Source organism: Natrix helvetica (assembly GCF_964273705.1).
Source record: "Natrix helvetica genome assembly, chromosome: Z".
Lineage (NCBI taxonomy): Eukaryota > Metazoa > Chordata > Lepidosauria > Squamata > Natricidae > Natrix > Natrix helvetica.
In genome coordinates this window covers 27,259,706-27,320,653 of record NC_138554.1, presented here as the reverse complement: position 1 = coordinate 27,320,653, position 60,948 = coordinate 27,259,706, and the positions used below count along the sequence as shown (strand labels likewise).

The window sequence follows — 60,948 nt, the reverse complement described above, 5'->3', positions numbered from 1 at the left end:
TTACCTTTTGCAACCTTCTGGCAAGCGAAGTCAATGGGGAAGCCAGATTCACTTAATAACCGTATTACTAACTAAACAATTGTTGTGATTCACTTAGCAACTCAATTAAGAAAGGTTGTAAAATGGGGCAAAACTCATAAAAAATGTCTGGCTTAAGCAGCAGGAATTTTGAGCTCAGTTTTTGCTGTAAGTTGAGGACTTCCTATATAGTTTGGGCAAGTAGATGACAACACCTGTGAATGCTGGAGTATTTCACATCAACCTGTGAGAATGGAGAGGAATGTGTTTTGCATTTTCATTCCCCAGTTCTTTTTAGCTCAGCCTGATCTCTTTTCAGTATGTGATTGCCATATCATCTTCAACACCATCAACTGGTTTAAAGTGAGGACAATAAACTTGCTACAGGTCCACGTACAGAAAAATTTGCATTTCAATTGAATGTCATCTCCAGCTGCACTTTCCACCTAGGAAAGGCCTGTCTGGAGTCACAGTTTCTCAACTGGCCAAGAAGTGTAAAGCAAATGAATGAGACAGCTGTCAAGCCCTCCAGGGGTGGGTTCCGGGAGGCACTACTGCCGGTTTGCTCGTGGGTGTGCTGCATGTGCATGCACAGTGCAATAAAATTTGTTCTATGCATGTGCAGAAGCCAAAAACAAGATGGCGGCACCTACGGGCACCTACGGGGCCTGGAGAAACAGTTTGGGGGTGTGGCAGGCCTGGGTCGCTGCCAGTTCCAGTGACCCATACTGCCAAACCAGTACCAGTTCAGCTGAACCAGTAGGAACCCACCACTGAAGCCCTCATGGAGTCCTAGAAGTGAGGAACAAAGTCAACAAGTCTGTTGTGCTCAATGCAATAACTGGCATTGTCTGTTTTTGTATCTCACAACACATACTAACTCAGAACGATGGCCCCTTTTATGATTTGGGGACTTCAACTCCCAGAATACCTCAACCAGCATGGCTGACTCAGGAATTCTGAGAGTTGAAATCCACAAGTCATAAAAGGGGCATCGTTCCCCACCCCTGCTCTAACCCTCTTCCTTAGCCAGACAAGTCAGGGAATTAAGGGGAAGGAGAAACAAAGATGCCAGGGTCGTTAGGTCATGAAGGGGAGAGGGAGAAAAAGCAGCAAGAGCTGGAATTGAAGAAAGTTGAGACAGAATTTGAGGGAGCAAGAGAAGAGAAACTGCTAAATATGGAACTCCCAAGAATATGTATGGGAGTTCCCAACAGTCAACTTCACAAGGTCTTATCAGCCTGAGGAGCACTACTGAATAATATGTGATGGTGACATACAAAATAGGTGATTGACTTACTTACTGGTTTAATACAGCACAATTGTTGCATTTACATAATATGCTATGCCAAAGATATGGACTATTATTATAGTTTATTATGTTGACCTAGTCTCTCAAAAGGCATTCTTTTTTTTAGCTTCATCTTGCGCTTTATGCAAACCCTAGCTCAAATTGGTTAAATTTTCCAAACCTGCTGTTGAAATGGGATCAAAGCTCAGGAATACATAACTTTACTTAAACAAAAACCCCCCTATATATCCTTCTCCTTTCAATAATTCCATTGTCTAGAAAAAGACACAGGTTCAATTATTGAAGATTGCAAATATATGAAAATTGATGTTTACCTGTATGGTATGTCCTGCCCAGTACAAAATTACTGGGCTATATAGACTATTATCCAGAGGGTGCAGCTATTTGCATATTTATAAATAAAGCAAACATTATATAATACATTGTATGTCTCATTGCTGTCACATCTTCATAATTAATAACACTACTGTCTCTTTGAGAAAAAATGACACACAATACTTCATTTTTAATGGAACTAATGTTTAGGGCTCATTCTACTGCATCACTTAATCACCAAGACTCATTTGCTCAGTTGATCACATTGATCAACTTGTTACCATCTAATAGACTAATCCAGACTTCTCCCCATTCCCTGGATCAATTATCTCTCAAATAGAAATGATGGTGCAATTATTGATTCTTTATTAGTCATCCAAACTTAAAATCAAAATTGAATTGCTTTTGGGAAAAGTCCATCAAAATACTGCTACTGGTAATTGGGAGAAATTCTCAGGATGTGTCATCCAAAGTGCAAGGGAGTAAAAATAGGATATGGCAAAATTGGAAGTTGTTCAGGAGAAGGTGTCCTGCGTGATGATCCATCCTTCCCAAAGATGAATAGATACACCAATGCAAAACTGATCCTTTGAAATTCTCCTTTCAACCTAGGAAGAAGAAAAAAAGGAAATGATACTTTAGACTGGTACAGCAGGATTTGCAGCCTTTTCAGCAACAGACACTATCACGGGCTTTAAAAGAATGACCAAATTTTAGAAATTACAGTCATTTTTAGTTTATTTTTTAAAACACAGAGGTCAACATGCATAACCTAGTAGTATCACAAGCATCTCCATTGTGCAGTTTATTGTACTGTAGTACTTCCCTCATTAATACAAATGTAGTAGAAAAGTATTAACTAATTAATTATTAAATTTATATACTCCCAGCTTGCTATCTGGGGCAATTCTAGGCTGCTTAGTTTAAAAAATAATACTCTTGCTCAGCTTAACATCTGTTAACTATTCGGACACATCCACAGTATTTTCTTAGTGACTTCCAAGGAATTTTTCTGATGACCACAATTCTGGGATGGTGTTTATCAAGTTCAATCATGATTAGCTTTTTCCACATCAGCCAAATTAGTTTGATGTTGCCACAACAAAGGCAATGCTGGGATTAATACAAACCACTATCACATTATAACTGCTATCACAGTTCAAGTCTTATTTACTCCAGGGGTCTAGATACCTCAAAGTCCAAAACAGACGTTCTCATAGTCTGGAACATCATCTTCACTTTCTCGGTCACTAGTGCCAACCACTGGAACATGAGAAACAATGAAGTGTATTAAAGTGTGTACATGTCTACGCATATATTTTAATAGCTCTTGGGGGATAATTGGTTAATGAGAGACTAAACCAGCAGTCAATAACTCCTGGCCCAAGGCCACAAGTGGCCTTCCATGTCATTTGCTTTGCCTGTCACAGTGACTTATCATTTCCCCTGACTTACTGTTGCAAACAACAACAAAAAAAACCCATTTATATAGAGCCTGATGGTTATAGAGTTGTCTCTCTATCATAGAAGGCTCTGAGAAATCTCTACTATTATGGCTATGGAAGTATAGCCATCCCAAAAATCAATAGCAGCTGCAATGCAAAAGGGGACTAGCAAATAAGGAAGGACTTTTATTTTCCTTCTGTTTTGAAAGAGCTTGGAGGAGAAGGCTCAAGGAATACTGTCCATTTGCCTGGGTAAGAATAAGACACCAACTCACCATTCAGTATGGCATACAATTTTGGATCTAAAAGGGCTGGTTTTTTAACAATGGGCCAAAGGAATTGAATGCACTGTTGAAAATAAGGACTTCTTCCCTTGCCCATCCTCTTAGCTTCCCCCACTCACCAAAACAAGAATCTAGTATGATCGGATCCGGCTCTAGTACGTTCACATATTCACCTTTGCAGGAGAAATGAAAAATGAATGACATTAAATCCCATATCAATGTCAGTAAAGGACAACAGCCTTCCCCAGTGTAGGTGCTAACCAGCATGATTTGCTGAAAAAGGAGGAATAAATTTTGCAGGCAAAATAGCTATGGCTCATGTCATAATATTTTGCTTTCTTTTCCCTTTTAGTAGCTCCTCCTGCCTCACACCTATGTGATTAGTTGGAAAGGCGTGGGTGGGGAACCAAAATAAAACAGGAATAAATCAGGAAGCACACAAAAATACTTTTCCAGCAGTGACTGACATCACACATTCAGACTGAATCAGGGTTTATTTCAATTATGGGTTATTTAATAAGCCACTACTAGCTAGGTTCAGCCAACATAATAAATTCACAGTTTAGTGCCTAGAAATTATGGTAATTATAATTCGAAAGACCTGGGAGGCAGATTGTAAGGCAAAAATTAGGAACTGTTTTCCTTATGAAATTCACTGTATCTCTATTTAAATTGATATTTCTATGATATTTCTTTGAGAATCAACATAATAATATTTCAAAATGTGCATTTTTATATATGAATGAATCCTTGCAAATGTAACATGGATCTTATTTTCCTTTGCTCTTGTTCATTAAAGTTTACAGTGAGAGAGCTTTTTCTATAGTGCTATCCCACATATGGAATTCTATTCTAAAAAAGTCCAATTGAGATGATATTCGCATCATTTTGGTATCAGACAAAGATCAATTTTCCCAGGCTTTTTATTGATTTTTAAATTTTATATTTATTTATTTTTACTCCTTTTTGCTGCTTATCTTGTATGGTGCCTTCATTTTTCCATTTTATTTATAAATGACTACGGTATATTTATTCCATGTTTTTCCCCCAAAATGAATATTTTAATGTGTTTTGTTATAAAATGCCTGAAGGCGTCAGCTACTTTGAGGTTTTAAATTTTTTCATAAGTGAAATAAAAACAAAATAGCCTTCTAATATATCTGGAAAAAGGAGTCTTGTAGAACAATGATTAAGCTGTAGGCTAGTATTATTTGTTCATGCATAGATGAGAACACTATTATAACTTGCTTTGTTCCACTATGTGTCAACCAGACCATCTTCTAAACTCAACTCCACCATTGCATGTTTTTTTTTCTTACTAGTCCTGTCCCTCCTATCAGTCCATATCTTCTACTTACCAAGTGAATGCCGTTGAGATTCAGGCACATTTTCATATTGGTCCATTATGGACTCTAGAGGGGAAAAAAATAGATGAAGAAAACATGTTTAAAAGGGATAAAGCAATACATGCTACTCAGGATTGTTGACAAATAAATTAAGATAATGGATTAATATAGTAATTACAAAACACATTATCTTTTTTCAGAAAACCAAAGTTTTAAACACATCAAGTAGTGCAATCTGTGCCCAATCTCATGACATTTTTGGCAGCAATTGTAGAGCAAATCCATTTACCCAATGGGCGTTTTTTTTGTTGTTGTTGTTGGAAATGGGAAGTAAACATTAGAAACTAGCAAAAAACATCAACATCACAATCTTGTGACGACAATGCACTGCAAAAGACTATAGAGATGAGCTGCATGCCAAGCATTCAAAATGATGATCACATGTCTATGGGGAATGGTTGCGTGACTATTTTAAAAAACCAGCATCATACAACATGGAACGAATATATCTGTATTTGGGTAAGCCGTTTTCTTCTTCCACTTCCTTTTCTTCTAAGAGTTCCCTTCCTTTTTTTCCCTCCCTTACTTCTTCTTAAATCTTGCTTGGTTTGGAGGTTCCTCTCTTTCCAATTCTCTCCATGCGAATCAAGAAACTATGTGAGAGCAGAAAGAGAAACCCAAAGGCAAAGAAAGGCAACTTAATGCAACAACACTAAAGAGGCTATGACAAGGAGAGACAAAAGAATCCTCCTGGTTGCCAACTTACCAGAAGAGGCATGATCTTTGTTCCTCTGTTCTGTGATTGGGACATCAGGCAACACCTCTCTGTTGAAGGCAAGCAAGACCCAAGCCAGTAAGAGCAGAATGGACAAGTGAATCAATATTGCTAGTCCTTGCCCACAACTGCCTTCATTAAGCCATTATAAATTGGGATTTGTCTCTATTTCTATTGTTCATTCTTTCCTTTTTGTGTTACCTCTCTTAAATTGCTAAGAAATAGTTATTAAATTGGTTGACCTGCCATGAATGAACTGGCAAGGAATGCTATCAATTGGGGGCGGGGGGGCAATCCAGGAAACAGAACTCTCATATGGAACCAAGACATTCTATAAATTTCTAGTTCATACATTCTAGCTCACCCCACACATCTACGATCCACAATTTTTAATACAACTTCTAGATTATATTTTTACATTAAACAACATTTTGAGCCTCTGTGTTGTAAAACATCTAAACTGTTCAGATGCAGACAAAGGACATATATTAATAAAATGAATATTAAATTTCTGAATTACACACACACACACACACACACAAATACAAAGGGAAGAATGGAGGGTAGGTTTCATACAAAGTATGGGTCATTTCTTCAGCCAGATGTTTAAAACATACAATGGTAGCATCTTCCAGGTCAACTACAATACTATACAGGTAGTCCTCAACTTACAATCACAATTGAGCTGGACGTTTCTGTTATTAAGTGGGACAGTTTTTAAGTTTGTTTTGCCCCACTTTACGATCTTCCTTGCCACAGTTGTTAAGTGAATCTGGCTTCCCCATTGACTTTGCTTATCAGCACCTTACAAAAGCTGATCACATGACCCCAGGACACTGCAATCATCATAAATAGGAGTCTGTTGCAAAGCATCCATATTTTGATCACATCACCATGTGGGCGCTACAACAGTCATAAGTGTGAAAAACAGTCATGGTCACTTTTTTCAGTGCCGTTGCAACTTCAAACACTTACTAAATGAATGGTTATGAAGTAAGGGACTATCTATAACTGTAGTTACATTCCCTGGCTATTCTCTGCGCAAACTGGGAATGATAGACTAAATGATCTGGAGCTTAAAAGTAGCACTATAATGACTGAAACAAGCTTTTCCCCTGATTCAGGAGCAGGTTTCAAAAATTGCAGCAATGGGTTGGCTGCCCTGTTGCTGATGGGTGTAGCCTAGCCGGCCTCCTACACCATGGTGGGTGGGGGAGCATTTTTTGCCCTCTCCAGGTTCTGGAGGTTTTCCTCAAGTTTCCGGGAGGTTGAAAGCTGCTTCCTCCATGCATGGGCCTGTTTCCAGACTTCCGGAAACAGGCCCATTTCCAGACTTCCGGAACCTCCGGTAGGCCCATTTCCCCCCCTCCCCGAACCTCCATGCATGCCCTGCACTTATGTGGCATGATGAACGGGCCGTGTGGAGATTCCTGGGACAATGGGAGGGGAGGGGTGGGCGTGGCCAGCCAGGGGTGGCATTTGGAGGTTCACCGAACTGGCCAGAATCCTAGCCAGAGGATCCCCGAAACTCGTGCGAACCCCCAGCAGCACCCCACCTGCCCTGACTCCTGTCCTTCCCAAAGACTTACATGTATCCAGGAATATAATTTTCATCATCATCAGTGGGGCAACATAATTCTGGGAAGACAAAGTCCAAAAAGATTAGACGCTCTTCTTTAGATATAAATGAGTTCTATCCTCACTTCTCACCTTGAAAACGCAACCCCACTGAATCTATGAAGAAGCTTCGAGAATACAGAGAATACAGGGTCATCTGCACTACGCACAAGTCCAGATCAAAAAGATTCAAGAAAAGTGAGGCAAAGATTGTGGGAAGGGGAAGAGAAAAAGAATATCTATTGTACTATGTTGCTACTTACCTTCATTTTCATAACTGGGAACACTTTCTGAAAAGAGACAATGTTTGTAATGGAGATTAGGTAGTCACAATACCCGACAGCAGATTCGCAAAGGTACATTTCTGACCAGTATCCTTGCTCTATTTCACAATTTTTTTTTCAAAAGGCTGTTTATTCCAACAGGGTTTATCGTCCTAGAGCAGCTACAGCATGGGTAATCTCCCATTTTCTTCTATACATATACACATAAGGAAGTTCAATTATATTGTGTAAATGAACACATAAATATATGAGTTTTTACAACTTACCATTATCCTCAATTTTGATGAATGGAGGTGCCTGACTACAAAAGCTATATGCAGAGCCTGTGCTGCAAACCAGAGGAGGAAAAAAGCGATTAATACATGTGCAAATACTTGAAGAATATGATCTAACATGGGAGTGGGCTCCTCTTTTTTTTTCTTAACTTTTTTTTAGCCATTTCTGTCATCTGCCAAGAATCTCTTCGTACATAAGAAGGATGCTGTGATATCACTAGTTAAAGAGAAAATGTTGCTTTTTTTGCTATTTACTGTGAAGAAAGTTATTTAAAACTCTTAAGACTGTTGTACATCTACCATAACTCTTTTTTTTAAAGAAAAAAACTCCTCACACTTCCATAATACAGGGGTTTGCTACTCAAATTCAAAGCAGAATCTTTGATGACAAGAAAAGTTATTGGGACATGTGCATTCTAGATTCCCATTCCTGATCTAGCCTCTTCAACATAAAGCTTATATGAGTTTCCCATCCACTTCCCCAAGAATTCCCACCTACAGTCCCTCACACCAGTACACCCAATTTGATACAAGGAACCCATCAACATTTCCTAATAGGACAATTCCTCACTATTCTGGCAAGGTAGCAGATATAGCCCACAGGATAGTCTAGATCAATTCACCACAGCCATCTTGCCGAGGCCATTTTATCACGGCCAACTCACATGGCCATCTTGCCACAGCCATCTCGTTGCAGCCAACCTGCCGTGTCCATCTTACCATGGACATCTTGTTGCGGCCAACCGGGTGTGGCCGTTTCACAATAGCCATCTCATTGTGGGATTATTCATCACAGGACAATCCATGTATGATAACTTGATGTTGTCTGCCACTTTTTCTTCTACATTATTTCCATTTTTGTCAATGGAAATAAATGTCAAAGAAACGATTGCGGATAACATTTATCGTGGTGTTAACCCATGTGGAATCGTCCCATGGTGAGTTGTCCTGCAGCTGACTGGCTGCAGTAAGTTGTCCATGGCAAGTTGGGTGCAAAAAGATGGCTGCGTCGAGTTGGCCAAGGCAAGATGGCACGGTGAGTTTGCCCATTCTGCCCATAGGAAGCTTTAAGCCTATATTACTGTTTCCCCATGGAGAAGCAGCTAGGGAGGGCCTTACAGGAATAAGAAACAGCAGACAAGTGACAAAGCATTTGCTATCGAAAGCAAATCAGATGGACTGTCTGCTTCCATTAAATAAAAATGTGCCCACATTAACAACTGAATCAAATTGCAGCTCAGAAGCAGGACAGCTTTCTACAATGCAGCTAAGTGGAGCTAAGTAGTTTAGGAGGGCATGCAGCAAGTGATTAAAGACACAAAGCTGTACCTTTTAGTGTTTTGCTGCTGTTGCTATTCACCTCCCAGCATCCTTCATCTTAAGCAGATGTTTCATAATACCTGTCACATCGAGAGAACAGTGGGAAGGAAAGCAACTCACCTCTGCAAATTTGGCTGGGACTGGATGGCAGACCAAGGTGGCGCTGCAAACAGAGACAGGAGATGGGGGGAAAGAAACAATCTCAGAAAAGACTGGCCAGAACCTAGTTCCTTTTTTACTTTATATGGCTCAAAGCAACAACCGGCAGGAGGGAATGGATGCAGGGGTGGGTTCCACCAGGCACTACTGCTGGTTTGCTTGTGCATGCACTTGATGTGCGCTGTGTGCGCAAGCGCAGTGCAATAAAAATTGTTCTGCACATGCGCATGGCAGATGGTGGTTTGGGGGCATGGCAGGCCTGGGTCACTGCCGATTCCAGCAACTCAGGCCGCCAAAACATTACCTGTTCGGCCAAACAGGTCTGAACCAGTAGGAACCCACCCCTGAATGGCTAGCTAGACAAGTTTAAACCATGTCTTTAAAAAACTACACATGTAAAGGAGAGTGTGTTGTTGTGTGTCACCATTCATTATTCAAATTTACTGTAGCTGCCCAATTGTTTTCTTCTGGGGAAAAATAGGAGTTAAACTGAAACAAGGGCACTTTCCAATTTTAAGAATATGGGCTTATTTTCAAAATGTTACCAAGAACTCAGCTTTTTCTTCAACATATCAATTCACACTATTTTTCTGTCAATAGATATTTTTATAACAAGAGAGAAAAAACAATAATACACTGATATAGAGCAATAGAAATATTTTTCTCCAACCATTCTTGGTTCAGGGCAGGGAGATGTGATCTCAGGCCCAAAGAGCCAGAGCACTAACCTGTTTCCCTGAAAATAAGCCCTCCCAGGATAATAAGTCCAATGAGGCTTTTGAGTGCATGCGCTAAAATAAGCCCTTCCCCCAAAATAAGCCCTCCCTGAAAATATTGCAACACAGCAGCAGCCATGAGGTGACCACGCTCACAGCTCCTACACCTAAAAAATAATAAGACAACCCCCCCCCCCGAAAATAAGGCCAAGTGCCTATTTCAGGGATCAAAAGAAAATAAGACCCTGTCTTATTTTCAGGGAAACACGGTAATGGTAAACTGACATAGTAGTTAACCAGTTGCTGCCTTCTCTTCAGGCTGAAAATGGCCTCAGCTAGCCATCCCATTCTGCCTGACACAATTCACCCAATGGTATGGCTGGTCGCAAGATCCAAACTTAGAGCTACACCTGGAATCTACCAAATATTGTTCACTGACATAGAAACCCTAGTTCATCTTAGATCTAAGCCAGTATTTTTTTAAGAAAAACATTTCCTGTGATAAGCACAAACAGGTTTGTATAAATATACATAACCCCGCATGCTAAAAGAAAAATGAGCAGATAAACTGCACAATGTAATATTAAATGTTGGCTTGAACTTCTGAGGAACAGATTGTCCAAATTAAAACCAGGTCCAAACACCTTCAACCCTTTCAAATACTATACTATGTTAGTAAGTTATAGCCTTCAGCATCTAATGCCACTTTTGTGACATAGGTGGCACCTTACATTGCAAACTATTAATGGAAGGCAGCATGGCTTGAGAATGGTAACGCTGAGAAATCAAACTCTCAAAAGAATGGTAAAGCTGAGAGTTTAGTAGCAGGGCTACTGAATCCTGAGATGGAGGATCCACTTCCCCAAATTTTCAACCATAACCTTCAAAAAACAGCAACCAAGGCAGCGAATAGGTAATGTTGAAACCCTCTTAAACAGGTCATTTTTTAAATATGGTAAAACTGAGGTCTACTTACAGGGAGGACGCCTCAATACTCTGAAAGTCTGGGAATGGATATTAGTGGAAGGCCTGTGAGAATAATAAATCATTCAGAGACTGTTTTCTAAAGAACATAAGTCTGAAAGATGCATTTATCATTTTTCAACTACCTTACTCAGCAGTCATCATGATAATCTTTTTCCAGCTGTTGTAGACTCTGTTGAGTGATTTGCTCGTCACTCCATGGCATCTATGCAAGCCTTTGCAAACCTGACACCTTTGGTTGAGTTCGCAATGCTTCTGCTTCTGTTTGCGAAAGCTTTAAAATAGAAGCACTTCCCACAAATATCCAGAGGAGCCAAAGAATAAACTTGGCTTCTTCTACATGCAGAGCACCCACGTTATTTCACTGAGCTACAGCTCTTCTCATTTGGTGCCAATCTATATATCATGCTAAGCCAAATATGGTGTGATTTTTCTTTCTTTTTGCTTTACCCAATTATCAATTTGTATGATTACTGTTTCCCAGAATAACTGAGCAGTTAGCATAAAATAACACACAAAAAATAAAAAACAACTATCCGAACGATCGTACACTTTGTGAATTCAACCATTGCAACATATAAAACTTGATTAATAGCTGGATGCTGTGTGAACCCAGCCAATGTGAGATGTAGTCATGTCATGCTTCAGTTTGATATGTGAATCCAGCCCTCCCTGCCTAAACCAGAAAAATATTTCCACGGGTAGTCTTATGCTGCTAAACTAAGCAAGATGGAAAGGTAGATTGCTTAAATTTATATTTTAATCTTCCTATTTAACACTGCTGTCAATTTTCCCCTATCTATGACTATGAAAAACTCTTCTTCGTTACCCATTTAAGATGGTTCATTGAGACTTGCAAATTCTGATAAATTTTTTTTTAAATTTCAAGTTATAACAGAAAATCCACATTGAATGTCCTTGAAAGAATGTTAAATTATAACTGCCTTGTTCTTTTTTATCAGGACAAAGCAATTCAAATCAGTCCTGGAACAAAACATCGTTGCTGAAAGGAATATTGTCAGAATACCAGTACTTTGGTTTGAAACATGAATTAGAGCCATATTTTGCAGCTGCCTATGATAAGAATTACAGGAGACTCGTTGTAAGCCAAAATATAGCTACAAGATATTTCACATAATTCCTATTCATTCCAAGTACCGTGTAATAGGGGTGGGGGGGGGAAACCAATCGGGGAGCAAATGTACTCATATTGCAACACCCTTTGAGTTGAACTATATATTCATAGCAGCAGCTCATCCAAAAGAATAGGTTCAAAGACTGTTCCAGACTGCTGTATCACTTTAAGGTATACAAAATATAATATTACGGAATGCTGCTAATTTTTTTTTAAAAAAAATAAAAATAAAAAGCAAGGGCAATGGACAGAGAGACAAATACAATTCTCCCTTACTGGTGTCATTTACCCATACATCTCCATAGAGATGCTACCAAATGGTACAGCTCAAACATTTCGTAATCTCATCTATTGAACTGTTGTGTGGATGTATCAGATTATGACAGGGGTCACTCACAATTAAGCCATACTTTCTTAATATGAATTCCTGAATAAGTATTGAGTGCATTCGCATAACACACTAAGCAATAAACTGTGGATCACAATTATAATGACAGGGTTCACAGGAGAAGCTAATTGAAACTAAACAAACCACAGTTTGACTTTGCATTATAGGTGAGCCAATTCATAACTTGATAGCCTTTTTAAAAACAGCCTTAATAGTCACTTCTCAGAACAGTCATAATAAAGTATATTTCTGGAATCTTTCCCAACAAAGCTGCATTTCACTGCTTTCACTTTCTTCACTGCTGCTGCTTTCTCTGTTACATTATTACTGAAATGCTTTAGATGTTGTGTTTGGCAATGCATTTTGCTTTTGTCACTAACTGACACTGCTTTGTATGGATTTTATAACCTTTATAACCTTCCCTATCAGAGAGAAGACTGTCAATAATCCAGCTTGATAAAATGGCTGACAGAGTTAAGTTTTGAGTTTGTCAGCCTGCATATTGGCCAAGCCTCTTTCCGTTTATTTATTCTGTAAGGTATTTCAAGATAAGAATGAAAACAGGCTCAACAATCTATAAGCTCTTAAAATTTGGAGCACTCACAAGGGCATCTCAATATACCTTCAAATCTTTTTAGCTGTGGAAGTGCTGAAGTAAAAATGAAAGACACGCTATGGTTCATATGGCACCATGTTTTCAGGTGACAGGCAGCTTTCCTGTCTATCACCTCCTACCTCACCTCTATATTAAATTGGGAGATGGCAAGGGTTGAATGGAATACTCAAAGAAATGTGTGGCACTAGACAACTAAGGCCTCTCTCTAGATTCTTTGATTGCTACCTCGATCAGGGTAACCCCATAACATTTGGAGTGTGTATTTGATGGGTGAGAGCATACAAAAGTAGGATAATTCTTTGTTGCAAGAGAACATTTTGGAGACAGAGCCCTATTTTTCCCCAGGGACAAAAGTTGTTCCTAAGACCTCATTTTACTTCTGCTTTCTAAATATGCCTGAATTCTGGTTCCCCATTCTTTATTTTGCCCCAAGATAAGATAGTCATGGACTCACTTGTATTGGTAGTCATCAATAGCAGCTGCTGTTCAGAAAAAGAAACAGATACACCAATGAGATTAGGAAATCCCTACAATTTGTCTTGAGATGAAAAGCGTTATAGAAGATTTGTGAACTGGAGGCTATTCCCCAAAATAAACTTTTTCGAACAGGGAGGGCAAAACTTAACTGTCTATATCAGCATCACGGCAATCAGTACACAGTACCAATAGAACCACCAGGATTGGGATTGCAAGTGCCAACATCCAGAAGAAATCACCCGTGTGGAAGATATCCATGGCACCTGCAAACTGATAGTAGAGATTGTAGACTTGGGATGGCAGAGAATCCAGAGTGAAATATAGCATTGAGCAGGCTAGTAGAACATGTCAACAACCCTGTGAAAAATTACCAAATTAGAGGTAAGATGATAAAGCAAATATAAACATTTTTCTCTCCTATATCCTTCTTTGGCATTCAATCTATGTAATATTCCTTATTCTGAATTTAGTTTGGAGAGCATTTGGAGTTTTTAACACTAAGTAGAAACATAAAACAAAAGGATTAAAAAAAGGAAGGGTGCCTAAGGATAGAAGATACAGTGTAGGTTTTCTGAGGATTAGGTTCCTTCCTTCCTCCCTCCCTCCCTCCTTCCTCTTTATTATTTTAATAACTCAAGGTGGCAAACACACTATTACGTCTCCTATTTTCCCCAACAATAGCCTTGTGAGATAGTTGGGTTGAGAGAGAGGGATTAGCCCAAAATCACCCAGTCAGCTTTCATGCCTGTTAAGACTAGAACTCACTGTCTTCTGATTTCTAACCTGGTGCCCTAACAACTAGCTTGATCAGGTGAATGGCAATTCTAAAATAGAAAATAGTTAGAAAAACCAGAAACCACATTCCCAAGTAGAAAGTCTACAAGCAGCCAGTAAGAGTGGAGGAGAAAGAATGTGCTTCAGAGGTGACATGCCTTTTATACTCTTGCTTTATGGTTGTCGGAGAAATGAAAAAGTGGATGATGATGCTAGGAAGAAGCTGAATTGGACTGAATTCACAGGATGTAACCAGGTTAGAAAAAGGCCTAATATGGCCTTTGTACTACACAGCATTTTGTTTAGTTTCAGTTGTGGAGATGGGCTCAGCATGTGAGATAAACTTGGCTTGTGTTGAGATTGAATTTGGGTCGGTCACCAGGACCAGAGATGCACTATTCCGAGCTTTTAGATTTTTGTTGGAGGCCAACTTCAGAGAACTTCTCTATACTGGAATACATGCTTTGGTTTGTTCTGGTAATGTTCTGGTAAAGCACAGAGAGAATTTCCCTGAAGATGGGCTACAGCATGAGTCCAAAAGCTCAGAAGACAAAACTTCTGGTCCCAATGACCGACCCAAATTCGATCTTGCATCATTATCCCGGGACACATATATTTGCTTTCATTCATTGGCTCGTTTTGTTAATTTATGATTCAATGTATTGTTGTAATGTATAAATTAATTCATTAAATCCAGTGCAAATTAATTGCAAAATAGGCATTTTTTTTAAAAAAAATGTCCAGAATATGTTCTTAACATATTTGGGAACATACAGGCTTCAGCAGATGAGATGCTAATGTCAAATTAATGGGACCATATGAAGAGAAAGGGAAGAGAAAGGAAAAAGGACAAAGCTTCTTTGAGGAATTTTTTTAAAGGTTATGTTAAGATTTATTCTATTAAGACTTATTCTATTATTTTCACATTTCTCTCAAAATGTGGGAAACTCTCTGGCCAATTTTCAACAAAAGGTGGATTTTTTTTACATAAATGATAATTTGAATAAGTCAAGTCTTCCTCTTCACATTTTAGTAATTAAAATCCCATAATTATTCTGTAATAATTAAGGCACTGAGTTGCAGATGAGTAAGAAGCAAGTAAGCTGGGTGTTATTCTGGATTCAAAAACGAAAAGAGTCTTCAGAGCACCGTGTAGCATCCACATAACATCTGTTTGCCACTTCTTAAACCAAATGTATCTTTTCCTAAAACTGAGTTGCAGTTACTGTGGAAAATCACCCAATCTCAGGAGAAGATACAGCTGATTTAAGGAGATTTAGTGCTACATGAGCAACTTATGCAATTCAAAGCTTTTTTTTTTTTTTTTTGCTTTTGAATCTGAAGCACTGCATAACCCTATTAAGTATCCGTCCCAGACAGAGTGTTCATAAGCAAATGCCAGTAGAAGCATCAATTGAGGGGAGAAAGGAATAATTTTCAGAGTGCTGGGATAAATTGTTCTTTCTCCATGTTTCTTAGGAAATGGTGCAGATACTTCCTTAATTTCCTTCAAAGGGCCAGTCTTAGGGAAGTATTTCTAAGCACATGATCTCCAGAGCAGTGCTAAAATATAAAACCATGCAGTGTTTGGGCCAACCATGACTTCTGAGGGGCATGTTAGGAGAAATGCACTTTATAATAATCAGTTGAAACAACATTTTAATATCTTTACAATTAAATGAAATTAAAAGCAATGAGTCTGATTCATTGTTGTATATTTAGTACAGGTATTCCTTCACTTTTGACTAGTCATTTAGTGTTATGACAGACCGCCCCCTCAAAAGGGACATGACCTGATTTCAAAGTTCTGACATCAGCCCCCGACCCCCATTTATAGCTGCTTGCCGTGTCCCGCAGACACATGGCTGCAATTTAAAACATTTTTGCCAGAAACCTGCATTTACTTATGGTTTCCAGTAAAAACTGTCCCACAGCAAACAATGAGTTTACTTAACAACCACGGCGTTTGCTTAACAATCGCCGCAAGAAAAGTAGTAAAAATGGGTCCAGTCATGTAATCAACTTTACAACCATCACAAATTATGACCATAATTATCAGGCTCAATTAAGATCATAAGTCAAGGACTATCTTCAATTTCTGCCATCTGCACATTTGACAGGCAAGATTTGGAGAGGCTCTGGGGAACTGCATCCCAAAGTCACTGAAGGCTGTTTGAAATTGTGAAGTGTCAGGCCGCCCCAATCTGTAATAGGCCTCGCCATCAGGCGCAAAGTGCAAATGGGTCTTTTGAGCACATGCAACATTGCTCTGCAGCGATTCATCTTCGTGGGAGGAAGTCAACATTGGGAAGGAGTGGGAGTGGCTGCCTTTAAAAGGTAATACTTCACCATCACTGAAAGATCATAGAGCTCCCCACAACATCTACAGCAGATAGGGAGACCACATAACCAGGTGCAACGAAAGGGGAGAGTGAGGCAGGCAGTGGTTTTCCAACTGAAACATAGCCAACTGCACAATATTGTAAAAAGAGTTATTTTTCTGCAACAGAATGTATCTCTAAAGGAATAGTTGGCACAGGTCAGGAGATGCTGTTTTGAAAATAAAGTATATTTAAAATGAAGGAGAGCCCCACAGCGGAGTGATTGCAAAAACAAATGTTGAATGCGGTTCTCAATATGAAATAACAGGTATTGAAGTCCAGATTTGCATTGTAGCTAATAATCACAATTACCAGTATGAAGCGCTGCTACGTTAAGGAATTCTCCTCTAGGGAAATTTGCTGAAAAATAATTGTTTTCAACCCCAGATCCAGGTCTCCCTTTAGGCCATTAGATATAGTCATTTTGGTGTGTAGCGAAGTAACTCTCAGTCTCCAATACACCAAGGTGGGAAGGTACCTAAATAACTACTACTGGACTATGGACTACTGCAACGCTCTCTACATGGGGCTTCCCTTGAAATGCACTCGGAGACTGCAGTTGGTCCAGAATGCGGCCGCGCGGGTGATTATGGGGAGTACTAGGTACTCCCATGTGACACCTCTCCTGCGCGAGCTGCACTGGCTTCCTGTGGTCCATCGGGTGCGTTTCAAGGTCTTGATTACGATCTTTAAAGCGCTCCATGGCTCAGGACTTAGTTACCTGTGGGATCGTATTCTGCTCCATACATCCCTACGACCCATCCGCTCGCACAGAGAGGGACTTCTCCAGGTGCCGTCCACCAGACAGTGCCGAGGGGCGGCGCCTAGGAGCAGAGCCTTCTCTGTGGCGGGCCCAGCCCTGTGGAATGACCTCCCTCCAGATATTAGGACCACCACTGACCTCCGCTCCTTCCATATAAAGCTCAAGACCCACCTATTCCAAATAGCTGGCCTGGCTCAACCATAACTTCATAACGCTCCTGACGGGTTTTTAATTGGTAATTTTATTTAATGGGATTTTAAATTGTGCTAATTGTCTTCACTTATTAGTCTACCTCCTCCATGCACATGTATATGTCTTTGTTTCTTATGTATGTATGTTGTCTTTATCTGTATTTTATTTGCTTTGATTGTACGCCGCCCCGAGTCCTTCGGGAGAGGGTTGCGGCTAATCAAATAAAATTATTATTATTATTATTATTATTATTATTATTATTATTATTATTATTATTATTATTATTATTATTATTATTATTATTATTATTATTATTAACTTCATGTATTGCACTGACATTTCATGGAAGGACGGACAGCATACAATAATCACTCAAAAAGCAAAAATCCTCAAAAATGCCTTTGTAGATGAGCTACTACAACTCTTTCAAGGACTAAGGATTTTCATGGAGTTGTTTGCCGGCAAGAGTTTTTCTTCATTCTTCTGCCACAACTTTACAATCATACTTCAATATTATCATTTACCCAGGAGTTGAAAGTGTGTGTGCACGTCCACGCATTCTCCCCCCTCCCCATTTTCTTGTGTAACCATCTCCCAGTAGAAAAGAATTCCCTTGTTGTTGTTGTTGTTATTATTGTTGTTGTTGTTGTTGTTAAGCAGTTTCAAAAATTTGGAAAAAAGTGCATTGCTTGGCAGGAAACTGCATTGGTTATCTGATAAATTAAACCAATCTGTTGTTTTTGTGATAGAATGATCAGTATAATTGAATAGAAGAATAGAAGAATAGAAACTTTGGCTTTAGCAAAACGCTTGACAACAAACTTCAATGGGCTTCTAATACAGAAAATGACAAAATGTGATTGCATTATGCTAATGCTAAATGGATACAGAGGTGGATGAACAAATGTGCGGAATAACTATATATCAATCGCTCTGTATGAAACCAAAGAGAAGCGTTCAGTGGCTCACAGTAGGATTCTGGCCTACTGTAAACATTGTTCTTCAATGTTATTTATGTCTTAAAGAGGAGTTAGTAAGACATTTGTGAACAACACAAAGAGAGTTTGTTTGTTTGTTTGGATTTATATGCTGCCCTTCTCCCAAAGGACTCAGGGCTGTGTACAGCATTAAAAAACACATATTACAAAACTTAAAAGAAAATTAGAAACAATCTAAGAAACAAACCGAATTAATAAAACACTAACATTTTAAAAATTAGATAAAATTAACAGGCCAGGCCGGCTTGCTAGAAAAGCCAACTTTTTAGGGCGCGTCGGAAGGACCGGAGGTCAGGGATTATGCAAAGCTCCAGGGGCAGCTCATTCCAGAAGGAAGGTGCTCCCGCAGAGAAGGCTCTCCCCCTGGGGGTCGCTAGCCGACACTGTCTGGCCGATGGCACCCTGAGGAGGCCAACTCTGTGGGATTGCACTGGACGGTGGGAGGCTACTGGTGGCAGTAGGTGGTCTCGCAGGTACCCTGGGCTAAGCCATGGAGCGCTTTAAAGGTCATAATTAGTACCTTGAATTGCACCCGGAAAGCAACCAGCAACCAATGCAGGCCGCCTAAAAGGGGTGTAACATGGGAGCACCTAGGTACCCCTATGGTAACCCGCGTGGCCGCATTGTGAACCAGCTGAAGCCTCCTCTTCAAGGGCAGCCCCATGTAGAGAGCGTTGCAGTAGTCCAGGCGAGAAAGGACGAGGGCATGAGTGACTGTGCATAGAGCATTCCAATCCAGGAAGGGGCGCAACTGACGTACCAGGCAAACCTGGTAAAAGGCCTGCCTGGTCACGGCCGTCAGGTGTTCTTCTAAACTAAGCTGCGTGTCCTGGAGGACTCCCAGATTGCGGGCCCTCTCTAAGCGGGCTAAAATTTCTCCCCCTATCTTCAAAGATGGAACAAGATGCACAAATCAGGATGACGGAAACCACAGCCGAACTGTGATAGCCGAACAACAAGATGAATTTCAAGGCAAATGTAAAGTTTTACATCTGGGGAGGAAAGAAAGGAGTTCTGGAGAAAAAGATAGCCGAACAACTGTAGTGGAATAAAAGTATACCCTTTGAAACTTCTCCAAAAAAGGAGAAATCATCATACAGACACCAGTGACAATCTCCAGTGTGTTTAAGCTCTGGAAGACAAGGGAGTCGCCATCTTGTTCAATCTGTGGTCGGCATCTTTGAAAGGGTTTGGATATTTTCTCTTCTAATCCCTTTTGAAAATTGCTTGACAAATATATCCCAAAGATACCAAACAAATTTTCCCATAAGGAATAATGAATAGTGAGTCACAAGGCAGCTGACAGCAACACGTTGTAGCTTGTGCATTGAGTACCGAGCAAACAATGAGTATCGGGACAAAATTGTTGCATACAAATGTATTTACCAAATTCAATAAGTTTCCAAAATTGTTGACTATCAAGGTACGACTGTATATAAATCAAAACTTTAATCACAGACATACAAATAAAATAATGATTAAAATTTCAATTTTAGAAAGTCACAAATAAGGGTTTGATTAAATTTGAAATAAGATTTTGGATTTAATTATAAAGAATAGTTCCAGTGGAAAAATGATTTTGTTTTGAATTATTAAAAAAAGGTAAGACTTAAAAATTGAGCATTAGAGGAAACTAGAAGGATCTAAAGAATACAATTAAAGACCACTACAAGGGAAACTTGACTTTCAAATACAGAATGAAACAAAATATTTTAACACTGGACATATTTTTGAATAATGGGTCCAGAAGTTAATTTGAAGAATCTCTGTCTCTATAGATGGACTGTGTTTAAAAGATATTATAGAAAAGCAAAAATTTTACTTGACATGATTGAAAATGATTTGATCATGAATTTTAAAATGATAGGCTATAAGAATGACATGGAAAAAGGTATTAGCACTGGACAAAAGAAATTGGCTGATATCTTAATAATTAAAATATACAAATAAGAAACCAAGGTAGTTGCCTGGATAATTTTCCTACACTGGATTTACAAAAAAAGGCTTGTTAAAACTTTGAAGAATTTTGTGAGAAGGAACAGAGAAAAAACGTAAAGAAATCAAGTTTTAAGGCATTTTTTTTGAAGGTACTAAAAATCAAAATTGTTAGATGTAAAAGAAAGTTGGTTTTTTTAACAGCTTTTATGGCTTAAAACTAAAACCCCTTTACTACATAATGTCTATGGTATTTCCTTCCATTACATTCTACAACTGGCCCATGGAATTTTCAGGGTGAAAAGGAACTTGAATTAGGAGAGAGGTTCATGTTTAATACTTTAGCTCAATGTGGCTGGCTGAGGAATTCTGGAAATTGAAGTTCAGGTATCTTAAACTTGCCAAGATTGAAAAAGTTCCTTAACCATGAAGTCCACTGGCTCTCCTGGCTAGGCTGGCTCAAAGTTCTGGGAATTGGATCAGAGGTGAGTTGCTAATTCTTTTACTACCAGTTTGGGTGTGCTCCTGCGTGCGTGAGGCTTCTGTGCAGGCGCAGAAGTGTCTGGGCAAAGCCTCCCACCGCCGCTATTACCGGTTCGCCCAATCTGGCCTGAACCGGCAGCAACCCACCTCTGAATTGAATTCCCAATACAACACATGAGAGTGGTAGGGAAACTGATCTAGTGGCCACTACTGCATTATGATGGGACAAGCACACAATACGAGGGGCAGATTTTCCAAGCTGACTTTGCACAACTTACTAAACCATAAAACACACATTAAAATTACATTTAATCATGCTTTTGCTATGTTGAGAAAAGGCAGTTGCAAGTTCTTTAACTTACGTTGTATGAACCCATGCTAAAAGTCAGATGCGGATGTGAATGGTCAAAACTGTCTATACAGGTAATCCTCGACTCATGGCCACAATTGAGCCCAACATTTCTGTTGCTAAGGGGAATATTTGTTGTGAATTTTGCCCCATTTTACAACCTTTCTTGCCACAGTTATTGAGTCACTGCAGTTGATAAGTTAGTAACCTGGATGTCAAGTGAATATGGCGTCCCCTTTGATTTTGCTACTCAGAAGGTCGCAAAAGGTGATCACATTGCTTTTTTATATTTATGACCACTGTAGCATCCCCATGATCACAATTAAGACACTTGACAATAGATCCATATTTATGACAGTTGCATTATCTATGCATCATGGGATCACCTTTTGCGACCTGAGAAGCAAAGTCTATGGGGAAGCCAGGATCACTTAACAATCACGTTACTAACTGAACAGTTGCAGTAATTCACTTAACAATGATGCCAAGAAAAGTCGTTATATGGGGCAAAACTCACTTAACAAATGCTTCACTTAGCAACAGAAATGTTGGGCTCAGTTGTGGTTGTTAAGTTGAGGACTTCATATGTAGTTACATGTCAATACAACTGGAAGACAACAGGATGCAGATGTGGAGAATCTGGGATATAACCTTGAGGGATACAGACAAGAACAAGAAAAGAGGGAAGGGAGGTAAAGGACCTTGAGGTTTGCAAGATGCATGTCAGCCAGATACAGACAAACCTCACCAAGAAATGGCTTCCAGAGAAAGACTAGAACTTAGTATTGAGTTATGCTATAATAATTGCGCCTTGCAGATATCCCAAGCCTATCCCACATAGATATTTTTTTTAAAAAAATTGAGAAGAAGCCAAAGCTTATGTGTTTAGAAAGGATCTCAATCCTCCCTATTCATTTCAACATTAAGAAAAAGTATGGGAACAGCACAGGACACAGAAATGAGTCACATCAGTAACACTGAACCAACACCGGATTTGGGTGCCTGCAAAATCAGTCTTGCAGAGTTCTGTGGCTGTCGTGGGAGAGATTGCAGTTACAGCCTTGCAACTGCAAGATCAGATAGCCTTACTTGGGAGATAAGCTTTAAAAGCAGCAGAGGCAATTTATTCAAAAAGAAGACCTCAGTATTTGGAATGGAGAAAAGGGAGGGGGAGGGGGGGACAGAAGGCATCTGAAGTAGAGAGCACTGTTACTCTACTACACAATGCCGTACTGTAAAACACCTGCTCAGCCCTCAGCACTTGACTGGAGCTCTGGCATCAGATGAAGAGAGCTATAATCTTAGGGTTCCATCACCAACATTGCAAGAGAACTTGTTCGTAGGAACTGGGAAGAATCATAATATATGAAGGGTAGCATGGAACACCCTCCCCCAGGCTAAACATCGAAGGGGATCATTCATTTATTTTAACTTCTCTATTAACTAACACAGCCTGTCACATCACAACTTTCAAACTTTGACCAAATTAAGAGAATTACGGAAGCATATGAGATATCAAGGTAGGAAAAAAAGACAATATCAAGAGAGAAAGTAGGGAAACACACAGGGAAAAACACACACACCCCTTTCCCTTCATTCTGCTCTATGGTCTGTCACATAATTTCCTCTGCTGCTTCCACTTTCTTACCTCCCAGTTCTAGTTCCCTTTGTAAGCTTCAGTTTTGTGAAATTCCACTGCTTTCTCAAAAACGGAGGAAATTACAGCTTGGTATCATAGAAAATGTAATCGACACAACTGTGGCAGCAGCTGTTCCACCTCCCTCAAACCATTTCTCAATTCCCCCTTGTGTAAACTCACATCTAGGGTCTCTATTTCCACATCTGGATGAAGGCTTGTCTGCTAAAGCAGAGATGATGCACTGTTTGATCGTTCCAGCAGGAAGGAAGTACTACAGCCACTAGCAGGAAGTCAAAGGGCAGATGCACTGAAGCACGACATGGGGAGGGGAAGGGGAGGCAAGGGGAATCACAAATAATACCATATTCAGAAGTTTCAGGAATATACACAGCATGTAGGGATGATTTCAAGACTTATTTCATCCCAGCCACCAATTTCTCAGGAAGTCCTAATCTCTTACCTGATCATAATTCAGATCAGATACATAACAGGGGTGGGGAAGTATTACTGTACTTTCCAAAAACTCTCACTTGTAAGCTTAGATAACAATTTATATGTGATAAATTTGAAATGTACCTTCCTTTTTCTTTCAGTTTTTTTTTTCCAGCAGATAAATATATTATATACTTTTACGGAAGTAAATCTCTACCCCAGACCCCTGTCCAATATAAAAATTTATTAAAGGGTGAAAGTCAATTTAAAGAAAATATTTAGAGTGTTCTTTTTGTGAATTAGCAAATTTTGAGGACTTAAAACATCAAAAAATTATAAACCTTTCATCTTCAAAAAGTGGTGAAAATAAGAGAAGATTTTCAACAGAATCTGAAATGCGTTCTTTGAACCCTTTTATTCCTGCTTCAATTAGATGTTATATTGGATGGATAAAATAAACAGGTTTTCAAATAAGGTTCAGGACCTCCTTGTATAGGACAGCAATGATAGAAGCGGTGGACACAAAGTTATTTGAGAAATATTCAGAAAGGAATCTAACCATAAAGAATTCTGAGGCAAAATATTTAAGAGACAGATTATATATGAATACAAGAATCATTTTATCAAGGTATGGCTGTAAGAACAAAGGGCAAGTTTATATGATCATTGGCATTAAATCCTAAGTAGGTTTCCTGGACTGTACATTTTGGGCAATGGAAGAGAAACGATTAGATTTCAAAAAAAAGTATTCTGATACACAGTAAAATCAAGACAAGAAACCACAAAGTAAACATGATAAAGCAGCTTTATGTTTTATTAATACATATATTCTACTGATGTATACAAAGTGATCATAGTAAGTCTGTTCTTTGCATAAAAAAATCCCAAGGCAGAGGAAGAAAATTATATCCTCTCTTATCGTTGCTTATTTTTTAAATATAAAAGGCTTTCTCCACACTATCCAACTTTTTTTTAAAGAATGTCATTTACTTATGAGGATGGGATAGACACAAGAGCTGTCTATAGTAGCTTTTTAAATTCTTTGAAGAGCTCTCTTTGTCTTCTTTTAATTTGGTATTATGCTACATGCATAATGACTTTTTAGCATGCACCTCCCTCAAATATCCACAATTGGTTCAGTCCAGGAAAAGCTTTATGAATTTCTGATTACTGCATATAAAGTCTGCAAACCGCAGTCTGCTTCATAAGACTTTATGTATCAGTGAGCTCAGTAAAAAAGTTGTACTTACCAGGATTGAAACGCTATGCTGCTTCTTACTTGCACCATACAACACCAAACTGCAAATCCAGAAACATTCTTACTAATCGTATCCTCCTATTTCTGCACCAATCTTGTAGTAGCTATTTACACGTGTCATTCTGTGCTTTTCCCTTCTCTCCCACCCCACCTGAAATTCAAAACAGCAAGCCATAATGATCATGGTTCATGTAAAAGATTCACCAAGCATCTGTAAAATTAACATTGACTTTCAAATTCAAGATACCAAAGGAAGGTCAAGACAGCATTCAAACTGATTTTTTTTTTTAAAAAGTGATAAATGGTTAACAAGTCAAACGTTACACTAAAATCTGCATTAAGGAAAATATTATTTTGGACCTGAGGCCTGGTAGCACATTGGTTGGAATGCAGTTCAAACCTGAACGGGCTCAAGGTTGACTCAGCCTTCCATACTTTCGAGGTTGGTAAAATAAAGATCCAGATTATTGGGGGCAATATGCTGATTCTGTAAACCACTCAGAGAGAGCTTTAAAGCACCATGAAGCAGTATCTAAGTCTAAGTGCTTTTGCTATTGAATGCTTAAATTATGTTGCTAATCTGTCTTGGTTTTCTATCAGGGTTGCCCAAGGGAGAGACAACATCCTGCTATGGGACTGGAGACTAAAACATATGAAGAACGGTTGCAGGAACTGGGTATGTTTAGCTTAAGAGAAAGAAGGACTAGGGGAGACATGATAGCAGTGTTCCAATATCTCAGGGGTTGCCACAAAGAAGAGGGAGTCAAGCTATTCTCCAAGGCACCTGAGGGTAGAACAAGAAGCAATGGGTGGAAACTAATCAAGGAGAGAAGCAACTTAGAACTGAGGAGAAACTTCCTGACAGTTAAAACAATTAATCAATGGAACAGCTTTTGCCTCCAGAAGTTGTGAATGCCCCAACACTGGAAGTCTTTAAGAAGATGTTGGATAGCCATTTGTCTGAAACGGTATAGGGTTTCCTGCCTAGGCAGGGGGTTGGACTAGAAGACCTCCAAGGTCCCTTCCAACTCTATTATTGTATTGTATTGTATTGTATTGTATGATTTCAGTAGATATTGCCTCCACATACTGTATTCCAATTATACTTTTACTACTCGAGATCTGCTTTATACACAAAACCAGTCAAAGCACATAATCATATAATTTTTACATTTGCTATCAGATGAAATTCCATATGATTTTTGCCTTGAAGAATTTGCAAATTCTATGCTGTTAAAAAAAAAGTTATCTCATCTAATCTGATAAATTATTCCCACCTCTAGTATCTGAGAAAAAGAAACCACTATTGTAGATTAATAACGCTCCTCAAAAAATTTCAGAAATGAATTAATTTATTGTGGCGCAAGCCAAAGCCCACTTTTTTCAGATGAATGAAGAAATAGTTGTATTCAACACAGGCGACAGAACAAAAAAGGAATGAAATCTGTAGGCAAAAATACACAAGCTGCTGACTGTAACATCAGTTTAAGGGAGACTTTCCACACTAGTGGTCTTAATGTTATTGCTCTACCACAGTAATCAGTCTGTACGGCTGGGGGTTGAGCTTAATTCAAAATATTTGTAAGCTATCAGGTCAGGAAAAAAAAAATTCAATTACAACGCATTTTCCAACATCTGATCTTGCACTGAAGCACACTGAAATGAACCGTAACAGTTCTAACCATTTACATTACAAATTAATAAAAACCCACTTGTACTTAAAGTGCAACCACTTTCTTTCACAGATGTCTTTGCAGGAAGCCTTTTTTATTTAAGCTTCTTCTCCTCAAGGTAAATTTATGTAAAATGCAGCTAGCAACTACGTTACAAGCACTTCAAAGTGACAAATGAAAAAACAAACCTCTGCACTTAACGCCAGGAGTAGAAGCCAGGTGCCAGTGGAACCACGAGTAATAAACAAGAGTAAGCATTGAAAAATAGGAAAGGGAGCTGAAAGAAGTCATCACAGGTAAGTTCCTCCATGGGTGGTAGGAAAAAAACAAGACTTGGTTGTACAAAACAAAGTATCAATCATCCAAACCTTCCCCATCTTCATTCCAATGTTCCACAGCAACGATATGTTAGGAACAAAAATATTAAATAGAAGTCTGAGGCTACAGCAAATTATGTAACATTTTTTCATGCAAATTTTCATACTTCAGAAGTTGACAATGACGAGATGCAAACCTTTTTAGCTTCTCAAGTAAAGTATAACTGACACGTTATGTGTGATTTTTTTTTAAAGGGTCCCTCCTAATACTGACTTTGTCATGAATATCGGTTTTCTCCTGAAACGAAAAGAAAGCAGGGGGCACCTATATGGTCAGTTCCTATCAGTATATTTAGAGGATTGTAAAAACAGAGACATCATCCAAACATTCTTGAAAAAACTTGTGAAGGCAGAGAGACTACAAATAAAAGCCTTTGTATGAAAGCATAGAAGATTCTGTTTTTCTTAAAACCCAAGGCTATTGAAGATTGATCTTTTCAGTTACTTCTTTACAAACCTTTTACAAGTTGCTTTGACTTTTACAATGTAGGAAAAAAAATAAATGAAATAAAAATGAAATCATTCAAATAAAAATTGGAGATTTAAGTAGATGTGTTTTTGCTATTTCATCCTCATTCATCTGAGAAATGCCACACAATTCTGAGTAGTGTTTGTGATTTATAAAAAAATGTCCTATATACATAGCAAAAAATTGTGATTTCATTTCCTGTTGTCCATAATCCCTGCCTTGGTGCCTTTAAGAGAGTCTCTCTCTTTCTTTCTTTCTCTCTGTTTCCTTAACTGCCAAATATATAAATCTGTTCAAGTTTCCAAAACTGAAGCAGGATGAAGATGAGACTTCAGATAAGGACACTGGAGACAGGAACTTTTGTTGATCGCCCACGCTGAGGAACGACGATACGGTCCTCCCCTTCCAAAGACTCTTGCAATTGACCTGGAGTGAGGAAAGGCACATGTTAAGGTCCGCCTTCACAGGGGAGGGACTTGTACAAAGAAGACAAGATTCTGAAAGGAGAATATCACATGTCTGTGCTCTCTTTCCTATTTTTCAGTGCTATTGTCTTCCCTTATTTCCTTCATATAGTTACATGTTGCCGTATAGAGGTAGTCCTCGATTTACAACAATTTGGTCAACTGTTCAAACCTTACAAAGGCATTGAAAAAAGCCACTTATGACTGGTCCTCACACTCACAACCATCTGAGCATCCCTTGTCACATGATCAAAATCTGGGCAGTGGCATTTACAACAGTTGTAGAGTCCCAGGGTGCCATACACTAAATAAAATAAATAAGGGTCCCAGGATCATGTGATCACTATTTGTGACTTTACCACCAGCTTCTGATTTAAAAAAGGGGGTGGGAGTCAGATTCACTTAATGACCATATGATTCAATTAACAACTGCAATGATTAACTTAACCATCACAAAAAAAAGGTGATAAAATTGGGTGTGATTCACTTAACCACCTTGCTTAGCAAAGAAAATTCTAGTTCCAGTTCTGGTCACAAGTCAAAAACTACCTGTACAGCAATTCTGAGTGCCCTGGCATTACTCTTGTTCTGGGGCTACTGCTTCAATGGTTGCCATTAGAAGCATTTGAGGTAAGTTATTTTCTTCCCTCTTTCTTTCAGAATTTTTAAGAAAAAGAAAGGAAACAAAGAAATACACCAAAAAAAAGAAGAAGGAAAAAAAAGTAAAAAGAAAAGGACAAAGTAGATAAAATAGGGAACTAAGCATCAAGACAGTGCTGAAAAGAAGAGAAAATATAATTCATGTGATTATAGATTTTGAGGAAAACTTGGTTAGGAGCATCTGTGAAACGTCCAAGGTTAAGAATGCTTTCAGGGCATAGTATTCAATACCAGTGATTTTCTCCTGAGGAACCCACATTGAAAATGTTCTCAAACACACAACATTTCAGGATAAGTTGATTCATTTTTGCACTTCTAGCACTGCCTCCTTTATGTGTGGTATACAATAAAACCAAAGGGTATACACCTCTGTGTCACAAAAGCACGTGCTTTTGTGACACAGCACTGAATTTAGACACAGCCTGAATTCTTGAGGCATTAATTCCAACTCTGCGGGAGATGGTAGAGGGAAAACGTTTTACCTTGTGCAAACAGCTCTGTCCGTTTACGATCTGCCTGAATGAAGCAAGCAGTAGCTAGGAAGAAACCACCACCGATAACACCTACAAAGCTGCAGACCATAAGTGCATATTCCAGGCTTCGGAACTGTGATAGCAATGAAACTGGGCGATCACTCTGGATTCGATCACTAATCTATGAAAATAATAATAATAATAATAATGATGATGATGATGATGATGATATCTATTAGGTAATTTCCCTAAGGAAAGCCTTCAGGAGATGAATATTGTTATTCATTACTTCTCTTGCTATTTCATCCCACTTGAAATAAATAGAAAAACAGGCCTACACCAGAGTTTATTTTTCCTTTGCAATGGAAAAATGCTACTCCATATCTGAAATCTGAACAATAGCAGCCCACTGACACAAAATGCAAAAGAAGTAAACATGATTTTAGAACAGCAGTTCTACACAAGTTTTCAATAAAATCTCACATTTTGAAGAAAAGAAACATTGTTAGATATCTCTAAACAAAAATGGGTATGGAATCTACACTGTCTCAAGAACAAAACCATAGTTTTGTAGTCACATATGAACGTGCCCTTCTTTAATCTTATCTATTAATTCCAATCCTCAAACCGAGCATCTGCAGTGGCCTTGCAGTTCTAGGGAGGTTATAATGCATAGAGCTGTGCTGGAATGTTTACTTTTAATTTGAAAAGGAATTACAAGGACCTGGAATTCAGGTAGCTCCAAGAGGTTTTGTGAACTGTTTTGATTTGGTAAGGACTGCACTAATTGGGAGAAAGAATAGGGGGGGGAGAGAGAAGCTGCTTAGGAGGTAGAACAGATGACAGGAATACCAGTTCTACATCTCCAGCCTAAGCCTTATATCCAAATGCTTACCAAACCAATAAGATAAGGGCTCCCTGCATCACCCAGAAGATGGGACAACAGAATCTGAAAAGCTTCAGCTGTGGAACGGCGAGTTGGGATGACAACATACTGCAAAGAGAAAAGGGGATATTTTATTTGATATGCTTTGTCAAGAAATATCAAGTGACTGCAGGATAAAGCTATAATTGTTTATATCTTTTTTTTCCTTTTTATTGTTGTAAGCTACCTAAATAACCCCATGCTGAGATGGGTAGCAAATAAATTTAATAAACAAACAAACAAATAAAGGAGGGGCAGGGAGTTTGATTCTACAGGCTTGGGGCCACTAGCTACTTGACTTCTTGTCAGGAGGGAAAGCCAAGAAAGGTGGATAGATAGGATTGGTGTTGCTGCTATTAAGGTATGAGGCAATTAAACAAACACAGATTCAGTGATGAACCTTTCTGCAACATTATCTAGGGAGAAGGGAACAAAGAGATTGGTCACATGAACTATCAGAGGTCCTGTAGGATAAAACAGTTACTAGTGATATAATTCTACTGTTGATTGTTTCTCTATTTCTACTTAAAAGGCCTGCACTCGTGCTATTAGTTTTCAAGTCTCAGTCCCTATTTGTTGAGCAAATGTACGTGTTTTCCCTTCCCCATTATCTCACCAGAAGCATGTCTGCCACTATGGCCCAGTTGAGGGAAAGGAGGATTTCACCAATAAAAATAAATACCTACAAGGAAGAATGAAGAAGAATCATTTCGTTATATTTTTTAAAGATATTTTTCATGAAGTGCCATACACAGAAATACCATGTTTTGTGCCCCCAACTATTATATTAAGGTCAAGGAGAAACTTAAGAAACTCACGTAAGTGGCAACAATGCTCTGCTGAGCAAAGACGACAGCCAGGAACAGGAAGGGGGCAGAGCCAAGCAGTCCAATAGCGCACACCAGGGGGTCAGCACGGGGATTGATGCGATGCCAGCGTCTTGAAATCTCCACTCCAGCAGTAACGCCCAGGACACCAGTCACACAAGTGATAATACCAAAGATGAGGCTGCAGAGATAATTACATATGGACTGGTGAAGCTCTTCAGAAATGGTTCAAAATGGTTAAATAACCAGCATGTTGGAATCTTTTCAAAAGCCATATAAAGGATTTAGAAGAACTCAGAAATGAGTTGTCAAGATGTTCTTCAAAAGAGACCGAGAAAATTAACTAAACTAGAAATCAAGACACAAGACAGTTCCCATTGTTAACTCACCTGTCAGAGTCTTCATGACAAACCTTACCACTAGGGCAAGGTGGGAGATTTCCAGTGGCCAACCGTGAGCGGTACAGAAATGCAGGTGCCCACAATGCTAGGGATCCTGTTACAAATGCCACGGCTGTGAAACCTAGTGATGATAACACGAAGCTACGGCTGGCCAATCGGGGGACAGAAAGAAACAAAGAAATAATGTCAGTATGAACTATAGCCTTCTGGAGTCCCAGAACCAAACGATAACAGATCTGAGCTGTCAGAGATCTGTCATCTCAACAGAATACTTCTATGTGTTCATAAGTAATGATTTACAACTGAGTCACAAATTGTCCAAAAAAATGACTATAGATGACACAACCTTGTTAGAAGTCATAAATGGCAGCTTTCTAATGGTATATATCTTAGGCCAGTGTTTCCCAAACTTGTCCCTTCATTACCCAATACCACTTAGAAAGCCTTATTGAACTTCAAGGACCAGTTTTAAGTACCTTCAGCACCACTGAAATTTCAAATGGTTGCTGAATGAATAGTTGAGAACTATCTAAATTGTAAAATCAATAGAAGAGAACATATGTAGCTTGGGGCTGGATTGTGTAGCGCTTGGTGTTCTCTGAGCTTGGTTGATTGCTTGCAGACATTTCATTACCCAATTAAGTAACATCATCAGTTAGCCAGGATTCCAGGCAAACAATATCATTGAATAATCTTTATGTCACTTCAACAAAGTATCACTGGTAATTCAATCAATTTTCATCTCAATAAGAATACTTTGGGAGATTTTCAAATATATTTTAATAAAAATTGCAATTTTAAGTGAATTTAAATATCCCTGTTGTGATGGATAATTGGTTCATTTATCCTTACCTGCTTTTACTCAATTTTGGGTAAGATTTGGGAAGCACTATCTTAGGCCATGAGTAATCAACTTGCTATGTGAATAGCACAAGGCTGATAAGCATTATCTAACTGCAGAGATCTTGTAACCTAACATTCCTGACCCTGGCATCCCTGTCTCCCTCTCTCCTGCAATGCTACCTATATAAATTCATTAGATTAGAGACAAACAAATCTAACCCCATCGAAGTGTTGAATTAGATTATTTAAAAGAGCACCAGAAACCCAGATAATGCTTCCTATTCTACCAGAATTTTTTAATCGTTTATTGAATAAATCTCGTTGAATTCAAGTATTTATTAAGCAAATCCTACATTGTGGCTTAATACAATGTGCAAACTCCATGAATCAAATTTATATAACAGGCTAAGCCAAAATATGGCTTGTTTTAGGGACTCGTCTACTGTGGTTTATTCACCTATCATAGTTAAACAAAAAGAGCTTAGCAGAAGTATTAATACAGCTCATTTTTTTAGAAAACCACCTTGCTGATGATATTTAACCCAAGGTTTTAAATTATAAATCAAGGGCTAAGGCAAGACCAGTTTCCATATTGACTTGCTGTCCTAGTTTCATTGCAGAGGAAACTCAGTTGATACTCACATCCAACATCTCTTACAATTTCTTTGCTAACCGTGTCTGTAAAGATTGGTGTTAACAAAATCACAAATCTGCTAAAAAGCTCTTCACCTTCATACTAATAAAACATCAAAAATAGTATCCACACACTAGCCTCATATAGTAACCACCACTTCCCTGCTATTATTCTATCTCATATACATATTTTTTAATGTATAACTCAAGTTGATAAACATAACTTTTACTCCTGCCCATTTACTCCAAAACAACCCTGTAAGATGAGTGACTGGGCCAAATTCACCTAGCAGGCTTTCATGGATAAGGGAGACCTTAAATTAACAGTATCCCACTTTCTAGGCCAGTACCTTAACCACTACACCAAAGTAGTTAGCACTTCCCTAGTAATTATAAAAAATATCTAATACTTTCAATCTACACACAAATGTCTAGTTCCCTGGCCAGACATTTTCTAGAAATTTCCTACCAAGACTACCAGATTACTACCATAGTAATCTGTTGTTCTCTGTCAGCCTGTAAATTTCATACTGAGCTTCTTTTCTTTAAAATAATATAAACCAAGTGGTTTCTCAGAGAAATGTCAGTGATTCAGTCCTCTCCACTAGCCCTTTCATGTGGAGGGACAAAATTTCATGTCACTTCTGCTTATCCTACAAGTTATGAAAAGCTTGTTTTTAACTCTCATTTATGAGTATTTTCACGGGAACCATTAAAACAAAGGCTAGAAGGTAATTCAGGGGGAAAAACAAAGAAGCAAGATCTCTTTTTGTCACATGATCTCACTTGTGGATCAGGGCTCTCAAATCAGCTGTCCATGAAGTGTAATGAAGAGGGGCATCAGTGCGCGTCTCTACAGCTCCTCGGGGTGGTTCACGCACCACAGTTATCAATAATAGCAAAGCTAATGCTCCCAAACCTGGAGTCACCTGTGGGGGACAAAAGAAAAAAAAATCCAATGTGAAACACTCTGAAAAGGGAAAAATATATGTGAATGACTGGAGAACAGGCTGCTGTCTAACTTCGGGTAAAAAGAAGTTTCAGAATTAGATTTTAAAAGATTTTTAACAAAACAACAAACATTAACTAAAGTAGTTAAAAATTCTACTTACCCGCAAGGCCCAATGCCAGTCATCAGCCACATCTTTCACCTTTGACCCCACAATATAACCCAGTCCACTGTAAAAGAAAATCAGGAGAGCATTCAAATCTATACTCTGAGAGGCTTTTCCAACTTCACCAAAGCCAGTTAATACTTTTATCAGCTTAAGTCTTTTAGGATATGAATATGCAAGTTGTATAATGTAATGTTAGTTTTTGATTTTCAACAAAGATCTCTAGTTAAAAATCCATCTTTTCATTCTCCCTCCAAATATAGAGCACAGGATGTTCCCACCTGCCTACAGGTATAGCAAAGTAGAAGATGCTAAGCATGCGGGATCTCCGGTCACCCAAATACAGGTCAGCAATAATGGTGGGGGCAATAGTTGAATAGCTAGCCTCTCCCACACCCACTAGGCCTCGTGTAAGTAGCAACATCCAGAAGAACTGAAGAGGAGATAAAAAACAGTGTATGAAAAATATAGAAGCAGACATAAGCTTTAAATCTAGAATACCCTCAATAGGAACCTTGAAACTTCTGGCTGTGAGCTATTTATTACTTACTAATAAAACAGGAAACCTTAGAAAGATTTATTTCTAATTTTGGATAGTTTATTTGAGGTTTGATTAAAAGAGAGCAAGAAATGTAACTACTTGAAAACAGCACTAGCCAGAGGGTTAATTCCCCCTTTCATTGCCTGCTATGAAACTTCATGCAATTGAATGTATGGAATTCCTCATCACTAAGCCTATTAGAAAGATTTCATAACTTGAAAATGCAGAATTTCAAGAGGAATTTTTGGAGAATGCTATATATATTCAATTTCTCCATCCCCATAACTTTAATTTACCACAAGACCCCTCTTCCACACCTGATAAATACCTGCTTGGGGATGAAACTGCTCCCTAGAGTCACAATAGACCAGAAGAAGATTCCTATACACATCAGGTATTTGCGATTGTAACGATCACCCAGGTAACCAAAAATAGGTGCCAGTACCATGTAGCTGCTAATAAAAACTGTTAGGAAAGGGAAAAAGAGTTTTATGTTCCACCTCTGTTCCATATGAACTGTGTAAATGGCTAGAGAAGGGATAGACAAGCAAGGCCTATTGCATCAGTCCTCACCTGTCTGTAGCAGTCCTGATTTGCTGTCATCAATATCAAAAAACTTCTCAATGTCAGGAAGAACACCTGAAACAAGGCAAAAAATTTACAGAACTTCAGATGAGGAGACAAATATAGTACTTTTCATCAATTTCATCCATAATGATCTAACACAGGTGTGTCAAGGTCACATTGTCACGGCGACAACACATGAGCTATCGCAATTTTTTTCCCTTTCACTAAACCAGGCATGGCCAGTGTGTGATGCATCTGGCCCATGGTTTGACCCCCCTGATCTAACCAAAGCCAGGAGCAAATGGGGAGAATCTATTTACCTTTGCTTTAAAAGTTACACACCTTCACCCATTTCATCAGTTCAAAAAAGAAACTGGAAAAATTTCAGCTACCATTCTATTATGCTTACCAGCCACAGTGAACCGATCCATGTAATTCAGTAGATTAATAAAAAAGAGTACACCCACAATAAGGCCAGCATGTTGAGAGGATATCCCTGTCAGGGCCCGTACTTCTTCTTCCCCTATATGCTCCGGCTGAGGATCATCTTTTCCTTCAACTTCAGTATCATCTGCCTGGGTCAAAATTGGAGCTGTATCAGCATAAGGTTGCTGCTGGGATCCCATGGCTAGGAATAAGAAAGATCCACTGTAAGAAAAAAAAAGTATAATTACAGAAGAAATGGACTTTAGAAATGCAGGATCTACTTTAAAAAACAGGTCTACCAAAACTGTACAATTACAGAAGAACAAGATTAGAATGGGGAGTGGGGAACCCACAAGGCCTATCAATTTTTGTAAGCCACCTGGAATCATTAAATGTGAGTGGGATGCCCTACAAATTTTCTTCAATCAATCAACTGAAGCAGGGTGGAAAAACAAATGCTATCAAAAGCACTGAACCCAGACAAGGAAGGTACTTCAACTCAGAGTTATCCCAATCTTCCTTCATTTGGTGTCCTATTATGATTTATGTTGATTGCTTTAGTATCCTATGACTGATGATGTTCGTCCATCGTATTCGAAGAGGACCTTGCCATCAATCAGGCTGTCCACAATGTTTGCACAGATGGTTGGTAAGGCCTATATGGGCATGAAATCTTCTACCACATGTCAGGCAGACATGTGTGAGCACTATCCTATGACAATCATTGTGTTGTATCCCATGATTTATGAGGATTGTATCTACAAATTTTTATTTATCAGTCAATTAACTGAAGCATAGTAGAAAAACAAATGCTACTATTTAAAGGCACTGATCAATTTAGAACCCAAATGAAGAAGGTAGTTTAACTCAGTTACTCTAAACTCCTTCATTTGGTGTCGTATTACAATTTTTGTTGATTGCCTTAGATGTGCATGACTATCACTGTGCTGTACCTTTAATTTATTATTATTTGTATTTTATGATCATCACTTGTTGCTTGTATGTACACTGAGAGGCAAATTCTTTGTGTGTGTGTCCAATCACACTTGGCCAATCAAGAATTCTATTCAACAGAGGGGGAAAGTTGCAAATTCCTTTGGCAGATGCCTTCATTTCGCAACCGAACCAGGAAACTTTACCAACTCTACCACAAATTCCTGGTATCTCCCAGCCGATTTTTTTTCTACACACGTCTGCTTCTAAGAAAGCGGGGGAGAAAAGTTCTCAATAGGAGGGCCTGATCCACAAGGCTGTTATTAGAAATGACCCACAGAACTACATTCCCCCACCCCTCCTTGAAAAAAAAAACAGACTCCCGGGCCTCTTCGGAAAGAACGGAGGCAAACATGGGTGGAAAGAGACAGTGAGGGACAGGCTGATTCTTGAAAATACGAACTATATCCAATCATCATTGTGGGAGTCTTAACTGCCCCCGATTAAACCCTAATCGCTGGTTTCATCCTGCAGGTATAATTCAGACAAAGCGCCCCCCCCCAGGATCAGCCAACCTCCGCCTAGAATGATGCATTAGAATGAATTGGGGGAGGAACTCTTTAATGAGCGCGTGCTAAAATCCCCTCTATCTCCAAATTCAATGTAATATTCCCCTTTCACAAACTTACCCGGCCTTTCTCCCCTCTGTTTGAACAGCCGAATCAGATCACGTGAGTGGTGTTTTTTTTTTAAAAAAAGAAAGGCAGTTCTTTGAAGAAAAAAAGGGACCACCACCTTCCTTATCATATGACTTTTTTTCCCCGCCTTTTCCGCCCCCGCCTCGCGCGCTGCGACCCGGAGCTCTTGAGAGAGGCGGAGCCCTCGGCGGCCGAGGGAGGGGGCGATTTGCCTCGGCGACAACCAATAGAATGGGCCCTTTCATTGGCAGAAGCAAAGGAAAATGTCAGTTTCTGTTGCGCTCGTTACCAGCCTTGGCACAGGCTCCTCCTACTTCTCCCCTTGAGCAACGAGGCTCGTGTCTTTGTTGGTTGTTATGGTTACTGAGTATTGCTTTTTGCCCAGCTCTGTTTCCTTGCATCGCACTGTCTCTATGACATTCAGTGTGTCCTAATTTACAAAATATCACATTTTACTTTATTACTACCAGTTTTGCCCTGGCTTTCTTCGTTATCGCACCTCTCTTAAGTTACACAGCCATCTCAATCATCTTATATGATCTTAAATCATCTTAAATGTTTGGCAAGCCCCAATTTTTTTTAAAAAAGGTGGATGATGATGATGATGATGCAGGTGGGAGTGAGAGAACAAATTGTATAGCTGGAGGCTTACAATTTACAATTATTGTAAACCTGTTGGACTAATAAAGATACAGTCAGCATCAATTTTAGTTAATTTGGCAATAGAAGCATGCCCTATGTAGTGCCTCAAAGCAGCCAGTTAACCATTTCCAGCTGTTGGTTACATAAAACTAAACAATTGTGGTACTAGTAATATTAATTCATACAAAAACATATTGGTAGGTTATGTGATGTAAGTTTATAGCCCTAAGGAGATTTACTCAGGTTATGAGCACTGAGTTAAGCTTGCTTTCATAGATAATTATTAATAAGTTTTCATAATTATTTTTGTGAATATTCCTCTTCAAAACCAAGTTTACTTATTTCATACTTGCAGCCTAAAATCACATTCTAAATTGTCCCAAAGGTGCTTTTTCAAGAGGCAATTAGATTTTCTGGTTTTTCTTTGAAGATGTTTCACTTCACATCCAAGAAGCTTCTTCAGCTCTAGAAAGCTAAATGTCTTCACAGAAAAATCGGAAAGTCCAGTTGCCTCTTGAAAAAGCACCTTTGGGACAACCATGACTCTCAATCTTCATTAGACACATGCTAAATTATACACAGTACTTTGCTGTACTGGACAATTGCTTAATAACAATAGCAAACCCAAACCCATTGTGGTTTAAAACAACATGTTCTTATATAATACTATAAAATAATGGTTGGGCTCATACAATTCAGTTACTCATGCTTAACTATGATGTTTCTACTCAAGCAATTTTTCTGCATTTATAATACAACAGCAGAGTTGGAAGGGACCTTGGAGGTCTTCTAGTCCAACCCCCTGCCTAGGCACGAAACCCTATACCATTTCAGACAAATGGCTATCCAACATCTTCTTAAAGACTTCCGGTGTTGGAGCATTCACAACTTCTGGAGGCAAGCTGTTCCACTGATTAATTGTTCTAACTGTCAGGAAATTTCTCCTCAGTTCTAAGTTGCTTCTCTCCTGGGTTAGTTTCCACCCATTGCTTCTTGTTCTACCCTCAGGTGCCTTGTAAAATAGTTTGACTCCTTCTTCTTTGTGGCAACCCCTGAGATATTGGAACACTGCTATCATGACTCCCTCTGGTCCTTCTTTTCATTAAATTAGACATACCCAATTCCTGCAACTTTGCATGACACAACTATAAATTAGCCAACCTGCATTTGCGGAAAACATTAAACATGGTAAATAATATGATTTATTTTTTATTTTATTTGGTTTGTCAAGCATGTATGAGAAAACAAGTATAAGTACCAATATAATATATAAACATAAGTATAAGCAGATATAAGTATATGCATAAGAAATGAGTACAAATAAGTGGAAACAATATGACAGGGACTGTAGGCACACTGGTGTGCTTATGCACGCCCCCTTACAGACCTCTTAGGAATGGGTTGAGGTCCTCGGTAGGCAGTTTAAGGTTAAAGTTTTGGGCGTTTGAGGATGTAAGTGTCGAGTAGTGCATTCCAGGCATTAACCACTCTGTTGCTGAAGTCGTATTTTCTGCAATCAAGTTTGGAGAGGTTTACTTTGAGTTTGTATCTATTGTTTGCCCGTGTATTACTGCAGTTGAAGCTGAAGTAGTCATTGACAGGCTTGGCTTTTGCATGGCCACAATTATTTTTAATCGTGGCTTATGCCTTATAGTTTGGCTAGTTTTGTGAACACATCTCAAGCATAATGCAGCTATCAGTAGCAGCTAGGTTGGAGATGGTGACCACACATTGCCCAAAGCCCCATTCCTGTAGTACGTTATTACAGATTTATTGTGAATTGTCTTTCTTACAAAAGTATTGCAGACAGCTGCTGTCTCTTCCAGCAAAGCAATTTTCTTTCTTCCTTTTTGAAAGGCAGCTTCTTAAGAGTTATATTGCTCAAATTGAAAATCTGCAAAATGGGTATGGGTAGTCTTTGACTTAACAATTGGTGATTCAGTGACTGCATCAGAACAGGTAGTTTAAGGCCCATAAATCACTTTCTGCCAATACAAAATGTGCCAACCCTCCTCCCATGTACACCCTATGACATAATTAACCTACCAATTAACCTGCTGGAGTCACAGAACTATTTAATAGCCATATGCATTGGGAAGTTCTCTAATGTATTTTACATGATGCTGTTAGATGTACAAGTTACATTAAAAAAACTTTCAATTGTTAAAAAGTGGAAATAGGCAAGATAAAACTATGTGTTCCATAGAATTGTGCCTCTATTTATCATCTGTCCATCCATCCATTAAAATCTTCACTCCAGTAATCTTCATCTTAGTGCCAGTACTCTTCAATATCTTCATAAATAAGGGAATAGAAGGGGAACTTACCAAATGTGCATATGATACTAAGCTGGCAGGAATAGCTAACACCCTACAACAAGGGTCCCCAAACTTGGCAACTTTAAGACTTCAACTCCCAGCAGAGCTGGCTGGCGAATTCTGGGAGTTGAAGTCCACAAGTCTTAAAGTGCCAAGTTTGAAAAGCTCTGCCCTAGAACATAGATTCAACATCTGGATGGATTTTGACAGACTTGAACACTGGGCCCTATCTAACAAAATGAAATTCAATGTAGAGAAAAGTAAAATTTTACTCTTAGGCAAGAGAAACCAAAAATACACATATAGACTGGATGAAACCAGGTTTAATAGCAGTAACTGTGAGATGGATCTTGGAGTCTTAGTGGACAACGAGTTAAATATGAGCCAGCAGTGTGAAGTGGCAGCCAAAAAAGCCAACATAATCATAAACTGCATTAACAGAAGGCTATAATCAAGATCAAGTGAGCTACTAATACCACTCTATAAAGCCTTAGTAAGACCACATCTACAATACTACATCCAGTTTGGTCACCACACTATAAAAAAGATGTTGAGACTCCAGAAAAAATGCAGAGAAGAGCAACCAGAATGATTAAGGGACTGGAGACTAAAACATATGAAGAACCGTTACAGGAACTGGGCATTTTCTAAGGTACCTGAAGGCCAGACAAGGAATAATGGATGGAAACTGATCAAGGAGAGATTCAACCTAGAAATAAGGATAAATTTTCTGATAGTGAGAACAATTGACCAGCTTGCCTTCAGAAGTTGTGGGAGCTTCATCACTGGAGGCTTTCAAGAAGAGATTGGGCCACCATTTGACAGAAATGGTGTATGGTCTCCTGCTTGGGTGGGAGTTTGGACTAGATGACCTACAATACCCCTTCCAACTCTGTTAATCTGTAATCTGTAAACCTTTCACTAGGCGAAACAATGCATGATAGGGCAACGATTTTTGAACCAAGATACCTCAAATGAGCTAATTTACAGCATGCATCCAAAATCCAGGACCTATAACTCCAGGGAGTTGAAATTTAGCAACTATAGTGGTACTTCATTATGATTCTGGGAGATGTGATGAGTACCAAAAACCATGCGCACCAAATTTTTCCCATAAGAAATAATGTAATGAGTCACATGGTAACCAACACCACCAAGTTCTAATTGGTGCATTGAGTACCAAACAACTTAGCAGTACCAGAACAAAACGTTTACATCAAAATGTGTTAAATACCAAATTTGATGAGTTGCAAACAGTTGAGTATCAAGGTACCACTGAATTATAAAACATTTTATAACATAAAAATGATCACAAAGCAGTTTGTGATATTACAAAATATCATGAACTATTTCCTGTGTTAATGTTTGGCTGTACTATTCAGTTCAACGTAGGTTTTTCAAGTACTGTATATTACTCTACCATTGTTGAAGGATTGAGGTAAGGAAATATCTCTGAAATGACTCAACCACATTTTCTAGTCCACTCTAGCCTTTTCCTGCCACTCAACCTAAAATCCAAAGATCAAGTCTTCTATCATCAGTTCACTTGAGGGGCGTGGTTTGTGCATTAGGAAATACAATGTATTTATTCTGTTCCTATGTTATCTGTAGATATGTTTATCAACTTAATTATTCAAAGAAGATTCTTTAGGGATCAATGTCCATTTTCATTGGTAAATCTGCAATCTTGTTTTTATCCAAATGTAGATCGTGAGCTCAACAATAAAAATACTGGCATAAATAAATTACCATTTCAACTTATTGTATGGAAAGCTTTGTATCTAACTAGAATTTGCTTGAAGGCAGGCAAAATACATCTCCAGCACCTATGCTGCTCCTGTATTATTTCTTCCAGGATATTGTATAATTTCAATTTCCCAAGAGAAAGGAATCCAGCACAGATTAAAGATAAAAGGAGATTCCTACAGAATTCCTTTGTATTTGGGTTCTTAGTGTATTCACTGTGGTTTACAGAAGTTCTGCAAATTATGATTAAAAAGTCAAAAGAAATGCTAAGTAAAAAAAAAAAAACATTGTCAGTGTGAATATCCAAGAGAGAGAAAAGGTAGCAAAGCCTTTTTGGCTTGGATTACATACAATTTTGGAATGTTATTTTTCAACATCAATGTTATTAGAAGCTGTCATAAATTAAAACATTGTGTTTTCTACAAGCATTGTATGATTTACCCTTCTTTTATAATGTCAGCTGTTTTATTGAAGAGCAAATGTGCATAGGTTTTGAGCATAAGCAGATTTTCTTCCAAGTTGGTATTCTCCCCATGCCTTATTGGAGGTCAGCATCTGATCAGCACTATTGAAAAGCTAAGGATGGTCAGCTGATTAGCACTTCTGTGGGAATCTACTAGAAAGTATCAGGATTCACTGACTAAAATGGAAAAGTCAATAAAATGGTAACACTTTGATAGAAAAACACAAGTGTATACCCTTGAAGTTACTAGGATTTCAGCTGTACACAATGAAACTTGATATATTCTTCAGTTGTATTGGACTCCAAATCACCATGCTTGGGGATTATGAGAAATTCAAAGTAACAGCACCTAAATGGAATACATATCTGTTTTTCCAAGACAGCAGTGTTAAGATCTTTTCTAATTGATGTGATCATACTTAGGAAATCTGGTTGTTAATAGCATGGAAAGTTAAGAAAATGTAATATTGGGATTGCATTGCTTTGTTTTTTATATTGTAATTGGTTTAGCAAACAGCTAAACAAGACTGGATTTGGCATTTTTGTCCATCTACAGAGTCCGTCCCAAGGATAGGCAGATGTTGTCTAATAATATTAAAATATTGTCACAGGATGTAAGCTATTCCAGGTAAAGCTGCTTTTTCCAATTGACTTGTGATTTTGTTAATGCCAATAGTATTCAAGTGTTTCTGGTTTCGGAATTACAACCGAATTACAAGTATCTCTTATGAGCTGTGGTGGCGCAGTGGTTAGTACACAGTACTGAAGGCTACTTCTGCTGACTCTGCTGCCAGCAGTTCAATCCTGACCGGCTCAAGGTTGACTCAGCTTTCCATCCTTCCGAGGTCAATAAAATGAGGACCCAGATTGTTGGGGGCAATATGCTGAGTCTGTAAACTGCTTAGAGGGGACTGTAAAGCACTGTGAAATGGTATATGTTTTATTGCTATTTCTATTGATCATATCTTTGCTTACTTATATCATTCTATTTATATTTTGGGATATGCTCTAGTTCTGTTCTGCAGTCTTTCTATTGTTATGGTTGGTTGAAGTCAGCTAGATATTTAGACTGTGTTTGGCATTTTTACCCACCTATCAAATCCTTCCCAAGAACCTGGGATAGGCAACTATTGCTGTTATGGTGTTATTAATATTTATTGACATAGAAGTATTAAGAACATAGTATTCTCTTAATATCTCTCATTATTCTTCTACAAAGTTTGTCTGTAAGCAACAGGACCAGTAACAAAATTAAATTTTATTACATACTCCAAATTTTGAGTACAGGACATAAAAGAATAAAGTAAAAGGGGTCCTGTGTTTTATTTTCTCCACAAATTAAACTGCCATTTCCCACTGCGATATCAGACAAATTAAATCAAAGAAAGCAGTAAGTCACTTAGAGTGGGTAAATATCAAAATATCATACTGTGGGTAAATGGTAAATATCACACTGAATACAGGTGAGTCACTTAAGAGTGAGTAAATAAAAAATAATAATAAAAATAATAATAAAGTCCAGACATGGATTCTTTGGAAAGGCAAGGATGCTAGTTCCACACTTCAATAACATCACCAGATTCCATCCCCAATTGTTCAGGGGTCTGAGTTTCTGACAAACGCTGCCCATCAAAATAGAAGACAAGTTTGCCTCTGCCTTGACCTTGAGCTTGTTTGTAGTTGTTCATAAGGGTATCCAAGGGCTCCCCCTGCAAAAAGGAGAACATAATTACAATACTGTAATGCTTCCTCACAGAAGAAATCCTACAATCCACACCTTAGTTCCTTTACCTTCTGGATTGTAATATCCATCACAGAGCTTCTGTCTTTTCCTTGTACTCGAAGCAACAGGTTTCCAGAATCATTAGCCTGTTGGCTATTGCTCTCCACTATACAATCTGGAAGTTGTCCAACAGAGAATATTAATCCTACTTTTTCTCCACTAAAGTTCAAAACAGAAAAATAATGATTTACCCCAATATTATCCTCATCAACTGCCACATAAAGGTAGAGCTGGGCCACAATATTTAAGAGTATGTAGCTGAAGGAGGATTAGAATTTAGTATCTCCCAAACCTTGCAGTAGTTCTAATTTTGAAAAAAAACAAGCAAGCAGCTTTAGACAATACAGTAGGGAGAACACAAGAAAATAGCTGTAAAATACTGGACAGAACAGAAGTGTAATTCATTTGTGAGGCAAAAGGTTTGAGGAATTTAAAACAGTCAAAAAGACTGGAAGCAATGATGATCTGAAGTAAAAAAACAACAACATAGTTTCCAAGCTATTCACCGATGATTGAAGCAACACCAAGGTCCAACTTAGCAGGAGTAGCATCAGCCGAAAGTTCACTATCATGATGCAGAAGGATGATTCTGTTCGGATGAACCTTCAGTATCTGTGACATGTGGTCAATCACTCGCCGAAGAGGCTCTGTCTATAGAAGGTGAAGTTAAGTAACTGTGTTAGAGGACGAAGTAAATGGATCCTCTCTGCCCTAAACCATGGCTAAGATTGACATTATAGCATTGGGACAATAAATATATGGCACCAGTCACTCAGTGGATCAAAGACCTGATAATACTAGCCCTTTATAAACATCCTTGTATATTTGCATTAGATACATAGAATTGAAACTGTTTACTGTTGTAATGTTATATTGTATTTCCTTTTTTTCAGTTGTTTTTTTTAAAGCACTTGTTATGCACTTTTTTGTTTGATAATGTATTTCTATCACCATTATCTTTTTGTTCCTTTTGCCTTTTTGTTGTTTTAAAAACAATAATAAAAGTAGCTGTAAGAGAGTAAGAATAGGATATAATAGGATACTGAGAAAGATGTCAGATCCTCCTCAGTGACAGTACTTCCCAATTCAAAAATTGTTGCCCATTGTTTTGCCTAGATGAAGGTTACAGGTATGAGAAATTTAGTAGTATGTAGATGGATTTATAAACAAAGCAAATAGAAAATTGTGGCAGAGTTTGGGAAACTTTTTAAGCTAAGATACATGTCAATTTTATTCCACTGAAGTTAGGCCCTCAATTTTTGGCAAACAAAAAAAAAACTTCAAGGGGCTATAAAAAGATTTCAGGAATTGCAAGTTGCCCACTCCTGGTATAATGTGCCATGTGGATTCTGAAATGGTATCCTGGGGCAGGCATATTTTGCACCAATGCTATTTTGAACCCTAAGCCCAGATTCCATTTTAAATATATAATTTTTGTTACATTGTTACAGGATGTAAATTAATAGTGTGGTTGTTGGAATTCACATATAATGGATTTATGCAGAATTATATATGAAGATCCATCCATTTGTTGGGAAATAGTTAAAAATAAGTTTCCAAAGCTCAAGATGGCTGCTTCTGCGTTGAGACTCATTAAAAAAACAATCTCTATTGCAGATGTTAGGACTGAGTCCTAGACAAGCACGAGAAAAAGAAAGAGAGAAAAGCCCAGATTATGACAGCAAAGTGAATAGGGATAAGATATCAAATACCAAAGCCTCACACCATTAGAATGCAGACTTTGTAGAGATCAGCTCGGCATCGGACTTTCAGCAAGAGCTCCTGGGGTTCAAAGGCATCAACCAGAATTACGTCATCCTCATCAAATCTTTGATCCTGCAAGCTCTTCTTAGCAGCTGAGAGGGAGTTGTTCAAATTTCTGAGACTCTGATCAAATGTTCTGCTGAGAAAGCAAAGACAAACTTAAGTGAGAAATCCATATGCTGGCTTTTGCCCTGGGATGCCATTATTTAGAGGTATGTTGCATTCAGTTTGAAGCAGGCAAGGGTACTTGGGATCTATCATGAGAAACCCTTTTTGTATCTGACAGCACCTTAAGGAAGAAGCACTTCATGTTGACATGATCATAACAGATTCAAGAAAATACAGGTTGTCCTTGTCTTACAACAGTTCATTTAGTGACCGTTTAAAGTTACAACAGCACTGAAAAAAGTGACTTGACTGTTTTTCAGTTACAAATTTTTGCAGCATCGTGATGGTCATGTGATCAAAATTCAGATGCTTTGCAACCTAATCATATTCATGTGATCCCCTTTTGCAACCTGATAAGCAAAGTCAATGGGTAAGCCATTTTCTTTTTAACAGCTGTGTTAATAACTTAACTGCAGTGATTCACTTAACAACTGTGGCAAGAAAGGTTGTAAAATGGGGCAAAATCCACTTAACAAATGTTTCACTTAGCAACAGAAATTTGGGGCTCAACTGTGGTTGTAAGTTGAGGGTGACTTGTATGCATTGGAGTCAGTAATTTCATCCTTCATAAGGTGTTATGACGGTGTTGCCCCCTTCATAAGGCCTCCTGAAATTAAGAATTATCTGCACAGATACTATGTAAGCCCCCCAAAGGCTGGACTTGTTCATAAAATTTCTGTTATAGAAAAGACAAAGTGCCTATTCCTAGAGACAATGAGCCACAACAGTCTCTCCTAATTTAATATTTCTCTAAACCTTTGGAACACAATTTGCATACCTGCCCCTATACCCCATGTCCAACATACACAGAAGAATTGGAAATGGGAATTTGTCTTGGAGCCCTTAGTGAATTAATTTGTTTTCTTCATACCTTCTTTGTTAAACATTAACCAGTTTAGCCTTTTTAATAGGGCTGCTCTAAAAATACTGTTTGAAGGTAGAGAAGAAATGGTATATAGTCCTTTACTTTATAACCACAATTTCCATTATTAAGGTAGCTGCTAAGTGAGTCAAAACCAATTAATCAAATCACTGCACTTATTAAGTGAATCAGGTGGTCATTAAGTAAATCCAGCTTCCCCCATTGATTCTGCTTGTTGGAAGTCAGCTGGGAAAGTTGCAAACAGCAACCAAGTCACCTGGGACCCACAAATATCATAAATACATCTTGGTTACCAAGCACTCAAATTATGATCACATGACTGTGGGGATGTTGTGACTTGTGTGAGCAAAGATTGTTAAGTCAGTTTTTTCCTTGCCATTGTAACTTCAAATAGTCACTGATCGAATGGTTGTGAGTCTAGAACTATCTGTATTATTCTGGAACTCCTCACCTAAGCTCACCACCAAGAAACCAGTCTTCCTCCCCAGCTCTTGAGAGCCTAAGAGCTCGAAGTATAAACCAAAGTGGCACGCAACACAAAAGCAAGCTAAATACACAAAGAACAGCTTGGTGTGGTCCTGGCTTATCAGTTATATCAGCCAAGTCACTGAAATCCTGCATATAGTCCTATATTTATAATAAATATTAATAGGGTTCTCCAACCCTATTAATAACTATTACTTTCAGCACAATATTGCTGTGCTCATGATTTTTAATCAGTGTCAAAGGAGATTATGGTATCAACAGAAGTAGATCAGCAAAAATTTTACTGGACGCTATGCTGTATTCAGATAACAAACTTAATCAAAATGTGCTTACTACCATCTGCCAACTTTCTTCCTATGCACATTAAATATTTGCTGGGTTATCTGAAGCACTCTAACCTTACATGCCGTGTTGTTTCTGATGTAATGGTTCCTACTAGCTGGAGGAAGGTAGGGAAAGAAATCACCAATTTAAATCAATTATGCCCCAGAGACCCCCAGTCCTTCCTAAAGATTTTGTTCCTCCATTCTTATCAATCCACTACACTTCCACCTCATTTCCAGAAATACCAATTTCTTATTGGGCTTTGACATGATCCTTCTTTTGCTGTGGAGGTGAAGGGGAACATGAAAGGTCTCGACCTCTGCGAAAAAGAAAACAGACAAAGTAATGGTTTAAATTCAGCTTTTCTGGAAAGTCAGGCAGACGATAACTGAAACCTTGATCTTGGCCTCAATTGCTTTAAAGGAACTGGCTTCTCCTCATCCTCGTCTTCTTCTGAGCTAAAGGACAGATTCTTATTACAACGCTCTTTGATTTCATCAGGAAGCTTCATAGAATTTTGTAACAATTGTAGGCTGTTCTGAACCTGCAAATAAGAAAAGGGGGGGGGGGAGAATTTATCAGGAATTAATCACTCAATATATAGGAGTCAGTGACACTAGTATATCTGGATAAATGAAAGTGGAATGCTATGTTTCTTTGCTTCTCTTCAACAAAGGGTACTAATGGCAATAAGGAGCAAACGTGACAATAATTGAAGGTAACCAAGGTAAGTTTGAGGGCAACAATAATTAAGAGTGCACTATAAAGAATTACAATGCCCTTCTCTTCATAAAACATCCAGAAGTCTTTAAAAATAGTTTGGATAATCAGCAGCTCTTTTTTTAAAAAAAAAAGAAGAAAAAATAATGCACCCATAAACACTAAATCACTTTTTGTGTTATCTGGGCATTATGTTTCCAACAGAACCTAAGACTTTAATATCTGTAGTTACTACGTCTCTCTGCTGGCTCATATCCAGCTCATGATTCACTAACATCCTTTTTACATACAGTATATATCCAGATTAAATTAGGTCTACAGATAATTCTCGACATGATCAAACATCAAAGTTACAACGTCTTGAAAAGAATGCTTTACAGGCCTAAAGTACTTCTGGCTGTTGTAAAATGTTGCACACATGCAAACCCCACAATCATATGATCTGGATACTTGGCAACTTATTTGTACTTACAATTGGTTGCCAAGCTCCCCACAATATGTGATTGCCATTTGAAATAATCTGTTGGCTTTCCCAGAAAGTCAATGGGGAAGATGACAGGGAAGTTTGGAAGCTACTGCCACTCAGTTTAAATTTTCTCTGGACTGGCAGTTCATTCAGAATGACAGGTGTACCTGCCAAGAGGGAATCTCAGACAGGAGGGAATCCCACCTCTGTGTAGACCTGATATTTCCCCTTCCTAAAAAAAAAACATTCTTTTGTGGTGAAAGACCTGCTGAGGGGTAACTAGTTGTAGAAATAAAGCTATTTCTACGGTCTGCTGCAGAAGTTCCCTTCTGTGCATCAAGGCGATGGGAAATCTTTCACTGGATTACAGAAAAGCTTGGATCGCTAAGAACTGAAGTTTTCCTGCACCCCACCAGTGTTTCCTTTGCAGGCAGTTCTTTTACTCCATCTGCTTAACAACCTATGTCGTTGCTTAAGAACTGCAACTAGGACAGCCAGGATTGTTGAGTGATCACAGGGGCATCTCACTTAATAACTGCTTTGCTCAATGACCAAGACTCTAGTCCCAACTGCAGTTATTAGTCAATTTCATCAGCTTTCTTAATCTGCAGATGTTGTGTTTCTGACCAATTCTCTAATAAGGCAGCAGCTGCTAGAAAAAGTAATTTATCTTGAGTACTCAGTAATTAAAGCAAGACTGGAAAGCAGGAGATCAAGAGTTCTTGTCCTGACTCAGATACAAAGCTAGCCTGGTGACCTTGGGCTAGTAGTTACACCCTCTCAGCTATAGTAAAAGGGCAAGGGCAAACTACTTCTGAAAATATTTCCAAGAAAACTGCTAGTCAAGGCAGTCACCTGGAATCAATATTGACGGAAATCTCATGGCTCTAGAGTAGACAGCAGAGGAGGGAGAAAAACCCTCAGAAGGCAGCAGTGGCAAATAATTTATATACTGTTGCCAAGACCAGTACATGGATATGAGCATCAAGTAGCAGGTTGGTCTCACACGATGCAAGTTACATATGATTTGGATTCTCCTGTCAGTTTTGCAAAGAGTAAACAAAAAATTGGCAAAGGATAATTACAACACTCTTTTCCCCAGTAGTATAAGGCAGGGGTCGGCAACTTTACGACTTGTGGACTTCAACTCCCAGAATTCCTCAGCCAGCACATGCAGGCTAAGGAATTCTGGGAGCTGAAGTCCACAAGTTGTAAAGTTTCCAAGATTGCAGACCCATGGTATAAGGGACAGCATAAAAACTGAGGAAAACACCCAATACACGGGGGCGGTACAATAGGGTCATTAAATTAAGCTCTCTCTTTTCCCTGCAAGCAACACCAATATGTTTGCAAGCTAAATAATAATAATAATAATAATAATAATAATAATAATAATAATAATAATAATAATAATAATATTTAATGCTTCTAGACCGCCCCCTCTCCCACAAGGGACTCGGGGCAGTGTACAGTTCATACAAAATATAACAGGATACAATAAAATAAAATAAAATAAAATAAAATTAATTTAAAGAAACCTTTTCATTGACTTATTTAATAAGGAGATCAGGCACATTTCTTCCATTCAGAACAAGCAGCAGCAGAGGCTAACAATCTCATTTTTTGATATAAATAGTCACATCTTTGAGTTAGTGTTGATCATCTGTGTTTGCCCATGTACATCCCTACACATATTTTTGGCAAGCTTTTCAATAGCGCCCTGTCATTACTTTATTCCTAGGGCTGAGATTTTATGCCTAAATCAGGATTCGACAGTCTGATTTCTAGTCCAATGCCTTTGAACCAGGGGTAACCAACCTTTCGGACCTTAGGAACCAATAAATTCATAATTTTAAATCCCACAGCCCACTAATACAAATTTCTTAAGAAGATAAATAGTATTTAGTGCAATATAAAACATGCAAATAATTTTCTCGCGGACCACCATTAGTTGGTAACTGCTGCTTTAAATCACTGCATCAAACTGGCTCTCAGCCACATTATACAGATTTATATTAATTACAACACATATAATACAGTATAAATAATGGATACAGCAGCAGCATACAGTAATTTAACTGGAAACATACTTGCAATAAAGTCATTGAGGAAATGAGGGCACAAAAAACAACAACCCCACCCCAGACCCCTAAATTAGGGAAAGTCTATTTTTTGAATAAGAATTACATTGATACCTTCATTATCTTCCAGCAGCCCTTGTTACCCAGCCGTTCCTAATCACATGCTTTGCAATTAAGTGTTTTAGGCTTCACCTGGCAATTTTATCTCTCCCTGAGAAACTGGGTTTGAGACGGAGCTAATTGACTTAACTACAGGCAGCCTTCAATTTACAACCACAACTGAGCCCAGCATTTCTGTGAGAAATCTGTTGAGCGCGTGAGGTCAAGTGAGGCAGGAGAAACTAACGGAGCGAGCGAACTCTGTGGGGAGACCAGAGGAGGGAAGGGGGAAAGAGACGCCGCCGCGCATCCCTTAAAAGTCACCCCGCCAAGCACGTACCTGGGTCGAATAGACCGGGATGGAGACGCTGTCGGTGAGGAGGCGGCGCCGCTTGGGTAAGGGCTTCTTGGGGGCCCCCTCTGGCTCCGAATCGCTGCTTAGAGTCACCTATTGGGGAGCAGGGGCGAGAAACGCCGAAGGGCCATCACCCGCAGGCCGAGATTCCCTCCCGCTTCCCTCCATTCCCTCCGTCCCTTCCCGCCCGGCTCCTGTTTACCGTCTCCGCCATGCCTGGACCAGACCCGTTCCTATTGGTTTCGCTCTTCGCGTCGTTCTTCCTTCTAGGCTCTGATTGGGCTCCAGCCGAAGCTCTTTGTTTCTTCACTCGGCCGAGAAATTATCTCTGGAGCTTCTCAGGCATCCAAGTTACGGCTGGTCCCCAAAGGCGTTTCTCCTCCTCCTCCTCCTTCTCCTCCAAAGCTGGAGAAGCTCTTGGGAAAAAGCACTGTCGGCTCCTCCGAGAAAAGTTTGAGCGAGCTGGCGTGAGCGACAGGAGCGCTGCGTTTCCGCCCGCAACGCTGAGCAGTCTGGGGACGGCAGTGGGTTTGTTTTGCTTTTTAAGGCGAGGGCTGCTCCTATAATTCCTTTTCCGGGGCGGGTCGAGAGGAGGAATGTGGGATTGCCTGTTCTCTTGAGGGACGCCTCTTTTTTCCCCGACGCAGTAAACCTCTAGAATAGGAAAATACGTATTTTGCACCATCTTAATCCTTGCAGCGGATCGTCCATTTTGGAGGTATTAATTGCTACTTGGATTTAGCCACATGCCACCTCTAGGGAGCCCTTAACCAGCCACGATGGCGTGGATGCTGAACTCACACCTGCAAAGGTGTGCATATCCATTTCCTCAAGTTTAACTCCCAGATAACAAGGCTCAGGTGTGTCTCCCTCCAAGGAGTCTGCCTAGCCAGAGCCCAGCTTCCAGCAAAATCTAGTGATTTTTATCTGACACATGCCGAGAATATAATTCACACAACGACTTTGCAAGATCCTCCTTACCCAAGAGAGATCTGATTATCTGAAATAGCCCCCTCCTCCATCTGGCTACCTGTAGATAAATAAGAGCAATGAAGTCATTATGCTTCACCGGCCTTATCCCCACAAGATAAACACTACTACAGGTTGAGCTGTCTTTGAATATTAGTAGCTGGAGTTGGTAGTTACGTTGTTGGTTTGAGCTCCGAGCTTGGCAATTTGGTTGCAAATGTTTCATCCCTTCATGGAGACTTTCAGTGCGCTTTGGATTGTGCTTGTCTGGAGGAGTACTGGTCTTTTTAAAAACTGGCTTTTTTTAATGGCCAGTGCACAATCCAAAGTGCACTGAAGATGTTTCCTCAAATAGGGATGAAACATTTGCAACCAAATTGCCAAGCTCGGAGCTCAAACCAACAACATAACTAATATACCTGTGTGTGGTCAGCCCTGCACTTTATCTTCCTCAAGCGGTGCTGTAGTGTTAGAATGATAGAGGTGCCTACTATATTTTATCTAATTATCTTTTGGAAGTTAAAAGGCCTCTGATTTGCTCCACACTTCTTTTAGCAACCTTCTGATCTGCTGGATCAACAGTCAATCCTCGCACTTAAGACTAGGATCCCACATCAAAGAACAGGAATTCACTCAGGGTGAGGAAAACACAAGGTGAAGGAAGGGAGCTACATACCTGAGGGCAATCTTTTTTTCCAGATTTCATGCACTTCAGAATCAAGGCAGGAGCATCCCAAATAGCATAGGAAGGACTCATTAAACAAACCACACCCCTGAATTCACACCAAGAGTTAGGGTTAGGGAAGAATGTGTCTGATCTCCATTATTAAATAATTCAGAACCTTAATCAATCTGGTTCTGGTGATTTGAACTCGTCTAGGATGGACAGGTGCTCATCATTTTTTTTTGCCTATTTAACTAATCTCTTTTTTACTGTACTGTTTTTGATAGGTTGAACTGTTCTTTCCCTTTGTGCAAAGATGGGTGCAAAAAATGAGTTCAGTAGTTCTCCTTTCTCCCTGTTGCTTGTTACCTTCTTGCCACTTTCTCCTATTAATGGACCAGCCGTTTCCTTGACTTTTCTCTTGTTTTTAACATGCTGAAAGAACCTTTTTAAAAATTATTATTCATTGAGACAACAGTGTGCTGAAGCAGCTAAAAAGCCAAAACAGTTCTAGGCTGCATTAACAGAGGAATAAATCCAGATCATGTGAAGTGTTAATACTGTAACATTATATAATGCCTTGGTAAGGTAAGGCCACACTTGGAATATTGCATCTTCTTTTGGTCGCCATAATGTAAAAAATATGTTGAGACTCTACAACAGAAGTGTCAAACTGGCAGCACGCGAGCTGGATGCATCACCCGCAGACTGCAAAGGCAAAAAAAGTTGTAATATGTCACATGATGTGATGCAATCATGTTTGTAACCTGTGCTCTAGAAATAGTGCAGAGAAGAGCAAATGATAAGGGGACTGGAGGCTAAAACATATAAAGAACAGTTGCTGGGATTGGGGAGGTCTAGATTAATGAAAAGTAGAGCTAGGGGTGACATGATAGCAGTGTTCTAATATCTCAGGGGTTGCCACAAAGAAGAGGGTATCAAACTATTCTCCCAAGCACATGTGGGTAGAACAAGAAGCAACGGGTGAAAACTAATCAAGGAGAGAAGCAACCTAGAACTAAGGAGAAATTTTCTGACAGTGACAATTATTCAGTGGAATGACTTGCCTTCAAAAGTTGTGGGGATTTTAACAATGGAAGTTTTTAAGAAGAGATTGACAACCATTTGTCTGAAATGGTGTTAGGATTCCTGTCTGACCAGGGGGTTTGATTAGACCTCCAAGGTCCCTTCCAACTCCTATAAAACCAAGTCTCTGCGCCCCATTTTTCTCTGCGTCCTTTTGTTCTTGAGAATAAAATCTTTTTCACACTACGTCTGCATTTCACTTTCTTTTACTTGTTCTTGCTTCACACACTGGCTTGTGGCAACTCCAAATTACAGGTAGTCCTCGTCTTATGACCACAGTTCAGTCCAAAATTTCTGTTGCTGAGCAAGACAGTCATTAAGTTAATTTTGCCCCAGTTTATGACCTTTCATGCTATGGTTGCTAAGTGTATCACTGGTTGCTAAATTGGTAACCCGGTTGCTAAGTGAATCTGGCTTTCCTATTGACTTCGCTTATCATATGGTCACAAAAGGTGATCACATGACTCTGGGACACTGCAAACGTCATAAATGCGCTAAGCTTCTGAATTTTGACCACCTGTCCAGTGGGATGCTGCAATGGTTGCAAGCATGAAAAATGTTTGTAAGTCACTTTTTTCAGTACCATTGTAACTTAAAACGGTCACTAAATGTACTGTTGTAAGTTGTGGACTACTTGTATTCTTGAAATATAATTCACATTTTCTTCCACAGGGAGTATGGGCAGCGTGCATTAAAATATTAAAATATAAAAACAATACATAAAAGGTTAAAAAAATTTAAAATGGCCAAGGATTCTTAAATGCTATTAAAAATTAATTGAAGGATGAAGGGAGGGTTCTCAAGGAAACAGCCAGTCCTATGGCTGCGACCTCATCTGAGCTCCCCATGCAAAGCTGCAGAGCCATGTTTTCACTCCTTTCCAGAAAGTCAGGAGGGGGAAGGCCAGACACACCTCCAGGGGGAGAAGATTACACAGGGTAGAAACAGAGGCAAAGGAGGCTGTCCGCCTAGAGCTTGCCAGTCAGAATGCAGGTAGTCCTCGACTTACGAGAGTTGAGCCCAAAATTGCTGCTGTTATGTGAGACATTTGTTAAGTAAGTTCCCATTTTATGACCTTTCTTGCCACAGTCATTAAGGGAATTGGGAGGTTACATCAGGTCGGGGTCATTGGGAGGTGAACTGCGGGGTGGAGGAGGCTTGCATGGGTTGCTTGAGCGTCGGTGCTATGCCTGTTTGGCTATGTGGTTGATTTGGATTCTGAGGAATTGTAGGCTGGTTGTAGGTCAAAATGTCTGTGGATGGAATTGCTCGTGGAGTACCAGGCTTGGATGAATTCACCAGCGTGGCATGGCGGGTGGTAGTGTGGCTGATGATTTTTGTGTTGCTCCAAATGGTGCTGTTTGGTGTCAGTGTAGGTAGAAATTAGGGATGTGGGATCGTGGCGTTTGATTGCCAGGTGGTCTTCGTTCATCCTGTGTTGTAATTTACATGATGTTTTTCCCACGTAGAATTGGTTGCCATGGTTAAAGATGATTTTGTAGAATACATTGTTTTTTTCATCCTTCCTGTTTTTGGTTCTGGATAATTCCTGATGAAGTGTGGCTGTGGGTTTGTGGGCAATTGCTATTAATAGATGTTGGAGAATTTGGGCTGTCATTTCTGGCACCCCTTTTGTGTATGGTAGTGTTAGTTTTTGCGTGGTGATTGGCTGTGTAGTGTGGTGTGGTTTGGGTGCTGTATGTTTGGAGTATAAAGGTTTTTTTTTTTTTTTGATAGCCATTATGGAGAAAGACAGAGGGATGCGTTGGCTCAGTGACTAAGACACTGAGCTTGTCTATCAGAAAGGTCAGCAGTTTGGCGGTTCAAATCCCTAGTGCCGCGTAACGGAGTGATCTCCCATTATTTGTCCCAGCTTCTGTCAACCTAGCCGTTCGAAAGCACATAAAAATGCAAGTAGAAGAATAGGAACCTTTGGTGGGAAGTTAACAGCATTCCATGTGCCTTTGGGGCATTTAGTCATGCCGGCCACATGACCATGGAAAGGTCTTCGGACAATGCTGGCTCTTTGGCTTTGAAACAGAGATGAGCACCCCCCCCCCTTAGAGTCAGGAATAACTAGCACATATGTGTGAGGTGAACCTTTACCTTTACCTATGGAGAAAGACATCAAGAACCTGTTTATCTTCTGCTTTTCTTAGTGTTGTGGTACTGCAGTGTGTCCTGGCCCTTCCGAAGAGGGTTTGGACATAGCTTCTTTTATGTCCATTGGGTGGTTGCTTGCGAAGCTGAAAATCTGATCTATGTGCGTGGGTGATAGATGCAGGTTTCCTGTTCTCCCTTGTTTAGTCTCTTTATGTTGATGTCGAGGAATGGGACTTTATAGTCCGTTTCCTCTTCACATATGAATTTGATCCCAAGGAATATGTTATGGAGTGGATGGTGTGTTTCTTCAATTTGGGACCATTTGATGATGACGAAGGTGTCATCGACACAGTGTGGCCAGAATTTTGGGTGGATGGTGGGTGGAGCAACACAAAAAGCATTGGCCACGCGATCACCTACCACGTGTGAGTTCATCAAAACCTGCCATTCCGCAAGCAATTCCATCAACACACATGGATGTACAACCAGTTTATGAACTCCTCAGAATCCAAATCAACCACACAGCCAACCAGACAGCACTGACCCTCAACCAACCCTGCAAGCCCCCACACCAGAAACTCACCTCCACATGACCATGACCTGATATAACCTCCCCCATCACAAGACTCTTACCGATGACTCACACCTGACCCATCACAAGACCCTCATTTGACACACACCTGAAGCCCTTATAACCAGGAGAACTCTGTCACTCACAATCCCCTAAACTCCGCTGGAGATGTTACCTAGCCTGGTAACGAAACATTCAGAAACCAACGGGCAAGCTTGGAGAATTCAACCTTCAATCCTCATTTTCGTGTTGACTTTTCAGTTCTTCTTCTTCTACCCTACTGTCTGCAGTACTGCCATGGCCACTATCCAGACTTTTTTGTCTACGTTATCCACAATTGTGAAGTCTGGTTTGTTATGTAGCAAGTGCCTTTCTATTTGAATTCTAAAGTCCTAGAGTACATTAACTTCTTCATTTTCTGTTACTCTCTCTACTTTATGGTCCCACCAGTTCTTGCTTGCAGGCAGATTTTTGTTGTTGTTGTTGTTGTTTTGCAGCTATTCCAATGCACCATTATTGCTACTTTTTCACGCTGTTGCTTGTAGCCAGTCTGGATAATCTTCTTGCATCAGTTAACCAGGGGGCCCGCTGTTTCTTCAACTTTTTTGTTCTGCTCCTTCATCTTTTATCCAAGTTCCAGCTTCAGTTTCTTTATTTCTTCTACTTTCCCGCGCTTAGCTATTGCCAAGTCTTGTTCTTATCTGCTTTGTTTGCTATTTGTTTTTTTAAAAAAAAGTCTGGTCATGTAATACTTTATCTTCTCATGTCTCCTTTTCTGTTCTTTATTTAGTCTTTCTTGTAGGCCAGCTTGGTCTCTCCAGTACTTAGTATTTAGTAACTCTTCCTGGTATATAGAGTTTTTGTGCATCTTCTTCACTGCCCTTCAGATATTCTTCCAATGCCCTTTTTTCTTAGTCAATCATCTGATGTAGTTCCAACATTCCACATCCACCTATTTTCCTTCGCTGCTAAGATGAAGGGTGTGATTCATTATTTTTCTAGTCTTCTTATCCAGGGCTTTTAATTTTGCTTACATCTACTATCCCAGCTGTGTATCTAATAACTGGAATTACCCAGGTTCTAACAGCTTTGATGGTATATCCTCCATTGAGTTTGGACTTTAAAATCTTCACTCTCTTGATGTATTCATTTCTGGTCTTTTTCTTGAGTTCATTCTACTTCGAAGTTTGCCCAGATATTTGTAGCAATCATCTTCCTCCAGACTCTTGGTATTATTTTCATAGGGAATTTTGAGTTTTCATTTTTTTTTTCACCTTGTTTGATGGTGACCGTGGCATATTTGTCCAGTCCAAACTCTTATTGCAGTATTTTGGCTGTATAAACAGACAATGTTGAGCAGTGATTCTATTTCAAATGGTGCTTTTCCATACAGCTTCAGATCATCCATAACAATCATAACATATAGTCTTTGATGTGCAGCCAGAAATAAGACCAGAACTTCTGTTGTTAAGCAAGGTGGTTTTTAAGTGAGCCTTGGCCAACTTTACAAGATTTACCGTCATGGTTAAGCAAATCACTGCAGATGTTAAGTGAATTATATGATCATTAAATGAATCCAGTTTCCCACATTGACTTTGCTTACTGGAAGCTGGCTGGGAAGATCACAACTGGTGACCCCATGACCCCAGGATGTTACAACTGTTGTGAATACAGGTAGTCCTCAACTTACAATCTCAATTGAGCCCCAAATTTCTATTGTTAAGGAAACATTTGTTAAATGAATTTTGCTCCATTATACAGCCTTTCTTGCCACAGTTGTTAAGTGAATCACTGCAGTTGATAAGTTAGTAACACGGTTCTTAAGTGAATCTTGTTTTCCCATTGACTTTGCCTGTCAGAAGGTTGCAAAAGGGGAAATCACATAACCCAGGGACACAGCAACGGTCATAAGTATGAACCAGTTGACAAGCATCTGAATTTTGATTACATGATCATGGGGATGCTAGAAAGGCTGTAACTGTGAAAAATGGTTATAAGTCACTTTTTAAGTACCATTGTAACTTTGAACAGTCACTAAATGAACTGTTGTAACTTGAGGACTATCTTTATAATACCGTGATGGCAAATTTATGGCACGTGTGCCACAGGTGGCATGTGGAGCCATTTGTTAAGGGACATGAGGTGTTCCCTGTCAGCTCCAGCGCGCCAGCACACTTTGGTCTTTTTTTTCCGGCAATTTTTCACCCTCCAGAGGCTTCCCTGAAGCCTCCAGAGGGTGAAAAGCCACCCAATGCCCAAAGTTCAGGAACGGACTTCTGGAAGTTCAAGATCGGACTTCCAGTTTCTGCGTTGGGTCGTTTTTCACTTTCCAGAGTCTTCAGGGAAGCCTCCTGAAGGCTCTGGAGGGCATAAAATGGCCCTATGGGCAACCCAAAAGTGACTTCCAGTTTGCCCATAGGACCGTTTTTCAGCCTCCGGAGCCTTCAGGAGGCTTCCCTGAAGCCTCCAGAGGGCGAAAAATGGCCCTATGGACAAACTGGAAGTCACTTCTGGGTTGCCCATAGGGCTGTTTTTTACCCTCCGGAGGTAGTTCTGAAAGTAAGTCTCTTTTCACTGTAACATCTGAATTTTGATCATGGGGGTGATTATGGATTTGTTTCTTCTTGATCAACATAGCCAGTTATGACACAAGATGGGGAAACTGCAGCCTCTTTATTCTGTTACAGTGAAAAGAGACTCACTTTCAGAACTATTAACAAAGAGAGAAACCCCAATACAGGTAGTTCTCGACTTACAACCACAATTATTATTTATTTATTTATTTATTTATTTATTTAGATTTTTATACCGCCCCCTCTCCCCAAAGGGACTCGGGGCGGTGTACAGTCAAATAAAACAGATAAAATGGAATACAAACATACAAACATAAAAACATAGAAGAGGAGGCAATACGACACTGTACAAAGTAAAGTAGATAAAAACAATATTTCAACAATCCTAAAAATACCCAATTAAAATTAAAAAATTAAAAAAGGTTATGAATGGTCCAGGCCAGCTAAACGGAACAGGTGAGTCTTCAGTTTTCGTCGAAAGGAGGGGAAGTCGGTGGTGGTTCTGATATCGGGGGGGGGGGAGGTCATTCCAGAGGGTTGGGCCCATCACAGAGAAGGCTCTACTCCTAAGTGCCGCCCGTTGGCATTGCTTAGTGGACGGCACCCGGAGGAATCCTTCCCTGTGAGAGCGAATCGGTTGCAGGGAAGTGTGTGGTAGGATGCGATCCCGCAAGTACCTAGGTCCTGAGCCATGGAGCGCTTTAAAGATGGTAATTAACACCTTGAAACGCACCCGAAAGACCACAGGCAGCCAGTGCAGCTCGCGCAGGAGCGGTGTTACGTGGGAGTACCTAGTACTCCCGAAGATAGCCCGCGCGGCTGCGTTCTGGACTAGCTGCAGTCTTTGCGTCCCAAGGGAAGCCCCATGTAGAGGGCATTGCAGTAGTCCAGCCGAGACGTCACCAGTGCATGAGTGACCGTGCGTAGGGCATCCCGGTCCAGTAGGGGGCGCAATTGGCGCACCAGGCGAACCTGGTGGAACGCCCCCCTTGCCACGGCTGCCACATGGTCATCCATTGACAGCCGGGCATCTAGGAGGACGCCCAAATTGCGCGCCCGTTCCACAGGGGGCAATTGCTCGCACCCTATGGTCAGTGATGGAATCAACTGACTGAACCGGGGTGCCGGTAGCCACAGCCACTCAGTCTTGGAGGGGTTGAGCTTGAGTCTGTTGTCCCCCATCCAGACCCCGACGGCTTCCAAACACCGGGTCATCACCTCGACAGCCTCGTTGGGGTGGTCTGGGGTGGAAATGTACAGCTGCGTATCATCAGCTTACAGATGATACTCCACCCCAAAACCACGGATGATCTCCCCCAGCGGCTTCACATATGCGTTGAACAGAAGGGGCGAGAGGACCGACCCCTGAGGCACCCCACAAGTGAGTGGCCTCAGAGTCGACCTCTGCCCCCCTGCCAACACACATTGCGTCCAGTCAGAGAGGTAGGAGCCAAACCACCACAGAACGGTGCCTCCAACTCCCATCCCCCCCCCAGCCGGCGCAATAGGATACCATGGTCGATGGTATCAAAAGCCGCCGAGAGATCTAATAGGACCAGGATAGAGGAACAACCCCTATCTCTGGCCCTCCAGAGATCATCGACCAACGCGACCAAGGCCGTCTCCGTGCTGTGTCCGGGCCGGAAGCTGGACTGGCGTGGGTCTAGATATTTGGATTCCTCAAGGTGTCGTGGAAACTGCTGTGCCACCACATTCTCAACAACCTTCGCTAAAAAGGGAAGGTTGGAGACTGGACGATAATTAGCTAGCTCCATCGGGTCAAGGGAAGGCCTCTTGAGTAAGGGCCTCACCACCGCCTCTTTCAAGGCGGCAGGTAAGGACCCCTCGCTCAAAGAGGCATTCACCAAGCCCAGTAGCCAGCCTCGTGTCACTTCCCAGGATGCCAGTACCAACCAGGAGGGACAGGGGTCCATTAAACATGTGGTCGGTCGCAGCTGTCCACGCAACCTATCCAAATCCTCGGGGGCA

The 60,948-nt window shown here is 39.7% G+C and overlaps 3 protein-coding genes across 7 annotated transcripts; all 3 read right to left on the bottom strand.

Annotated features, from left to right (window-relative positions):
* Nucleotides 1-2,055: 2,055 nt before the first annotated feature.
* Nucleotides 2,056-23,236, bottom strand: LAT (linker for activation of T cells). Of its 3 annotated transcripts, none has more exons than XM_081931943.1 (13): nucleotides 23,161-23,236; nucleotides 13,616-13,823; nucleotides 13,444-13,471; nucleotides 10,843-10,895; nucleotides 9,112-9,154; nucleotides 7,663-7,724; nucleotides 7,376-7,402; nucleotides 7,085-7,133; nucleotides 5,487-5,545; nucleotides 4,733-4,786; nucleotides 3,494-3,547; nucleotides 2,837-2,908; nucleotides 2,056-2,253 (listed from the first exon to the last, which is right to left on the bottom strand). In XM_081931943.1, exons 2-12 carry the CDS (start codon nucleotides 13,791-13,793, stop codon nucleotides 2,838-2,840), a joined length of 678 nt encoding a protein of 225 aa, XP_081788069.1. In that variant the 5' UTR covers nucleotides 13,794-13,823; nucleotides 23,161-23,236; the 3' UTR covers nucleotides 2,056-2,253; nucleotide 2,837. The 3 variants fall into 3 exon arrangements, with proteins under 3 accessions (XP_081788069.1, XP_081788070.1, XP_081788071.1); XM_081931944.1 differs by having other exon boundaries at nucleotides 13,444-13,468; XM_081931945.1 differs by having other exon boundaries at nucleotides 13,616-13,736.
* A 2,768-nt stretch (nucleotides 23,237-26,004) lies between these two features.
* Nucleotides 26,005-36,877, bottom strand: SPNS1 (SPNS lysolipid transporter 1, lysophospholipid). 2 transcript variants are annotated; one of them, XM_081932071.1, is made up of 13 exons: nucleotides 36,687-36,877; nucleotides 35,048-35,286; nucleotides 34,645-34,710; nucleotides 34,400-34,536; nucleotides 33,812-33,963; nucleotides 33,528-33,594; nucleotides 33,202-33,344; nucleotides 30,928-31,086; nucleotides 30,530-30,719; nucleotides 30,328-30,393; nucleotides 29,682-29,780; nucleotides 28,796-28,967; nucleotides 26,005-27,615 (listed from the first exon to the last, which is right to left on the bottom strand). In XM_081932071.1, the coding sequence occupies exons 2-13, from the start codon at nucleotides 35,262-35,264 to the stop codon at nucleotides 27,521-27,523; spliced, it is 1,563 nt and encodes a 520-aa protein (XP_081788197.1). In that variant the 5' UTR covers nucleotides 35,265-35,286; nucleotides 36,687-36,877; the 3' UTR covers nucleotides 26,005-27,520. The 2 variants fall into 2 exon arrangements, with proteins under 2 accessions (XP_081788197.1, XP_081788196.1); XM_081932070.1 differs by having other exon boundaries at nucleotides 35,048-35,266.
* Nucleotides 36,878-43,102: 6,225 nt separating this feature from the next.
* NFATC2IP (nuclear factor of activated T cells 2 interacting protein) lies at nucleotides 43,103-51,673 on the bottom strand. Of its 2 annotated transcripts, none has more exons than XM_081971562.1 (7): nucleotides 51,196-51,673; nucleotides 50,979-51,086; nucleotides 47,668-47,816; nucleotides 45,373-45,550; nucleotides 44,154-44,298; nucleotides 43,656-43,762; nucleotides 43,103-43,573 (listed from the first exon to the last, which is right to left on the bottom strand). In XM_081971562.1, the coding sequence occupies exons 1-7, from the start codon at nucleotides 51,205-51,207 to the stop codon at nucleotides 43,415-43,417; spliced, it is 858 nt and encodes a 285-aa protein (XP_081827688.1). In that variant the 5' UTR covers nucleotides 51,208-51,673; the 3' UTR covers nucleotides 43,103-43,414. The 2 variants fall into 2 exon arrangements, with proteins under 2 accessions (XP_081827688.1, XP_081827689.1); XM_081971563.1 differs by having other exon boundaries at nucleotides 45,373-45,547; nucleotides 51,196-51,666.
* Nucleotides 51,674-60,948: the final 9,275 nt, after the last annotated feature.

What these genes read in the sequence shown, in the direction of transcription:
- LAT (XM_081931943.1), bottom strand. Translation starts at nt 13,793, where the DNA reads ATGCTATATTTCACTCTGGATTCTCTGCCATCCCAAGTCTACAATCTC. An exon ending in TCCCAGTTATGAAAATGAAG is followed by an intron (nt 7,134 to 7,375) that starts GTAAGTAGCAAC and finishes TTGTCTTCCCAG; the next exon opens with AATTATGTTGCCCCACTGAT. An exon ending in AATTATATTCCTGGATACAT is followed by an intron (nt 5,546 to 7,084) that starts GTAAGTCTTTGG and finishes TGCCTTCAACAG; the next exon opens with AGAGGTGTTGCCTGATGTCC.
- SPNS1 (XM_081932070.1), bottom strand. Translation starts at nt 36,804, where the DNA reads ATGATAAGGAAGGTGGTGGTCCCTTTTTTTCTTCAAAGAACTGCCTTT. An exon ending in GCAGTTTCATCCCCAAGCAG is followed by an intron (nt 33,964 to 34,399) that starts GTATTTATCAGG and finishes TCTCCTCTTCAG; the next exon opens with TTCTTCTGGATGTTGCTACT. An exon ending in TTGAGAGCCCTGATCCACAA is followed by an intron (nt 31,087 to 33,201) that starts GTGAGATCATGT and finishes CCGATTGGCCAG; the next exon opens with CCGTAGCTTCGTGTTATCAT.
- NFATC2IP (XM_081971562.1), bottom strand. An exon ending in TCCCGGTCTATTCGACCCAG is followed by an intron (nt 47,817 to 50,978) that starts GTACGTGCTTGG and finishes TCTTATTTGCAG; the next exon opens with GTTCAGAACAGCCTACAATT. An exon ending in TGGATATTACAATCCAGAAG is followed by an intron (nt 43,574 to 43,655) that starts GTAAAGGAACTA and finishes TCCTTTTTGCAG; the next exon opens with GGGGAGCCCTTGGATACCCT.